This window comes from Pipistrellus kuhlii, unplaced genomic scaffold, assembly GCF_014108245.1.
Source record: "Pipistrellus kuhlii isolate mPipKuh1 unplaced genomic scaffold, mPipKuh1.p scaffold_m20_p_6, whole genome shotgun sequence".
In the NCBI taxonomy this organism is placed as follows: Eukaryota; Metazoa; Chordata; class Mammalia; order Chiroptera; family Vespertilionidae; genus Pipistrellus; species Pipistrellus kuhlii.
Genome location: NW_023425562.1, coordinates 63,349,896 through 63,421,984, shown reverse-complemented (window position 1 = coordinate 63,421,984; position 72,089 = coordinate 63,349,896). Strand labels below are relative to the sequence as shown.

The 72,089-nt window shown below is 36.7% G+C and overlaps 1 long non-coding RNA gene across 1 annotated transcript; it reads right to left on the bottom strand.

The window, feature by feature from the left end:
- Window positions 1-37,530: 37,530 nt before the first annotated feature.
- Window positions 37,531-52,845, bottom strand: LOC118708325. Its single transcript, XR_004984535.2, has 3 exons — window positions 52,729-52,845; window positions 44,444-44,568; window positions 37,531-37,632 (listed from the first exon to the last, which is right to left on the bottom strand). It is a non-coding gene; the product is annotated as an uncharacterized LOC118708325 (long non-coding RNA).
- Between the last annotated feature and the right edge of the window lie 19,244 nt (window positions 52,846-72,089).

The window sequence follows — 72,089 nt, the reverse complement described above, 5'->3', positions numbered from 1 at the left end:
ATGTGCCCACAACCAAGGTACATGCCCTTGAACGGAATCAAACCTGGGACCCTTCAGTCTGCAGGCTGATGCTCTATCCACTGAGCCAAACCAGTTTCTGCTCAAATTTATGTCTTAAGCCAATACTTTTGGACCCCACAAGTTGATTATTATACCTTTATTTGTTTGTCCTTCAAACACCTTCAGTATCCAAGATGAAAGTTGTGGTTCTCCTCTCCCATTGCTCTTTTTGCTGGGTTTCCCCATCTAGGAAAAATACTGTCACATCTTTAACATATTTGCAACAGATAGAAGATTGCTAACAATTCTGAGCACCCTTTATTTATACTCCACAGCCAAACCAGCACTAAATTCTATTCATTATGTTTCCAAAACACACCACAAATCTGCTTAATTCTCTCCATTTGGTCCAAACTATTCTCATCTATTACCGTATTTTTCGGACCATAAGACGCACTTTTTTCCCCCCAGAAGTGGGGGGAAAAAGTCCCTGCGTCTTATGGTCCAAATATAGCCTACACATATACTTTTAAAAAAAAGTTTTTTTTACTTGCCCGACTCTGTGTGGTCTCTGTGTGCTTGCCCGGCTCTAAAATGGTTCTAAATGCTGCTGTTTACTTTACAGGGTTGATTACATGTGTTTATGACTGTGATGTTGGGTTTTAATGCACATAAAATATTTTAGGACACTATTTGTTTCAGAATCTTTTTTTCTTCATTTCCCTTCTCTAAAAACTGGTGCGTCTTATGGTCCGAAAAATACGGTAATTGGATTCCTGTAATAACCTTCCTAATTAAAATCTCCCCTTTAATGTCTTTTCTATGAGATAAGTCTTTGCAAATGAGTTATTGACATTGCTTCTGAGGTATATGGAAACTGTGTGACCACATTGAAAATTTGAATAGGTAAAATATTAGTTTCCACTCGTATCTACTCTTAGTGCATTTTACCTACTGCATCTAAAGTGAACTTGCTAAAGCATTGGTCATAAAATCATGCTGATGGCATTCCTTTGCTCTAAAAAACAATCCAAGTTCATAATTTAATTATTCAAGGTTCTATCCAAGATAGACTACTTTTACCTTTATCTCTTCACGACCTCTGTCTATCCTCATCCTTGTTCCTTACACCTCAGGCCAACTGGCCTTTATGTTCCTGCTGCATATGTCACCTTTTCCTGGCTCTGTGGCTTTTCCTCTCTCTTCTGATTGTCGTGGTCTCTTTTTTGCATGGCTGACTCATTTTCATCCTTTAAACTTCAACTTAATTATTACTTTACCAACTGACCACTTTATCCAAAGTAGGCATCTATCTTCTTTGCCTTGATGGTTTCCTTTGTAGGCTGTATTCAATATTGAATAGATTTGATTATCCTTTTTTAAGCAGTTAATTATCTGTATTCCATATATAATGCAAGCAATATGAGGGTAGATACTTGTCTATTGAATTCACTATATCCAAAGTCACAGACTAGCACGCAGCACCTACATATGAATTGAATAAATGAGCAAATGAATGAGTCTATCAATTAAAAAATTTAAACCAAGCCATTATGCTCAACTAATATTTGACAAAGGAGGCAAAAGCATACAATGGAGTCAAGACAGACTCTTCAATAAATGATGTTGGAAAAACTGGACAGATACATGCAAAAAAGTAAAATGAAACTAGATCACCAACTTACATCATTCACAAAAATAAACTCAAAATGGATAAAAAACTTAAACATAAGATGGAAACCATAAAAATCTTAAAACAAGCCATAGGCAGCAAAATAGCAGACATTTGTCGTAGCAATACATTACCGATACAGCTCCTAGGGCAATGGAAACTAAGGAGAAAATAAGCAAATGGACTACATCAAAATAAAAAGCTTCTGACAGAAAAAGAGACCATCAATAAAACAATAAGAAAGCCCACTGCATGAGACAACATATTTGACAATGTTATCTCCAATTAGGGTTAATTTCCAACATTTATAGGGAACTCATACAACTTAATAAAAGGAAGATAAACAATCCAATCAAAAAATGAGCAAATGACCTAAATAGATACCTTTCAAAAGAGGACATACAAAGGTCAAGAGACATAAAAACATGCTCAAGGTTACTAATCATCTGAGAAAAACAACAAGGTACCATCTCATACCTGTCAGAATGGCTATCATCAAGAAATTAACAAACTACAAGTGCTGGCAAGGATATGGAGAAAAAGGCACCTTCTTGTACTGTTGGTGAAAATGCAGACTGGTGCAGCTACTGTGGGAAACAATATGACATTTCCTCAAAAAATTAAAAGTGGAACTTCCATTTAACTCAATAATCGCACTTCTAGGAATATATCTCAAGAAAACAGAAGCACCAATCAGAAAGAATATATGTACCTCTATGTTCATAGCAGCACAGTTTACAATAACTAAGATTTGGAAACAGCCTAAGTACCCGTATTTTCCGGCGTATAAGACGACTTTTGAAATGAAAAAAAAATCAACCAAAAATCGGGGGCAAAAGACCAAAATTGCACAAAAATTACATGCAGATCTTGATGGCAAAGTAAGTCTTTAGTTTGAAGTGAGGGGTAGTCTAATACAGCCAATATAGGCCTAAACCTATGTTTTAACTGTAAAATTAGGGGGTAGTCTTATACGCCAGAAAATACAGTACCCATCAGCAGATGAGTGGAATAGAAAACTGTGGTAGATCTATACAATGGAATACTATGCTGCTATAAAAAAGAAGAAATTCTTACCATTTGCAACAGCATGGATAGAACTGGAGAGCATCATGCTAAGCAAAATAAGCCAGTCAGAGAAAGATAAATATCACATTATTACACTCATTTGTGAAATATAAAGAACACCATAAACTGATGAACAAAAATAGATACAGAGACAAGGATGTATCAAACAGATTGTCAAACTTCAGTAGGAAGGCAGGGAAGGGTTGGGGGTGTGGTAAGAAATCAGCCAAAGGACTTGTATGCATGCATTTAAGCATAACCAATGGACATGGATACTAGAGGGAGTAGGGGCATGTTCTGGGGGTGGGAGAGGCCAGGAGAAAATCAACAGGGGGAAAAGGAGACTTGTGTACTACTATTTGTAATACTTTAAACAACAACAAAAATATTTAGACCAACTTTGTGGTGTGATTTTTAAGTGCATGCAAATTTTTAATAGAAATATGACTTACATTCAGAGAAATGCATCATTCCATAACTTTCGTTATAATTTCAAAGCTTTTGTACATTTTAATTTATTTACAAAAATTATTATGAGTCACTTTTACTATTAAAAATAGAAATGCTAATGTTAGTATAAAGAAATTCCATGCTGTTAACATTTTTTTTCTTTTTTCTTTCTTTTTTTTTACTTAGCCCCAATGCTATTAACATTTCGATCTTAGCTGTCTAAATCATGTCCTTGGAATCTGCAGTTACATTGGAACATGATAATGTTGCATTGTCCAAGATGAATGGCACAAAGGTAATATACCACAGAGATGCTGTCATTGAGAAAATCTGTTCAAGATCAATTTATCCCTGAAGTGGAGCTCTGAGAAAGAAATATGTGGGCTTTGGTAGAATAACTACATCTCTGTTGAATCACACTTGTGTTTATCCTATTTTGTCTGTTTTTTCAAAATCAGAATTTCATATGAAGGATGACTAAGCAACAGAGGTGATTAAAAACAACAGTGCATGGTTGGAGACTGTGGCCTGAGTTGAAATCCTAACTGTGTAATAATGTTAACCTCTGAGCCTCAATTTCCTTCTCTGTAGCATAAAGCTCCGAAGTAGTTTTTGATTAAACAATTATTTTGAAGAGTTGGAAAATATTTATAAGGACCTGGCATACTATCAATATATGACACAAACTAGTTATGTATAAAATATTAGTTTATGTGCAATAAATATATTTGAAGGAATAAGTTCCACTAAGTGGAAATTCCTTGTATGTTTGTAGTAAAAAGGAGAAGAAATCTGGCTTACAAAAGATATTATAAATTGGTGGGATAATTATTTTCTCACTGTTCAGAAGCCTTGTTAAAGTTGTGAGCCAGTATTTACTACATTATGCAATGATCAATAGCTTCTGAAACCCAGCAACATTATAAAGGTTTACAAAGATTTAGGTTTCATTTGCCTTATATTTGGGCTGTGGAGCAGCTGCATATTTCATGACTCTGCTCCACTTACATCCTTCATCCCAGAATCCAAGGAAAAGCAATAGCCTTTCTCATAGCAGAAAAAAAATATGGAAATGGTTGCATCAAATACACCTCATAAACTTCAGACATGAAATGTGTTATTTTGTTCATATTCCATTGGTAAAAGCAAGTCACGCAGGTAGAATGGTGTCATTGAGCTAAGGAAGTTACTCCATGGAAAATCTCTGCAATGCACATGGCAACAAGTAGAGATTTACAATTTTCTTACAAGAGGCGGCTGAATAATCGGGCACAATGAAACAATAGACTGCATTAACCTGATTTATTTCTAAAATTAAAAGGAAAAAATAATAAGAATGTCATCTAGAGTTATGTAAACAAAGTTCTTGCACATGAAATAAACCAATGTTTAAAAACAAAACATTGTTTTGGAGAACCAATAGAAAAGACTGATTTCTTAAGTAGCAAATTAGGTAACAGAGTCTTGGAATATGATTTCCAGTAGTAGGGCTGCTTATATAGGTGGATTTAGTGTTAGATGGATAGATCTGGGAATAGCTGATGATCATTCTTCTAAGATAACAGGCCAGCTCTCAGAACTGTGCTTAGCATGAATATATTGAGCCATAGGCTAAAGGACTTATAGTCTCCTTTAATTAGACCACAATATATTGATGAAATATTCACTCACTTTTTATTAGATTTGGGCTACACAAAATTATTTCTATTAATAGTCATCAGATTAAATATATGTTTTATGCACTCAGTTATCAGTAAAGCATGAAAAATTCCCTTTCCCCTCATATTACTTTTGTTTTGCCACAGTAAAATCAAATAAAATATTTCAGCATTCCAAATAGTACTTGTATAGTTGATCAATATTTGAGACCAACACTGTCTCATTTAGAAAGAAATAAAAGAGGCATTCTTATTTTTATTTTTAAATTGAGAAACTGACACTCAGGATAGTGAATCTTGACCTCTGACCCTGAGCTGGAAAGGGGGAAGACCAGAAAGGTGCCTGGATTTTGAAGATCAGTGCACTGGCATGGCATGGTGTTGGTATTTCTGCTTCCCCATAATTCCAAAGGGGTGGAAATCTAAATACCTTTACTTTTAAAAATTAACATATTTTTGCATAGAGAAGAATTAATCAAAAGAGTTTTTTTTTTTCCCTCTTGAGAGTTAATCTAAACAAACTCTTTTGTTATTGTTATCCTAGTGTTTAGTGTTTATAGAAAAGTACCTCTAGTTCTGTAGACAATGCAGTTAAATTGGGCCAAGCTGGTTTCAACATGTAGTTAAATATTTCAATTTTTAAAATAAATGGTTGAAAAAAAAGTTATTTCTTAATCAAATTTAAAAGTAGTTTACTGGCCAAATTAATGATTCACTTCAATAAAAAACATTTAAGACAGTTGTGCATGTGAATACAATGATAAAAAAGAGTTTACACAGAAGCATGTCTTTTCAGGCTTGAACAACTAGGAAAGCATGGAAATACATGTGGGACATTTGTCTTTTTTATGTGGACAGAAAAAAAAACACAGAAAAGACACCAAATATTCTAGCTGAAAACTAATGACCTCTCTTTCCTATTTCTAGCTACCCAGTTGTCTTCCCTTGTCACAAATTTCTCATGTAAACATCCAGAAATTTATACATTTCTTCAAGTTACTGTTTTATATCAGCTAAAGCATATTAAACAAAGTTAGGAATTAGGTAACACATTTTGGTACTTTTCAATTTTTCTAAATATTGCCATCAGGATCTTGGAAAAGGAGGGTCAGATACAAGAGGAAAAAACCTTAAGAGATAGAGCAGTGATCCCCAGCATTTCTGTCATTTGGATCTCTTGGCACATTAGTTGGTGTTTTGATTTTTAAAGTATTTCCCCATAATATTACAGAGCTGGTATTATAAAAAGGGAGCTTGATAGTCTTCATGGAGAGAACAAGAAACATAAGAATATCTTTCAGTTGAGAATCCAGAATAAGATTATTTTTCTTAAATACAAAACATATAAACTTTCAATCTCAGAGGTTTGTCTCTGAGATGGGTATGGATGAATTTAAACTTATCCATTTATTCATAGGAGTAGTTATTAGGCACCTAATATGTGTCAGTTGCTGAGGATATGAAAGTAAACAATATAAATATGACCCATATGGTCTTAGATATTCCCAAAATTTAGTCAACAGCCCATTTTCTGAAGGCCTATCAAAAAATTATCTTGCAGAATGACAATTAGTTCAAATTATAAATTCATCAAAAATTACTTTTCATTATAATTGCTGTGTAGATTGATTATGAAAATGACAGAAAAAATAACAATGAGATACCCCTACACACTTATTTTAATGGGTAAAAACAACAACCTGATGATAGCAATAACTTGTAAGATTGTGGAGCAACAGGAGCTCTCACTCATTGGTGATGCAAATGCAAAGTGGTATAACTATTTTAGAAGACAGTTTGACTTTTCACAAAGCTAAATATACTTTCCTGCCCCGTTGTTGTTGGACCAAGTCATGTGACTTGCTCTATTCAATGGAATGTAAACTGTCATGATACCTAAATAGGATCATTGGGAAGGCTGCATGGTTGGTTTATATTTTCTTTCCTCTTCCATGCGAATGGCATAGCCCCAAGAGGGTTTCCCTTTCAGGCATAGCCCCAGACTGTGAAGACACAGGGAGCAACACCAAATCAGTTAAAATGAAATGAAGCAAGGTATAAATGGTTGTGGCTGTGAGCCACTGACATACCGGGATCATTTGTTACCAAAACAATGCTAATTAATACAACTTCCCATTTACATATAAAATGGTGAATTATTGAGAAGGGTTCATGAATCCAGAATATAAAATACTAAATAAATTTGCACTAAACTAAACTATACTTTTATCTATAAAATATATGTAGAAAGTCAGGGAATTTTATTTAAGATGGTGTGTGTGTGTGTGTGTGTGTGTGTGGGTGTGTGTGATCTTATTGATTCTTTACTTTGGAATGCTGGCTCGTCCTTACCACGGCTTGGAAGAACTTGTTTATTTACTTACTTGTTTATTAATTTACTTATTATTCAAATTAAAAAAGACAGTGACGGGTTTATTTGTCTTTGTAAAAAAAAATAAAGTACAATGAAATTGCTTTGATTTCGTGGTGATTTACAGATGATAACAGATAAAACAGAAATTGTTTTCTCCTGTTGAGATTCCTGGATATCTTTTGAATGATCAATGTTAATATGCAATTGCCTTTCAGAAAATTGTTTTTTTGGTCAGTGGATTTTTTTCAGTAAATTGCTATTCATCCCTATCTTACATTCTAGGTTCAGGAAAGACTGAGCTTAGTCAAAATATTTTAGGCAGCAAGGAATTATTTGATGTGCCCAATGGCATATTTTTATTGATATAATCTTTAGCTCTATCTTCAAAAGAAGCTAACGTGCATCCCCAAAGAGAGTGACTATAAGTAATGGAAATATGAGTTAAATGTGGGTGTCTATACTAAAAGGTTTATTACAAACTAAGTCATCAAGACTTCTGAGTCAGGGACTTGACTGATACGATAACACTGTCATGCCAGAGTGAGGAGGAGTCTGCCTTCCACTACCCCGAACTTAGTAATGTGACAACGAAGTGGAAGAAGTCCAGGACCTCAGTGGGAAATAGATGGAAGTGAGCCTGGACTATCCATGTGAACCCCATAATCTCATCAATGCAGGAAATGCTGTCATCGAGACTGAGGTGCTTTGGATTATATTGCTGGGGATCCAGACCAGCCTCTAATGTTTCCATCAAGGATATTGCCTGATGATGCTCTGCCTTCACTCTGAACTCCAGAGGAGAAGAACCTTAAGATGTGATTTAAGTTATTGTAAACCGTATGTCTTTCATAGGTCAGTATGACTTCTATATAACTATCTGATTACGTGCACTTCCCAAAATCCAGTCAGGCTAATGGTTCATAATGAGGCCACAATGAATCTCTGAGAGAAATATGGGATTTTCTTTTATTTTTAAGGGCCAAATATCTCCTGTTGTGGGGATAGACTCAGAGATATGTTATGTAAGTAGAGGTCTTTGAAAGGTAAGACCTAACCGGAAAGTTTGAAATCTTACACAGGCAAGGTGATCTGACATTTTCCCAAGAAGTCTGAAGAGCTATTAGATGGACCACTTCATAACCCCCACTGGCCAATCATCACCTTGACAACATTATAAATGTGGCACCCTTGAAAATCTCTGTGGGTATGTAGTACATTTCTCCTAATATCTAGGTCCTCTAGCTGCTCAATTCAAACTCTCAAAATGATTTGAGATTTGAGCATTAACTTGGACAAACCCTGGGTGACTAGTGAGAATAAATTTTCCCCCAAGATATCTGAGCAGTTCACATTGCTTTTCTGATTCAATTACTTATGGGTTTATGGTCAGTGTCTAAGCAACATATGCAGACAGAAAAGGTTTAGGTTAAGAATTTTCAGAAGCCAGGTTCCAATCATATTTTGGTGTATCCCTACCTCTCTTAATATATGTTGAAATAAAGACAAATAAATGTAAGGACATATACCAGGTATGAGTGTTCTCAAAGTTTTAAGAATAATGTCTTCAATACAGTTCTAGGAAATTGCAAATATTAAATTCTTCCAAAAAGACCATTTTGGGGTTATCTCTGTTTAGCTGGTGCAATAAGCCTGGCATTAGTCCATCCACATGATCATCTACCAGTGAAACTGCCTCATTAATCTTGGCAACTTGTAACATTTGCTGTGAAATTTGTTTCTATAAACCATTGAGCTTATGTTCCCTAACTTATAGAATGAGACTAAATCTTCACAATAATTTCAGAAGTTTTGAGAGAGACTGAAAAGAGAAACCCATAATACATAAAGATTGTCAAGTCTGTTTCTGTGACATCCTGCATAAAGTTCTAAACCAGAGAGGAACAGCAAGGTTATAAACTACCTGAGAGAAAGAGCCAGTCAAGACTGAATCACAATGACTTAGAGATGGGAATGAGCTCAGGCCCATTACATAATACTCACTATTGTGCTCTGGCTTAGTCAGAGCCAAATTCAGGAAGCACATTCCATTAGACTAAATAAAGCTTCGATCATGTGTAAACTTTCCAGCTTGAATAGGCAGCCATTCTATCACTCATTGGGCTAGATGCATTTAATGGGTGTAATTTCTTCCTCATTTTTCTATGTGTTTATTGTTTCATTTTTATTATAGGAATTTGGGCACCTTATAAAGCTTATTATTTTCTGTTAAGCTTGGGCTTAAGTAAATAGTGTTCTACAGGGTGTACATGAAAATATGTTTCCTTTAGATTGTCAGAAGAATGGGGCAATCTGATTCAACTTAACTATGAGATTAGAAGAAAGGAAAAGTGAAAAAAAATGTGTCCAGCACAGGCCAATGTTGAAAGTGTATAGAAATTATTTGTGGGGAGATTGTTTAATGATATACATTATAAAGTATATTGTAAAGTATAAATCCTCAAATTCTAGAAGTTCTAATTCTGTAGACTCAAGATGGAATTTAGAAAAATTATTTCAAGAACACTTCACAAGTGATTTTGATATAGGTGAACATTGCCTTGGGCCCCTGTAAATTACATTAAATTTGTTCTTAATCACTTAAAAGGAAAGGAAAGAATATATATAGAAGGTGAATGTTATTTTTGTTCTTTTCAGGCCAATTATATGAAAAGATGAATGTCAGAAACATTTTAATTTCAAAATTAAACTTCATTTATGGGAGCTGCTGAGACACACAGTTTTTGAGGGTTGTCTGATCCAGGTCTCACTCAGCAGGCTGCTGACAGATCTTCAGTTGGAAGCAAGTGCTCATTAAGCATGATGCAAGCGAGCAAAGTGCAATATATATATATATTTTCCAAGGTAATAGTATGCTCCAAACAAAAATACATGGAAAAAAGTGGATAATTAGCCTCTGAATATTTGGTGGTGGTAAGAGATGGCTTAGTTAGTTATTCTTGTGGGGGGAAATAGGCTAAAGGTTTTCCTATTGTTTTTAAAAAATTTCCCAAATGTAGACCCAGAAATAAAGATTCAAAAGTAAATTGTTTGGCCTGGCCAGTATGGCTCAGTTGGTTGAGTGTCAGTCTGTACATAGAAGAGTTGCCCCTTCAATTCCAGTTCAGGCCACATAACTGGAATTGCAGATTTGACCTTCAGTTGGAGAGCATATGGAAGGCAATTTGTAGATATTTATCTCTCACATCTGTGTGTGTGTGTGTGTGTGTGTGTGTGTGTGTGTGTGTTTCTCTCTCTCCTCTCTAATCATCTTCTCAAATGAGGATTAAAAATAAGTAAACAAACAAACAAACAAATAAATAAAAGTAAATTGTTTGAGAGGTGATTTTAGGAAACACTGGTAGAGGAGTGTTGGGGCAGTAAGACTGGCATTGGAAGGCATCCAATAAGGATGCTTGATCAAGCAAGTTACCACTGTGAACAACTGGGACTCAGTCCTCATGGGAGACCTCAGGGAAACAGTGTAGAACATATTCATCAGGGTTAGCCTGTGCTTCTGCTCACCTGCCTGCTTGATCACCCCTAACCACTTTGCCTCACTGCCTGATCACCCCTAACTACCTCTGCCTTGGCTCCCACCGCTGCAGCTTCTTCTGTAAGGTAATCTGGAAGGATATCAGTCCGGAATGACATCCCAAAGGTCATTCAGCTGTCCAGTCTAATTAACATATTATGTTTTTATTATTATAGATATGCTTAGTATATTTTCCCAAAATGTTGAAGAGTGTCCAACAGCTGCACAGACTACCACTTTACAAAGAATTAAAACTATTTCTTGTTCATGTAGGGCAAAAGGTTACAGTGCTTGTGGATACAATGCCCTAAAGCTATATGAATGGACTCATAGGGATTTTGTCCACTGGAGATTTGCAAACTCATCACATGCAGACATTGTAGCAAGGTAGCATGCCAGATTTAAATTTCATTCTGCCTTAGGTCAGTTCTGAAATTCAGAAGACTTCCTCTTGTGCACTCTGCTGATCCAAGCATGCTACATTTGAGTTTGATACACACAGACAAACCCCCAAGGTATAATTGTTTGTGTCTTTAAATTCAGTTTATCCCAACTTCCACTTTTTGCCCTCTAGCAATATTTACACATTCTAAAAGGATTTCCTGGCTACAATCATGCCTGGGAATGCTTTCCATGGTATTTTAGTTTAAAGCTACCTGCATGGCACTGGGACAATTAATATCAAAAGATATCCTAAATTGAGTGTCAATTTTTCAGTTTTTCTTTATTGTGATCTCTATCATACTTAGGAAACTTTTGGTTTCTATTACAAACTACTGTCAAAACATTTTTTTCCAAAAAGATAAATAATCCAACTATCAATATTATAATTAGGATGCAAGTATAAATTTGCAAGTTGGATTTATTCTGCTGATTTGGGTACTTTCAGTACTGTTTTATTGTTGAGACAGAAAAGTCAAAAATTTCAGCTGTGAAATCCCCTAAAGCACCACTGGCAATTGAAATTTTTGTGTTTCTTAAATGATAAAGCCTTGTTAAAAGTGTCGAAATTAGCAGAATGAGTTGGTAAGATAAATAAGGATAGAATGAGTTATAAGAGATGCTGATTAAAAGATGATAGAAGAAAATTAAATATACACCCTCCACATTTGTGTTATATTCTTTCAAATGTGTGCCCCTTTGACTACCAATTTGGAGAACAATTTGGAGAATGCAGAGAAAAATACAGAAGGAAGCAAGGAAAGGAAAGAAGGATAGAAGATTAAAAAAAAAAAAAAAAAAAAGATGGGCACCACTTGAGGTTATAGTGATTGAGTGAGTGAAAGAACCAGCAACCATCTTGGTGTTAGTTTACTCATCTATGAAATGCTCATATAGTTAAGGATGGTCTCTGATGATTCAATTAAGTATAGGTGGTTTAGCTCAGCAGTTGAATACTGTCACTGGAACCAAAAGGCCATGGGTTCGATTCTCGATCAGGGCACATACCTGGGTTGCGGGCTCAAACACCTGTGGGGAGCATGCAGGAGGCAGCAGATCTATATCTATCTATCCCTCTCCCGTTCTCATTTTCTAAAAGATCAATAAAAAGAATAAAACAGACATACACACACACACACACACACACACACACAAATAAGTATAAAGTTCTTCAGTTCTTTGCATTTACAGTGATTACCTGATTTTAGCCACTAGCCAGAGAAAGAATTCAGAACAACTGTCCGCCATATCCTTGGATAAAAATAATTCTTTGTAAAAAGAGTCTGTGAGAACAAATTGACTTCCAGATTATTTTGTATTTTTGTATACAGAATTTCAAATCATCAGACTATTCCAGCTTCAGAAAGGACTTGCACATAAAGTGACAGAAACAGACTCCAGGGTAACCTGGTTACTTGAGAGATCTTTATACAAGGAGCTGCATGAGCCATGCTGCCAGCTGGCCCTGTCACTGAGCTCAGAAATGGAGACATTAACTGCACATAGGCAGTCAATTTTCAGGTTGAGTTTACTGGAACACTGCCCAAAGTTTACGGGATGAGTGTTGCCTTCTGGGGCAGATGTTTCCCCAAGGAAATAACAAACACTAGCAACCAGGCAGGTATTTTAGTTCCAGAATTGATGTCAGTAGAAATGTGGAGTCATATCTGCCTCTGGCTTTCCATCTCTGAGTCAGAGTGAGACACTGGTGCATCTCACTCTGGTTTGGACCAGGAGTCAGCATGATGCTTCTAGCTGTTTTTACTCTGGAGATGGCAGAATCCATTTAGGAGTAACAAGGAGTTCTATCATGTTCATTCCTGGAAGTATTGGCCCAGAGGCTGACTTCATCACAGCTCCTTGTTCCACAGAAGTTCCGCATTATTACCTGAGCAATACTGTCCATTCTAGCTTCTTTTCCCAGAGCACTTGCCTGTCATTGGAACATGGGCCGTCCTGCATGGCCACAGAGATGGTCTTTAATCAGCTCACCGAGTTATGTCAGATAATTGGCCTAAGGAAGGTCATACATGGTTCTTCCTCTGAAGTTCAAATGAATAATCACCACTTGTATAGGGGCTTATAAATCCACTTGGTCCTAGATACAAAAATACTAAAACTATAGAGTAGTCCCTTTGACAGTAAGTCACTTAAACATCAATCTGAAGTTGAAAACAAAGAAAATAAATTTTTCTTTATGTCCAAAACATTTAACCAAACTTAGTAGGGAGGCCAAGGCTCCAGGCAAGTCATGTTTCATAAGTGTACAGCTTGGCAAACTCACACACTGAGTTCACCCTCACTACTGGCACCCAATCCAGACACGGAGCACTGCCAGGCCTTGAAAACTGTGCTTGTGATGGTTCCTAGTCATTATCACAGCTCATGCCCCCTAGAGTAATCATTGTCCTGACTTCTGAGACTACCTCTCTCCCCCACCTGGCTTTTGAACTTTATGAAAATGCTATCATATTTTATATATTCTTCTGTTTGGGTATTTCTGCTCCTCATAATGTTCATATAATTCAATGATGCTATTGTGTATAGTTGGTAGTTCATTAAGTATCATCACTACTTAGTGTTCCATTGTGTGAAAACAGCCCAATTGATTTACCCATGAAACTATTGAAAGCCATCTCAGGTTTTAAGCTATTGTGTATACAGCTTCTATGAACATTCTTGTAGGGTGTGCATATATATATATATATATATATATATATATATATGCATTTCTGAGGGAATATTTATTCCTAGTGGTTGAATTACTAGTTCTTAGGGAACTTAATTGTTTACCTGTAGCAGGTATTCCACAATTTCCAAAGTATTTATATTGATTTGCATACCACCAGCAAGTGGCCTATAAGTGTTTTGGTAGCTCAACATCCTCATTAATACTTGATACTGTTTGTCTTTTCAACTTTATCTATTGGGTATGTCAATAAGGTACATGTTTTATATAGGTAAAATATATACAAGTTCCACAAACATAGGCAAAATATTTATCAAAATAACAAAGTAAAGCCGAAACCGGTTTGGCTCAGCTGTAGAGCGTCGGTCTGCGGATTGAAAGGTCCCGGGTTCGATTCCGGTCAAGGGCATGTACATTGGTTGCGGGCACATCCCCGGTGGGGGGGGTGCAAGAGGCAGCTGGTCAATGTTTCTTTCTCATCGACATTTCTAACTCTCTATTTCTCTCCCTTCCTCTCTGTAAAAAATTAATAAAGTATATTAAAAAAAATAAATAAAAACACATAGGTAGCATGTAGAATTCATTCATTCATTTATTCATTCATTCATTCATTCATTCATTCAGTAAGTAAGTACAGACATTCAAAGGAGGTTTTACAACAAATGAACAACTAGGAAATGGAAATTTCAATGAAAAGATTAAAGAGAGATGTTTTTATGCAGGTGTAATTATGTTTTTTCTGAAAACTCTGTTTCCATGTGTTCCTCATATGGATGTTAAGTGTCTCTTACACCTCCAGGCCCAGAGTGATTTTACTATTTTATTTCTTAGCAATAATAATAACAGCAACAACCACAGCAATAGTAGTTTAAGAAATTGAGCTCATTGACTTTCACAACATGCTTTCATTCATGCTATTATATTTTATCTGATTCTCATAATTGTGAGATAAAAGTGGGTTTGTCTCTTCAGTGCACAATCAAGGGGAAGAAAGGACTGAGATAAAAAAAGGATTTGGGCAAGGGGTCAGAACCAGTAAAAAGAGATGCAATAAATGTGGGATTTGAAGAAAGGGCTTTAGTCTTCTTAGCCTCATAATTCCCTCTTTTGCCCTCAACAGAGCTCTGCCAATAAAGACATTTGTACAATAACCTGTTTAGTTTTTATTTTGTTTAATCATTGATTTAGAGATCAGATCAAGTTATGCTATTCTCATTTCACAGATGAAGAAAGACAAGCTCTGGGGGAATTTTAGAATTTTCAATTTTTTTAATGACCAATTAGCCAATTTGGAAACTCATAGGGAAACACTAACATATTAATTTCTTCAATTATGTCTATCAAAATAAAAATGTTTGGGAAAAGGGGAGCAGATACAACCATATGTATCAGGAAGCTTCTGATGGAATAATAAGCATTGCTGTAATCTTAGTTCACATTTCTCTGCCTTTGTTTGGACTCACAATTTCTTCAATCTAGCCAAAGAAAAAGAAGCTCCTATAAGGTGAATGTTCTAAAATTTAGATGCTCAGATTTAGAGCAATTCCATACTCAAAATTCTAGCAATTTACCTAATTTAAATTAAGTGAATATATCTTTTTTGTTGCCCCAGGTCCTTCTTTGGTCCACACTCCATAGTAGATAAAAACATAACTGTACAACATTCATTGATGGCCACTGGATGAGCCCAGGCTTCCAGAATACAGGCAAAAAAAAAAAAAAAAAAAAAAAAAAAAAAAAAAAAAAAAAAAAAAAAAAAAAAAAAAAAACCCACCAATTTTGATGTAGCACTAGGTGATTACAAAACATGTCTACACTAGATGATTTAAAATGAGATTTAAGCCTTTCTTGTTCCCTTTGGATTTTGTTGTTTGGGGATAGGGTGGGTAACAGGAAAGGAGTTTATGGAATATATCCCATGGGTATTTCTGTAAAAAAGAAAAAGGAGGAAAAAATCTCCCAGTGTTTTCTAATTTCAAGGCCAAATAACAACAAAAAAGCTTTATTGTTTCTTTTGTTAATTCTCCCAACTGTGCTGGAAATCCCAAGCGGTGAGTCAGCCCAAGTAAATTAAGCTGGTGTATCCAATATTTCACAGAGTCCAAGTTGGAGTAGCATCCTGCAAAGGGGATATGTTTAGTTAGAGGTGTTTGTGTTAATGTACATTCTCCATGTGGTTTGGGTCACTCCAGTGGCTAAATTCCACTCCTTTGCATTGATAAGGTACCAATGCCCACAAAACCAGATCATAATATCCACTGGAACAAGTAACTAATTTTTAAAAAATACCAAGAAAATATGTTAGAGCTATACATTTTGGATAATTAATCATATAAAGTAGATGTATTGCTCATAAATATGTCCAGAATGGGGAAAAAAAAGCTTATTGGTAGTCTTCATCTCAGTCTTAGGCTACCTGATTGGAAATTGAATTTAAAAAATGAAAAAAATTAAAACTTTCTCAAATAAAACTTGAATATTAATTTTTAAAATAATTATTTGTACACAGAATAAATTCCCTATATGTTGAACCATTCTTGTACATTTCTTATTGGAATTGATTTGTCCAGATCTGGTTTATATGTATTCTTTACAAAAAATATCTATAACACAAATATATTTTGGGTCTTAGGACAACTAAATTACCTTATATTTAACTTAAATCATACAAATAAAGCTCCAATGAATTGCAGATGCAGTAAAACTTGTTCCTGTTCCAAAATATGTCTGGGAAACCAGAGGTTACAGTGGATTTCAACTTAGTATGTTGTCAAAAGCAAAATAGCTCGATATGGATTGAAAAAAATGTTCTTAGTTTTTGATTGTTGAACAATGAATTCCTCATTATCTACAAATGTTCAGTATATCTTTCAAAGGCAGAGTAGGATAGATACAACAAGACTGAAAAAAAGCAATATCCCGGGCAGAGATCCTACACGAAGAAACCCAATGTCTGCAGCACCTCATCACATGCGGAAAGAGCATAATTAGTTGGAAAAAGGCATTCCATTTTGGATATTCTAGAAAACTGCAATCTTTGCATTGCCTGCACTCATTAGATACTACAAAAAAAGCATGAGAACAAGCTGTGGTCATATTTTAGAAATGTTCCCTGGAGGAGAAGTAATATATATATATAAACTTGAAATGCTTTAAACTTTGTCTTTAGCACCGTGGGTGTTTTCCTTTTTTTGTAAGAAGGAGATAGTGGAGAATAGAAAATGAGTGAGGAGAAATTCTCCTAAAAGAGACAGTCAAGCAATGCAAAGTAAAGAAAACAATATCCAAAGCAATACATTAAGCATGTCAACAGTGGTAACAAGACTGGCCGTGGACATTGAGGAAATATAGAGTGTTAGGGCTTGGCTTTGCTTCTGTGGCAGGCAAAGTGATGTTCGTGTTAGAAGAAGCCAGGAGAAAGTCATGAGAGTCAGAATTATTTCATGTGAAAGGAAATTGGTAACAATTAGAGTACTTAGAAAAGGGAAGTTTGGTGACTAATTTCAGAAACTAGGAGTCTTATAATAGAAAAAGAATAGGCCCAGTCGGAATGGCTCAGGGGCTGAACACTGACCTATGAACCAGGAGGCCATGGATTAATTCCTGTTCAGGGCTCAATCCCCAGTGTGGGGCATGAAGAAGGCAGCTGATTCTCTGTCATCATTGATCTCTCTGAAATTAATACAAATATATTTAAAAATTAATGGGATATTGTGTGGAAAAAATGTACTACAGCATCCAACTGATGGGGGGAGGGGGGAGAGGAATGGACATATATTCCTTTCCTTCACTTCTTTATTAAGATATTATCCTCTCAAAGTTGTCTAAAATGACCATTCTATTGAAAATTAATTCCAGCCTCTTTTCCCCTATATTCCTTACCTCTGCTGTCTTGCCATATTTTTTAAAATGTAGCATAACACCTTCTAAATGTATATTAGTTTTGCTTTCTTTTCTTGATTGAATGACAGCATTTCCCTAACTGGAATGGAAGCCCACTGAGGGCAGAGAATTGCTTATTCAGTGATGTGCCTCAAGCATCTAGAACTGCCTGGCATAAAGCAAGCACTTGAAAAACATTTGGTGAATGCATTAATGAATTGGGAACATAATATCCAATGAGGCAAGGTCACTTGCTAAACTTTAAATGTGAGATGTCTCATTATAAAATAAGTCACTTCAAGCCCACATTACACTGTCTGTTGGAGCTAACATACTTTACAAGAGGGTAGCAAACATTAGAGAGAGAATAGAAATTTCTATTAAATGTCATTGAAGAAGAGTACGAGAGCTATGATTGTATGACATGAGGTTGAATTTAGAAATTTGTGATAGATATTCTAAACTGAATAGAATTCTAATATCTCTCTCTCCAAAAACAAAACAAAACCATGTGTTTGTGCACCTAATCCACAACAGAGACACATCAAATTCATGAAACTTCTTAATAGCATCTGGAATCCCAACAACTTTTATCAATTGGTGTAACCCAAATATGATGGCATTTAATCTTGGTAAAGTGCAGTTTTAGGAAGGCCTGCTGAATATTGCCTTAGGTACCTCAAATTTTTAAAGATCTGTTATGTAAATATATGCTTAACAACCTCATTTAAACAATTTCTTAGTGTACAGCCAGCAAGAGATCAGTGAAAGCTTTAAAATATTTCTGCATATTCCCTATAAGCTGGAATGAAGAATTCAAATGCAAATATGATCCCTGTCTTACCCTTATCTCCTTAGCACTCACAGTTCCCATATGATAACTTTTTGGCTTGAGATCATTCTTTGGTAGAAGGAACATGCATGGTCTATACATAGCAGAAGTGCCAGAGAGTTAGCTGTCCTACAGGAGGCCCCCACAAATGAACAAGGATTGGAGGACAAATGTGCATATCCTCACCCATTGGGCAGAAAAATTCTGACATGTCCTCAGTGGAATTCTGCTACAGTTGCTGGCAGTAGTAATCTCAGAAATGCATCTTAAATTTTCTGTCTTCCAATCCCTGGCTCACTTCCCCATTCCTCTACCAGTGCTCCCTGGAATCACATTCTTACACTCAAATTCTCATCTCCGGTACTGCTTCTGAGGAATCCCAACCCTCTACAAATGCATAATATATTTATGAAGATAAGGCAATATTTCTAGAAAGCAAACAATGCCAGTACTTCAATGCCAGAATATGTGACAGGAGCTAACCACCATAAAAGGAGAAGGTTTGAATTTTGATGAAGATGACAGATAGACTTTGTACTTTGGAAAGAAAAAATGGGATATTTTGCCTGAATATGAGAGATACAGTGGCTTTTCGGCTGAATATAAGAGGGGAGAGATGCTGTGTATCAGGAAAAGAGCATAGAAACTTGTGGAATTTCAAAAGGGCATCAGGTGGTTTCAGGAATAAGTCTGATAAAAATTGACCAACTACCAAATGGCAAACAGAAGAGGCTGTCTTTGTTATTCTCCATATGGCCAACTCAAGTCTTAAAGTTTATAAATAAATATATTTCTGCTTCCATCCTCTATAATAAATCCCTAAGAATTACAACTTGGGTGTAGTGGATGCTATTGGAGTCCTTACTTGGATCACTGGCAGTGTATACATTTCCCAGAGTCTATTGGCTATGAATGGCTTTCACCTGCCCAACAACACTTGGCTGAATAGGAGCCTCATTGCCTGGGAGATTGCTCACTGGCCCTCCCAAAAGGCAGCCTGCAACAAATGACTGACTGACTGACATGAATAACGAGGGGTACAAAATTCTGGGCCCCCAAACCTCTCGGTGGTGGGACTCATATCCAGAGCTTCCATAGGATCAGGCAAGATGATATACTTAGCATCTTCCACTCTCTTACCCTTCCTCATGAAATCAAACCCTCAATAAATCACATGTACCCAAATTACAGTCTTAAGTTCTGCTTCCAGAGAATCTGACCCCAGATCCTACATGTGTGACAGGAGTGAGCCTTCTTCATAAGCCCACAGGGACCTCTACCTCAGACCTCTACTGACCCTGCAGAAGATTACTAAGGAATTTCCACCTTCCTGAAGCCACCCACTTGTCACCGGCAGTCTTTCTCATAATCTGCTATTAATCTAAGCAGAATACACTGTCTAAAGTGGCCCCGTCCATTTAAGAACCAGCAAGCCACTAACTGATAAGGTGGACGTGACTTTAAGCAGAAACAAATCTTTAATTATAGTAGCACAAAGACATTGGGCCAAAGTGCCCCACCCACACACAGTGGAAATAATGAGCAGGTGACTTTCTGAGAGGCTTAAAAATGGACCCTGCACGAAGGCTGAGAAAGAAAAAAACCATATAACTTTTTATGTACCAAATCTCAGGATCAATTTCAGGAATTGCTGTGTGGGAGGCCCTTGTTTCAGCTCCTGAGTGCACTGCCTAACCTTTAGTTAAACTAAAAACAAAGCAAAACAAAGCACAGTCCCACCATGCCTAATACTCCCCAGATGACTTTAAATGAATACACAGAGACTATTAGCAGAACATGACGTTTTTCTTTCTTTCCTGTTTTTATTATTTTTAAAGGGACATTCTTCAGTCTTACTTGACATTGCAGTGCCTGCTGATATGACGAGGTATAATGGGGTCTCTCTCCCTCTGCTATTGTTACAGAACAAGAAGAGTTCATCTACCCAGAGCTAGCAGAACCAAACACTAGACACTGAGAACTGCAGTGGAGAAATATTGACTATTTTATTATGAATGGCACCATCCAGGAGTACAGTAAGTTAATGCTCAAAAGCCCAAATTCCCCTATAAGATGTAAGTTAGAGATTATATAGGGCAAAATCACAAGACACTGTGCTGCTGGGAGCTGATTTGTTGGGAGGTGAGATGAGGGTGATGAATCATTTCTTCTCTGAGGTTTATTCAAGTGCCCCTCTGGTTTCATGGAAATGTAGCCAGAAGGAGTTCTACCTTAGGGCTCAGGAGCTGAAATATAACTTAGGTCAAGATGTTCTCTTCAGCATGCCAGAGGTCCGCACCATGTGACCATTAGTCAGGTCTGGGCTACTGACTTCTGCTGTTTTGGGGGTTGCTGATTATCTAGGGAAAAGGATAGGTCTCTGAGGTTGGCAGGGGGAGCAAGAGAGAAAGAGAGACTATTCCTAGAACTCAGATTTAAACTAAATTTAACCATGTCATAACAACCCTTGGTTTCACTTGTATGTGGTTTTTGCTCAATGAACAAAAATGTGCTTGAACATTTTGAGCCCAAGTAGGTAGGCATTAAGCAAGAAGTTTATCTGTAGCTCAGATATGCATGTATGGTCTGTTAATGCACTTCTAACCCAAGAAGTAGTGGTTTGGCCCCTTGGAGACTGCAATGTATTTGGGATCCCAGCACCAATTCATAGACCTGCACTCCAAGAGTAGTGTGCTCTACAATGTAACCCAACAGTTCTGCTCTTAGGAGTACAGCAGACAGAAATGTGAATATATATGATCAACAGATATAGGTCAGAGCCTTCATTTGTAAAAGATCCAAAACTGGAAACTATCCAAATGCTAATTAATATAAAATTGTGATGTTTGTATATAATAGATTACTATAGATAGAGCCAGGAATGAATAATCTCCACATATAAATTACCATATAATATTTTTTAAGTTTATCTTTATTGTTAAAAGTATTACAGATGTCCCCCTTTTTTCCCTATTGACCCCTTCTAGCCCACACTTGGGCCCCACCAGAGGCCTTCACCACACTATTGTTTGTGGGTTATGCATTTTTGCATATAAATTCTTTGGTTAATCTCTTTCCACCTACCCACTCATCCTCCCTGCATTCCCTCTGAAATATATTTAACTGTTAAATATTTCAGTGTCTCCAATGGAATATTATGCTGCCATAAAAAAGAATGAATTCTTACTATTTGCAGCAACCTGGATGGAACTGGAGAGCATTGTGCTTAGTGAAATAAGCCAGTCAATGACAGAAAAATACCACATGATCTCACTCATTTGTGGATAATAAAGAACATTATAAATTGATGAACAAAAAGGTAGATACAGAAGCAGTAAAGCATCAAACAGATTGTCAAATTACAGTGGGAAGGTTAGGGAGAGGTGAGGGAGATAAGAGATCAACCGAAGGACTTCCATGCATCCATATAAGCATAACCAGTGGACACAAAACATTGTGGGGTGAGGGCATGTATGGGAGTGGGGTAGGGGGGGTGGACAATGGGAAGATATGTACACATGTAATACCTTAATAAAAAAGTTAAAAAATATTTGTGTCTCTGGATCTTTTTTGTTGATTAGATTCCACATGATAGTGAGATCATGTGATACTTGTCTTTCTCTGACTGGCTTATTTGGCTTAGCATAATACTCGGGCATCTCCTAGGGCAAAGGAAACAAAGGGGAAAATAAACAAATGAGACTATATCAAAATAAAAAGCATGTTGTCCCTCCATGCTGTCTCCTTTTTTTACTTCTATAAATTATTCCATGGTGCAAATGTACCACAGTTTTTTTATCCACTCATCTATTGATGAGCATGTGGGCTGTTTCTAGATTTTAGCCATTGTAAATTGTGCTGCTATGAACATAGGGGTTCATATATTCTTTCTGATTGGTTTTTGGTTTCTTAGGATATATTCTGAGACGTGGAATCACTGGGTCATGTGGAAGTTCCATATTTAATTTTTTTAGGAAACTCCATACTATTTTCCTTAGTGACTACACCAGTCTGCATTCCCACCAGCAATGCACTGGGGTCCCCTTTTCTTCAGATCTTCCCAGCACTTGTCATTTGTTGACTTGTTGATGGTAACCATTCTGACAGGTGTGAGGTGATAGCTCATTGTGATCAAATGGCTTTGATCATTTTTTTCCATGTCTTTTGGCCATCTGCATGTCCCCTTTGGAGAAGTGTCTGTTTAGGTACTTTGCCCATTTTTTATTTTGATTATTTTTATTTTGTTAAGTCGTATGAGTTCCTTACGTATTTTGGATATTTTACTCCTTATTAGATGTATCATTGGAAAATATGTTCTCCCATACATTGAGCTCCCTTTTAATTTTGTTGATGGTTTCTTTTGCTGTGCAGAAGCTTTTTATTTTGATATTGTCCCATTTGTTTATTTTCCCCTTTGTTTCCTTTGCCCTAGGAGATGACAGTTGAGAAAAGGGAGAAGATGTATGTCTGAAGCCCAGTGAGAGGCTCCAAGGGGCACAGAGAGCAAGTCAGATATATCAAACCAGGGAAAATCAAGAAACAACATAGTCCACCAAGTTGGACAACCTGGATGAAATGGAAATTTTTTTAAAAAAAAAAATACAGTCTTCTAAAACTGAGTCAGGAAACCTGAACAAGTCAATAACAACTGATTAATTTGAAGCAATAAAAATAAATAAATAAATAAATAAATAAATAAATAAATAAATAAATAAAATAAAACTCCCAGCAAACAAAAGCTCTGGTTCAGACAGCTTCACAGGAGAGTATTACCAAATGTTTGAAAAACTGACACCTATCCTCTTCAAACTATTCAAAAAAATCCCAGAGGAAGGAATACTCTTTTTATGAGGTCAGCATTACCCTAATTCCAAAGCTAGATAATGACACTCAAAGAAAGAGAATCACAGGCTAATATCGCTGATGAACGGAGGTGTTAAAATCCTCAACAAAATATTACTAAATCAGATCCATCAATATATCAAAAAGATCATATACCATGACCAAGTGTGATTTATTTCACAGATGCAAAGCCAGGACAATATTTGCAAATCAATGTGATACATCAGATAAACAAAATAAAAGGCAAAAATCATCTGATCATATCAATCAGTACAGAAAACACATTTGACAAAATTCAACACCCATTTTTGATAAAAACTCTTAGCAAACTGGGAATAGAGGGATCATACATCAACATAAAAAGGCCATATATAACAAACCTACAGCCAACATCATACTCAATGAACAAACACTAAAACAATTACCCCTAAGAACAGGAACAAGACAGGGATGTCTGCTTTCACCTCTCTTATTCAACATAGTACTAGAAATCTTAACCATAGTGATCAGACAAGAAGAAAAATATAAAAGGCATCCAAATTGGAAAGGAGGAAGTAAAGCTGTCATGTTTCACAGATGGCATGATACTGTACATCGAAAACCCTAATGACTTCACACACAAAAAACTACTAGATTTAACAAAGGAATTTAGCAGTGTAGCAGGATACAAAATTAATACCCAGAAATTGATTGCATTTTTATACACCAATTATGAATTCTCAGAAAAAGAAACTAAAAAACAATCCCATTTACCATTGCAACAAAAAAATTAACATATGTAGAAATAGACCTATACTAGGAAAACTACAGGACATTGAAAAAAGAGATAGAAGATAATATAAACAAGTAGAAAGATATACCATGTTCATGGATTGGTAGAATTACCATCATTAAAATGTCCACATTATCCAAAATAATCTATAGATCCATGCAATCCCTATTAAAATACCAATGGCATATTTCACAGATCCAGAATAAATACTCCAAAAATTTATATGGAAGCAAAATAGCTGCGGCAATCTTGAAAAAGAAGAACAAAGTTGGAGGGATCACAATACTAGATATCAAGTTATACTACAAAGCAACTGTAATCAAAACAGCCTAGTACTGGCACAAGAACAGGCATACAGATCAATGAAACAGAACAGAGACCACATAAATCAACCCAAAACATCATGCTCAATTAATATTGCCAAACAAGGTGAGAGCATATAATGGAGTAAAGTCTCTTCAATAAATGGTGTTGGGAAAATTGGACAGTTACATGAAAAAAAAAAAAAAAGAGAAAAAAAAAAAAAGAATGAAACTAGACCACGAACTTGCACCATGCACAAGAATAAACTCAAAATGGATAAAACTTTTAAATGTAAGTCGTAAAACCATTTGAATGAATTTCAAATTACAATCTTCACGAAAAACACAGACACAAATAAGCATAAAACTAGGCAAAAACAAATCTGTAATGTTACAAGTCAGAACAGTGGTAAACTTTTTATTAATAGTGATTGAAAGGGATTATAATGGGGTGACACCAGTGCACCAGTAATGTTCTATTTATTAATTTGGGATATGTCACCTTGGAAAAAAAAAACCTATCAAACTGTATAGATACAATTTTTGGACCTCTCTAAATATTAATCTTCAAAAAAATTTCAAAAGAATAAGTTTGCTCAACTAAGCTGAATGCGCCATTATTTGAGGTCATTTGGACTTAGCTTTTTCCCATAAATGTCAATAACAAAATGCCAAGTGATTAACAAAGATTTCTGTTTTAGTCTACATTTGGAACCACTAGTGAACCAACACAAACTACCTTGATTCCCAAGATTCAGAGAGAAACATAACCAGCAAAGTATACTTCTTTTTTATTTTTTGATAGGGAAAATATTATCTTGTTAGGTATTTAAAAGTATAAGGAAATTCTAAAAATTACATTAACTTATAGAATTTTAAGTTGGGAGGGGACTTAGAAAATAACTAATATAGCCCACACATTTTACAAATAACAAAACTGACCTCAAGAGGTTAAATCATAACCCAAGGTCATATGTGTGGTCAGAAGCAGCCCTGGGAGTAGGTCCAAGGTCCAAGGTCCTTTTTCTTTAGACCACACAGAATCCTTGTTTTTCAGACCTTCAGAGAAAGTCCATGAATACATTTAAAATTACATTAAATGCATTAAAATTCTGTTTCAGAATTAAAAGATCTACTCATTTATTTACCCACTATTACTATAACAAATAGGATGTAACTGGTTCATCTCCCCCTACTCCAGTATGTTAATTGTCAGCAAATCAGTAAACTGCTAGCATTTCTGCTTCAACTTAATGGTTGATTTTAATTAACTCATAGTTTCTGTGCTCAGTAAATCTCTTTTTTTAACTCTTACAAAAAAGGCTTAAAATAAAGAGATATTCTCATCAACTAAGACAATTGAGGCCCTCAGGGCCACTTTTTCTTAAAGTAATAACAGTTGCACATCTCTTGAGGGAACCAAAAAGTCCTTGGGGCAAATATCTCCTAACTCTCTGAAGTTCACAATAGAGATTTTTCAACCCTGACTTCTTTCCAGTGCAGTCTGCACAGGATTTTAAGCACATGGTGGTGTGGTTCTGCCTCAGACCTCCCAAGATAGATTCTCTAGGGACAGGGTCTGGGCATCCAGATGCTTTAAAAGCCCACAGGTGATTCTGGCACAGTTGTGGTTGGAAAAGAACAACACATTGCTCCTCTGTGTCATAATTCTCACCACCCTTCTGTGATCATTCAGATTGGTGAATATTTAACTAATAAAGATATATCTGGTGAATGTTAAACTACATCCAACTTGAGTGTTCACTCCTTCCCAAAGGCTCATTGATTGCATATCACATGTTGGTATATTGCCCACCTGATTGGCTACATCCAGCTGATAGACCAGTTAGTACTTAATGGCTGGGTGCTATAAATTTCTTAAAGATCCATTAAACTATACTTTTGTATGGGGCAGTCACAATAGCATTGGTAAAGATCATACACAAATTAAAAAGATAGAAAATCAAAGCAGGATATGAGAGGGTCAAATAAGAGTAAAAGATTCAACCAGGGCTCTAAGTCCAAAGTCAGACCAGCTTTCAGACGGGCAAGGAAGGCTGAATGAATGAAATAAAAATGGATTGTCAAACTGAAACTCATCATATTTGAGCCTTTGTTATAAAGAATAGACACATCTGCTGTAGCATTCTACCTTATATAATTAAATGAGTGTTACTAACCACCTTGCTATAAAACAGGGGTGGGAAACCACCACCCCGCAGGCCATATAAGGCCCTCAAAATCATTTGGTCTGGCCCTATCAAAGCATTAGGGGTGAGTTAATTAAATGTTTGACCAAACATAGCAAGCTAATTTTTAAGTTAATAATTTTGCATGGCCCATGAATGATCTTATGAATATCCAAATGGCCCTGGCAGAAAAAAAAGATTTAGAATAATTTGAACTCTATTAAATTATGATATAAAGTACTAACATTATCAAGCATCAATATTTAATTAGTTATTGGCCCTTATTAATTAGTTCACTAACTAATTCATAGTTATTTTGTTCACTATGTAGTAGTTTTAAGTATAACTGAGATTTAGAAATAACTGTTTCAACAGTTTATATCTAGTGGGATGGCAGATGCATAAACAGATACTGTAATATGGAGCTAAGATAAAATTCGAGGACACAGGCTATGGTACTTGAGGAAGAGTTCCTACCCCAGAGAGATCTGGTCATGTAAAGTAATTCCTTAGGTAAGTCTCAAATAATAAGCAGGGAAAGGTAAAACAAGAAGAGTCACGTTTATGCATAGACAGAGACCCTAAAGCATAAGATAAGACAGATATTGCTGATTTTGTATAATGTCAAACAGTTAAATATGATATGAACAGAGAGCTCATGAATCTAGGAAACTTCCATCTCCTTAGCTCCCAAGTTAGCATCTTATCCCACTTCTCACCTAATTGGGACACATATATATCTTAAGAGTTCCTTGAGGATGGGGGACATGTCTACCTGGTTTGCAAATATATCGCATGGTCTACCATGTGGTAGGTTCTCAATACATACTTCTGAATGAATACTTTTTTTTTTTAGCTTTGTCCTACTGTAACTGAGGAAACCAAGGTTCATGGAGCTACAGTGGTCAGTGTAAAATTACATACTATATAGTGGCTGAACCAGATATTAAAATAAGATATTGGGATCCATGCTATGTCTAACTCATGTTAATCCTGAATTGTGGGACTCTTCCCAGCTTTCTTTGGATGTATGTACTCAAAGAGAATGGAAAACTTACTTGAATCTCTTTAACTAGGTGTTGCCAGCTGGCATTATGAATGCACCATAGAGAATGAGTTTGAACCAATAATTCTGTGATTCAGGAAAAATATAGTAACTAAACTCATTTTAAAAGTTGGCCACTGATACATAAAATAAGTGATGTTTTAAAAAAAAATTTACAATTTTATGAACATAAATAAATATATAAGCAATTTAATTAGATTATAATGGAGGAAAATGATTCATTTTCCTAAAGTGGTGAATCATTGCACATAGAGTTCTAAGACTATATCAAAGACAAAAAATAAAAAAATAAAAAAGAGAGAGAGAGAGAGAGAGAGAGAGAGAGAGAGAGAGAGAGACAGAGAGAAAAAAAGAGAAAAAAAGAATCAGATAGCCATGAAGATAGAATCAGTAAGATCTTATCAACCCTCTACCACCAACACCTAGATATTAATGGTAAATTTCCGTCGGATCCAGGGTATCACAGAAACAATACTATTTTGAAGCAGTAGCTATCTACACAAGAGGAAAGCCAATAGTAACCTTCAATAGGAGTTTAGAATTCTGCATTGAGGCTTAGTTCCCTTATCCTCTGTTATGAATCTGGTATGCATAGCTCTATTATATATCAGTCCCACCACCCCCAATTTAAAAAATGATTTACAATAAAACCATCCATCACAGTCACGCTGCTGGCTCTATTGTGGGCACACCCTTATTACTCAGAATCTAACACAATTCACATGACCAGACATTTAGTGAATGCTGGCCATATCTTGGCTCTGTGCTTAGACTGGGACTACAAAGGTAATCCCTCAAAGAGTTCTTCAGAGCAGAGGGAAGAACAAACTCCTACAATCCATGAATGAATAGGGATGGAAGGGCTTATCAGAGGTGCAAACTAGGACACCTGTGTGCAAGAGGATGAGTAAGGTCAACCAGGAGAGGAGGAAATTTGGAGAGGGGGAGTTATTATTTAGCTGGTCTTTGAATATTGGGATTTCAAGTAGGTTTCTTGAATGTTCCACAAACATGTTTGTATTTTTCTATAAGCCATGGGGAGAAATAAACAGGTGTGTTTAAGCAGGACTGGCCACTGATATTAGTAGGGAGCGTTCAGCCCACGGGCTTTATAAGGCCCACAAAATCATTTGGTTTGGTCCTGCCAAGGCATTAGACATTAGGCGTGGGATAATTAAATGTTTGACCAAATACAGCAGGCTAATTTTTAAATTGACAATTTTGTATAGCCTGCAAACAATGTTATGAATATACAAATGACTGTTGGCAGAAAAAAAGGGTCACCACCCCTGGTTTAAAGGAACAGCTCTGGCAGTAGGACAATTGGAGAAGCCAGGATGAAAGGCAGAGGGAAGAGTTAAGAGGTTCTTAAGGAAGTCTCCTCAAAGCAGGCTCAGTATTGCCAGGGAGTCTTTTAGAAATACAGAATTTCAGGCTCCATCCCAGATCCATTAACTTGGAATCTCTACTATAGTGAGATTCCCCAATATGAAAAGCACTTGTCTATTGAAAATGTTGTGTATCCCCAATGTGGCAAACCTATAACTCTTAAAGACTCGAGACTGGCTCAAGGCTGTGAGTGAGGAGCAAAGGAAATCTGAAGTTAATATATTGGTCAGGGATAAATGCTGGAAGTGGTGGATCATTTAAAGAATTTCTCAGAAAAGAAAAGGACACAGGAGTGAGCAGGGAAAACCAGGTCATGGCTGGTGTCAGGGTATCTGGAGCGATACCAAAGTGCACTGATGGGGAAAAGGAACCTTTATGGAACAGCTGCCAGAGAGGTTGTGAGTGGGGGTTGGGTCCACGTGGGAGTGGGAGGTGCCACATACTGCTAATTGGGGAATAGAAAGCAAGTAACTTCAGAGACATAAGGGAAGATCACACTTATGATTCCAACCTGCTGGATTGCAGAAGGTGATATCAACCTCAGGTGAAGTTCAATGAGTGGAATTTACACAACGGTATACCATCTATGAACAAACTTTGTTTAAAAAGTACACTAACTTAGTATGGGATTAAGAATGGTTAAAAATATCTAATGTTTATTGTGCACTTTCATTTTGAGACACATAATGATCTATGAAGTGGGCTCTATTATTATTTCATTTTACAGACAAAGAAACTGAGGCATCTAAAGGTTACTTAACTTGCTCAAGGCAAAAATCAGTGTCATGATGGTAGTGATATTACAGCTTATAGTCATCATCACTATGCTGGGCTACACTCCCTCCCTCCTCACACATCTTTATCTTGTAGTCTAACCTGCAGGGCATTTCAAACAGGAGTACCCAATTTATACTCACTGTACCCACACACACCAAAAAAAAAAAAAAAAAAAAAAAAAGGTGTTAGACAAGATTTGTCAATTCCTTGAAACACAGTATATCTCTAAAGTCCAGAAATCATTTCAATGAATTAAAAAGAAACATTTCTGAGAAATAACAAAATAGCTGTACAAATAGGGGTGGAGTCAATTCCTATTATCTGTTAATTAGTGATAGTGTTAGCAGGAGCCGTTGACACCCTCCAGTATCCCACAAACTTTATTATGATCAGCCAGCTCCATAATTTACCTCTTAAGACTCTCTAACTTAGATGCCCACTTTCCATGAGCAAATCTTACTATCTGTGCATCCATTGCCCCATCTGGAAACTGAGGTTAGTGATGATACTTACTTCAAAGTATTGTTGGGAGGAACAGAATGACAGTTTACGAGGAGCACATGGTAAACAGGGAATGGTCCAACAATCATCATATCAGCAATGAAACCAACACATAAAAATTTAATTGGAAATGGTGACTCTTCTTCTATGAACAGTCCGCCAAACTATAGCATATCTGTCTCTGTCTCCAAGTTGCTCAGTTGTGGGTTGAAAAATGAAGCCCAGGTTGGCAGGAAAAATCTTCTTGTAGTTTTCTTTAAATGAGATCCAGAGAGTTCCTCCCTGCACACCCCCTACTGTTATTTACTCTGGCATTCAAAGTTAGCAGCAAGAATTATTAGCAAAAAAACCCAAATCACATGGATATCAATAGAATCAAAACCTTCCAAGATTTCATATCCTGCTTATGCCTCAAATCCAGAAACATCCACTGACCTCCTTTTAGCCCTGACTGATGACAATGCAGATATTTCAGGCTGAAACTCCCAGTTCATTGCAGTCTGTCTGAGGTTGCTTTCCCCCGAACTATTTTTGCTCACATGGTTGCGCTCAGCCGCAGACATTCTAATAGAAACCAGAAAGATCCAAATACTTGGGAGGAACCTATAAACAAATGTAGGAAGAAGCATCCAGTCTTACCCTGGCACCCACAAAGTTTTCTGTAGACAGAATATAAGGGCTGAATCCCCAACACCTACTACTTGAGGACTTGACTAAATCTTTCTTAGAAATACTCAGCTACTTCACAGGAATGGAAGGACAAACACTTAGAGGAGCAAGTTGGAGAGAGCCTATTTAGTGTGTGCTTATAGAGAACATACAAATTGGGCCATATTGATTTATTTTTTAAATAAAAATTAAACAAAAACAAGTCCCTAGGAGCCCTGGCCAGGTGGTTCAGTTGGTTAGAGTGTTCTCCGAATATGCCAAGATTTTGGGTCCTATCACTGTTCAGGTCACAATACAAGAATCAACCAATAATGTATAAAAAACAAAAACAAAAATTTCACTCTCTCTCTCTTTATCTCTTTCATCAATAAATCAAAATTAAAATGAAAAAAACAAAATAGATCCCTGGGTTTAGAAATCTACCGAAAACATTAAGCCATTGAGGTATCATTTAGGTAAGAAAAGAATGATTACAATAGATCCTAAACATTGTATAAGAAGTATTCACTTGGAGATCAATAATAACCCTAAACCCATGTTGTAAATATCAAACACCATTCACCATTAGAGAACTGTCTAATTCTATAGAACTCATGAATGCAGCCCTACACTTGGCACAAGGCCTTCCAAATTTTTATCCTCCCCCCCCCACCAAAGTATCAGGTTCTTTCTCCTCTCCTCCCTAAACCATAATAATTGGACCCCATCAGCCAAGAAATTGAGGCAGAATAAAGAAAGGATGGAGCTCACACCACAAGGCTACCCTGGCAAAGTCTTCTAATTGGAACATAAACTGAATTTACCAGAGGCTTCATTCATCATAGACCTGGGTCATATTGTGCTGTCATCTTTGAAGGATTTTTACCCACAAACCCCCAATGCTTGCATTCTAGAAAAAATCAAATATTATATGGGACCTTACTGTCCTGACTTTGTGAGAATATTGGGCCATTGGTTCTAAACCCATAAAAGCAAAAACAAACAAACAAAAAAAACAATCCCACCCAAAAGCAGCAATAAAACTGGAAGGAATCGTTGCTTTCATGAGTGGCCAAATCTTTAAATATGTGTCTTGTGTGTGTGTGTGTGTGTGTGTGTGTGTGTGTGTGTGTGTGTGTTTAAGAATCATTTATTGATTTTTCAGAGAGGAATAGATAGAGAAGGAAAGAGAAACATGAATTTGAGAGTACAACACTGGGGATTGAGCTCTTGATTGGGAATAGAACAGGCATCCTTCGGTTCATAGGATGATGCCCAACCAACTGAGCCACACTAGTCAGAGTTATTAAATGCATCTTTTAAGACTACATGGAAAATGATTTGTAGCCCTAGCTGGTTTTGCGCAATGCATAGAACGTAGACCTGCAGACTGAAGGGTCCCAGGCTCAATTCCCGTCAAGGACATGTAACTCGGTTGCAGGCTCTTAGCTCTGGTCAGGGCATGCAGGAGGCAACCATCAATGTGTCTTTTTCACTTTGATGTGTTTTTTGTTTTTTTTTCTCCCTCCCTCTTTTCCACTCTCTCTAAAAATCTATGGAAAAAAATATCCTCTGGTGAGGAAAAAAAAAAAAAGATGTGTGGCCAAACAAAACAAAATAAGCTTATAGAATATTTTTACCTTTCCCCCTTCCAACAAATTGGCTGTTTTTCCATTCAAACAATAGCCTTATTGTTTGTCCTGAAGTACAGTATATGACTAGTCATACTTTAGGAAGTGAATGAATTGTTGTGTTGTCAACAAGATCTTTTTTCACAACATACCTATTATTTCTAGGAATTTTTTCCAGAGTTAGAAACTTTGAAGAAAATGCACTCCTTTCATCTACTTTCATTATTCTGAGTTCTCCTGGTGTTTAGACTAGGGTTGCTTAGCAATGTGAAATTAGTAGTAGTAGTATTTTTACTAGTTTCTGAGTACATACTGTTCTACCCTTGTCCAAGTCTAATTAGAAAGTTGGGCCATGATACTTTCTGTGTTTTATTTAAGCCCAGCTTAAACACAAGTTACCCTTTGGAAGGGCTCAGTTTACCTGCTCTACAGGAGTATATGGAGACCTGGTAAAGGTTTAGTCCTGAAATGAGACTTCTTAAATCCTTACTTTTCTTCCTTCTCTCACAGCCAACAAGAAGAGCTATCAGCCCTAAGCTTTGTCTGACCTGGATGATTCCCTCTTTATAAATAACAAAAACAGGTCTTTCAGTTATAAGTCAGAAAAAAAGTTCAGTGCACAAATATGTGGAGCTGAGACAACTATTCAATATTTTGCCAAGACAGTTCCAAACAGAAAGGCACTCATATGTTCCTGTTCTGTTCTTCAATGTCCATAAAGAAAAAGTCAGACAGAGATAATCATGCATGAAATAAGCTCCATGCAGTGTTCATTTCCATTCTCAGCCAAAGTCATGGCCATATAACAAAATATCTTCACATGTCCCATGGAATAATTACCACATGGGCCAGCACTCACCCTTTATTTTTATTTGCTTTTTATCCTATAGTTCCCCATTTCTTTATTTTCTTTAAATTTGGAAGGGATGATGCAGTATGAAAAATAAAGTGTATCCCCAACTCCTTGGTATGTGCAGATTTCTAGGGCCAGATCAGATGTAGGTTAAGACTCCAATATGCATGTGTGAATATGTTTACTTGAAACCTTGCCGGTATCTACATACAAATGATGAGTAATGATTGTCAGAGAAAAATAAAATCCTTGAATCTATTTATTCCCTCTTCTGGGTGACAAACAGATATGCACGAGGCTAACTGCTCTTCTCCACCTCACTCTCCCATCCCTTCTCAGGCTAGCCCGGGCATATTCTCATGGCGAAGGCAGACATGCACCTGTGGAAGGAGAAACATTCAAGTGCAGTTGGTTTTTAAGACTCTGTGTGTATGTCCTACCTGCTAACATATCAGTGGCAAAAATTGGTCCCATGGCCACATGAGGAATCAATAGGGACAGAAATAGACTACATACTTTGTATATCGCAAGGTGTGTATACACGAAGGAGAAAATAATTTGGATCACTAATGCAGTGAATTTGTGACAGTCTATATATTATCATTTGTGTGATATGAGTATATCTAGACTCATATCACACAAATGATAATATATAGATTCAGAGATTGATTCAGAGTTGAAACTAGAATTCCAAACTTATGGTTTGCTCCTCTTTTTTATGATACTTACTATCTTTATTTTCCTATAGAGCAATCATATGACTGAAAAGGTACACTTTAATCAGTTTCCATGTTATCAAACACAATCCATATTCTCTAAAATAGTGCCTAAGAATATATGTCTATAAAATATATGTGAACAGCTTTGACCCTGGCCAAGTGGCTTGGTTGGAGTGTTGCCCCACACACTGAAAGGTCACAGGTTTGATTCACAGTCAGGGTCTGTAAGAGAGGCAACCAATAAATGTTTCTCCTCTCTCTCTCTCTCTCTCTCTCTCTCTCTCTCTCTCTCTCTCTCTCTCTCCCCCATCTCCCTTCTTCTCTCTAAAATCAATGAACATGTCCTTGGGTCGGGATGAAAATAAAATAAAATAAAATAAAATAAAATAAAATAAAGGTTTACAACTTTGAACCAAACATGAAAAACATTATTGTCCATTTAGGAGCTAAGATGTCATACTATTGGCAGAGTACAATGCAGGTCAGTCAACTATCAGAAAAAGAGAAGCGTGAACTATGAAGGCTGGAGATACAATGTGCTTAGAGTTGCCAGATTTATCAAATAAAAATACAATATGCAGATGAAATCAGAATTTAGTAAATTATTGTTTGATATATCTTGCACATTTTGGGGGGATATACTTATGCAATTATCTGAAATTCAAATTTAACTGAGCATACTCTATTTTACCTGACCATCAAAATCTAGAAGCCGTACCCAATTTGGCTCAATAGATAGAGCGTTAGCCTGCAGACTGAAGCATCTCTGGTTTGATTCCAGTCAAGGGCACATGTCTGGGTTGTGGGCTCTATCCCCAGTAGGATATTCTCTGTCATCATTGATGTTTCTATCTCTCTCTCCCTCTCCCTCTCTGAAATAAGATTAAATTTTTTTTTCTAATCGACTAGGAGCTTTAAGAAACATACAAATCATAACCAACAATACATGATATACTTACATATAATTTAATATTATTAATAATAATTATCCCTATTTTTTCCAGAGGAGTGCTTGTAAATATTCAGAGTAAATACACTAATATTATTATAAAAATTATTGTCATATTTGGCATGTTTATTATTATCTTCCAATGCAAACTTGCTCACAAAGTTACATACATTAGAAAGCATAATAAGATTTCATATGCATATACGGTAATTAATTCCATGGGGAATTATGATAGAGTTTAAGTGCATTGGAATTGAGCCTCATAAATGCACAATAAATTTGTTAAGATTTCTAACCCTTTGATGGGTTAGAAAATTAAAAACACAGAATAGAAACTTTCTATGTTTCTCAAGCCACTGTGGAAGAGGCTGGCCCACAGAGTGGTTGTGATAAAAGGATATGGGTTCAGTGGTCTAAATAATTTCTTTTCAGTGCATTTCCTTGTTCTACCAGCAAAGAAACAATGCCCAATGGATTCGATTCTGTGATCCCTCTCTCTACAAATTTCAGCCACAATATTTGTGGCTCCCATGTTAAAGCACAATGTTTGAAGGGAATAAATAATTGGGCATTTGAGAGAATCCAAAATTTTTAAATAAAATATTTAAATTAAAAAATAAAATAAATACAAGAGATTAGTGTCTATACTAGTGGCCTGAAACATGAAATTCATGTATGTGCTTTGAGGGGGTGGGTGTCCCTCAGCCTGGCCTGCACCCTCTACAAGCTGGGACCCCCGGGGGACATCCCTCTTGCAATCTGGGACCACTGGCTCCTAATCATTCACCTGTCTGCCTGCCTGATCGCTACTAACCACTCTGCCTGCCAGCTTGCTTGCCCCCAATTTCCTTCCCCCAGTCTTCTCGCCCTCAACTGCCCTCCCTGGATGGCCTCAGGGCCCCCAACTGCCCTCGCCTGATAGCCCCATGACCCCCAACTGCCCTTCCCGGCCAGTCTCCCAGAGGTCTCCTGGTCTAATTAGCATATTACCCCTTTATTAGTATTGATGATTTGGTAGATGAGATGAATAGTTAATAACTGTCTGGTTCTATCAACAGTTATCAGTTGGAAAATTAAAAACAATCAACAACAAAAAATTTCCTGTATTTGATCAAGTTCTCTGTTGAAGCTGGTTTCCATGAAATGTTTGTTAATTTTATTTATAAAAGCTGAAGCCCAGCTCAGCTGGAGTGGCTCAGTGGTTGAGCATCAATCTACCTACGAACCAGGAGGTCACAGTTCAATTTTTGGTCAGGACACATACACAGGTTGTAAGCACAATCCACGGTACAGGAGGCAGCCAATCAATGATTCTCTCTCATCATTGATGTCTCTGTCTCCCTTTCCCTCTCTTTTCCTCTCTGAAGTTAATAAAAATTAATTAATTAATTAATTAATTAATTAATTAATTTTTGAAAAGCCAAAGCTCAAGACTGCTGTGTGGGGCCCACAACAGGATCTGTGTGTGTACAGGTGGGCTCTCTGACAGTAGAGTGTCATATGAACTGGAATCTTGTATGTAAACATTGTTTAAATTTCTAATGATCCAAAATAAAAAAATGAAAAAATATATACATATGGTTTCAATATCCTTATTACAAAACAAATGCCAAACTTCCTGTGTTTAGTTCATATATTCAGACCATGGGTCTTCTTATTGGCCAGTGGACATGAGCAGGGGTTTGTTTCACCATTTTCATTATCAAAGTTTTCACATTCACTAAGGAGAGAGGAGAGGAGGTTGACATTGAAAACAAATTGGCTCTGCTATACACTTTATTGTCACTGGACTGGGGCATTATATTAAATTTTTTATGTTACAGAAGGTTTATTTCTAAGTTAAATATTAAATATCTATCTATCTATTTACCTAGATAGATAGATGTCTTATGGACACATAAGTATCTTATGAATATGTTGGATAGAATGTGTGCTATAATTACATACAGAATAAATACAAAATAGTGGTAAATTAAAACAGTGGTATAAAAGACAGTATATTCCAATGCAAATATTCATTATAATAATTAATAATACAGGTTTTCCCCCATCTGAAAATGGTATTCCTGTGAAAAATTTTGAAAGTCAAAATGTCAAAAAGAAGTAATTACCATTAATTTATATAGAAAAATGTTCACCCATTCCCAGACCCCAAAAGTAACCTAGCAAATTATACAAAAACAAACAAACACATAAAACTGAAAATAACACTAACATATAGAAAAGCTGGAATATGAAAAGAACACAGGTTGTAAAGAGTGGAAATAATGTATGTACAGTGCAGTTTCACTTACCAGAATCCGGAAGACAGTGAGCACACTGGTAGGATGAGAAGTGGTGATGATGGTGTGTCAAGCTGAGTTGTCTGAGGTTGCCATGATGGGAGTTACAGGAGACTGGGGTATAAGAGAGAGGGAGAGATGATCTATTAATACCTTACCATCATCTGAATCCATCAAGGCAAGCAGGTCATTAACATCTACACCTTCTTTAATGTCTGTTTGCCTCAATATGGAAGGTCAAGGTTCTTTGCTGTGATTGGTTGGAAGGCCAATCTTAGCCTCATGCATTTTTCTATCATACAGTCTTTGTAGGCACTCAAAACTTCCTGCAAACCTGCCCTCCACCTACATGCCCTTTAAGATTAAAGTCATATATTTCTGATACTTTAGAACACATCTTGCTAGCACGTGCACAAAACAAATTGAGATAAATCACAGATACTCACAGACACAGTTCAAAGCCATGGGGGCTTGATGCTCAGATGTTGCATGTGGTGCCCGGGGAAGGGGCCTCCTGGTGCCACTCTCACTGCATGGGGTGAACCTGCCTACAATGCCTGCTGCAAGACAAATGCTGAAGGTTATTTTCAGTTTTCACCTTTTTCCCCCAAAAGTGAAAATCCTCTTTGGATTTCTTTTCTTTTTTTCTTTTTTTTTTTAATGTATTTTATTGATTTTGACAGAGAGGAAGGGAGAAATATAGAGAGCTAGAAACATTGATGAGAAAGAGTCATCGATCAGCTGCCTCTTGCACACCCCCCACTGGGGATATGCCCGCAACCAAGGTACATGCTCTTGACCAGAATCAAACCCGGGTCCCTTCAGTCCCCAAGCCGACGCTCTATCCATTGAGCCAAACTGGTTTCAGCTGGATTTCTTTCAATTAACAAAAGTAGATACTAATATAGGTCTTTTGTAAAAATGAAGCGATGAAACAAGCTTTTGAAGAGCAGGGGCCACCTGTATATGCTAAATGAGGAAGAAAAAAAAAGAAGAAGAAAAAAAAAAAGATGGAAGGGAATGGTAAGAGAGAATATTTCTTTTCTTTTCCTGGCTTCTATTCAGTTCCCAGGCAATAAGAGAAGTAGACTTTTTTTTTTTTCCACTCCACCAATAAGGAAGTCTCTTGGGGGCATCTTCTAGGTGCTCTCCACTGTGCTACAGAAAGTGAAGGATAAAGAGCAAGTGTGAGATATGTTGCTGGTCTCCAGCAGTTTGTGGTCTATCATGACATCCCCACAGTGGCTCTGCCCTGAGCTTTTGTCGTTTGTATAAAAACCTATTCCTCCTATTCACATAGTGGCCAATGGTCAATGTGGATACCATTTGGGTAGCTAAGGTGAGAACCACTGAGATAAAGGGCAGTCTCATCCATCTTGTATCATAAAAATTATCTATCAAGTACTCACCACATCCCATTACAAACATGAATATTTGTTTGATACTGCATGTGGGTGTATGTGTGTACATGTACATGTAACAAAGAGCGAGGAAGAAATTTAACTTCAATAGTTTCACATGAGTTTTAATAACAGTAACCTGAAAAGGTCAATGTAGTACCACCTGATCCCCAGTTGGGTGTCTAATCATCAAAGGAAGGAACAATTAAGGAATTAAAGAACAGGGTGTATGTTTGATAAAATATGGAATACACAATAGTTTAATTGACTGCTTGCTATTGTTATTTATTTGTTCAGTTTGGTTTTCCAGTGTTAACTGGTGGTGAATGTCATTTAATTCCCAGCTCAGAACATCACTCATGACTGGGAAGAATGTAGCTTTTTTATGAAAACTTACCTGTGTGTAATATTCATGTGGACTTTATTCCTATTAAAATAAGATGCTTTCTTTAGCCAATGAGTTGGAATTTTAAGAAAATTCCTTTATGTTAAAGTCATCCCTATTTCTCATTTCAAAACCAACCCAAATATATTTAGGACCAAAGAGAGCATCAATCAGCACTTTGTCAAACCCTAGATTGTTGTTAAAACTAACATTTTTTTTCTTTGTTTTCTTACACATACCTTTTACTTAATTATTATCTAGCAAGTATTTTCCATTTAAACAAATGGCAGAGCCAAGAGGCTGTGACAAATGAGGCTATTTGCACCTACTACATGGCATCAAGTGAGGAAATGTTGTCAGCAAGGTCAGTGAGGCACAATTGTGGATTTCGTATCTTACGACCAAGTTTCAATGCCAGTTTTGCTTCTTGCTTGATTGACATTAGATGGGTTCTCCGATACTTTCTAGGTCCAATCCTCAGTCTTAAAGATGACATGAGGCATGTAGTATTAGGGGGAAGGTTGTATGAGAGAAGATACATAAAAATGCTTTACTAGACAGCAACTAAATGATGTTAGAGGAATGCTGTAGTATGGCTCTGCAATTTCATAAAAAGGGCAAAACTACCCCCAGAAGTCTCCTGAAGATATTGATCAAACAGCATAATCTTTGTTCTCTCTTAACTTCCAGGACTCTGTCAATCACATTGCTGTGCAGTCACCCTGATGACAGCCATTCTGAGTTTTTATTGCTCAATCCTTAACAACTTCCTGAATCAACCACAATAAAATGAGGAATATTTTTTATTTAAAAAAACAGTAACAAAAAGATATGGATGATTGGGAGAACTTAAGTCAATAATAGTAGAAATGCATTAATTTATTTCCTATCAGTTTAAAACATATTAAGTGATTTAGTTTTAAAACCACATCTGTAATAAGAGAATTTACATGAAAGTTGAAGTTAAATGTATATAGAAACATTGGAAGTTTTAAGAAAGTATACTGAACAATTAGATTAATAAAAATCACTGTAATTAAGCATTTAATTCCTCACTGAACTTCTTATCAACTAAGTTGAAATAAAAAAATAAATTATATAATTCTTATCATAAGACATCTCAATATAAATTATTAATGTAAGACACCCTTATTTCTGGGAATAACCATAAAAGGGATTTACCTATTTTTATTGGTATATAATTGACATATAACACTGTATTTTATGTTATATAATTAATATGTTTCAGGTGCACAACATAATGACTTAATATTTGTATATGTTATAAAATGATCAGCACAGTAAGTTTAGTTAACATCTATCACTACACAGTTACAATTTTTTTTTTCTTGTGGTAAGAACTTTTAAGATCCACTCTCTTAGAAAATTTCCAATATGCAGTATAGTATTATTAACTACTAGAGACCTAGTGCACAGATTCATACACTGGTTGTGTCCCTCGGCCTGGCCTGCAGGGATCAATGAACCTCTGTTCCGTAGTCTGGCCTTTCCTGCCAGCTTGTCAAGGATGAGAGGCACGCAGGGGGAGTATCTAGGGGAGAGGCTCACTCAGCTGCAGTTGCATTCACCAGCTGTGAGCCTGGGGTTGAACAGCATCCCACTGTGGGAGTGCACTGACCAGCAGAGGGCAGCTCCTGCATTGAGTGTCTGCCCCCTGGAGGTCAGTGTGCATCATAGCTACCAGCCAGTTGTCATGTCATCTTGCTGCTTAGGGTTTTATATATAGAGACTAGTGGCCCAGTGCTCAAAATCATGCACATCGGTGAGAGGGGTTCCCTCAGCCCAGCCTGCACCATCTCCAATCGGGGAACCCTTGGGGATGTCCGACTGCTGGTTTAGGACATCCCTCTTGCAATCTGTGACTGCTGGCTCCTAAACATTCGTCTGCTTGCCTGCTTGATAGTCTCTTAACTGCCTCTGCCTGCCTGCCTGATCCTCCCTAACTACCCTCCCCTGCCGGCCTAATCTCACCCCCAACTGTCTCTGCCTGCCTGATCACCCCTAACTGTCCTCTCCTGCTGGCCTGATCTCACCCAGTCTCTGTCTCTCTTTGTTTTTCTCAGTTCTCCAGGCCTTCCTGCCTTCCTGTGTCCCTCTTACTCTTCCCTGTCTGGGAGGGGTCAAGGCCAGTGGGGGCCACTCTATTCTCTGCCCTCCCAGCCTTCCATCCAGGCCTCTTCAGGCCCAGTCTGTTTTGTTTCCTCATTCTGAGAGATGTTCTGATAGCAAGCTAGGAGGGAGGGAAAGAAAGGGAGAAAATGCTGTGAGCTGGTGGGAGCTGTGTGTGTCTGTGCGTGTGTACAGTTGTGGATGAGTGTGAGTGCCGGCCATGTCTCCCCCATCCCAGTCTGCGCAACCACAAGTCCCCACCCACCCACCAGAGCCTGCTGCACGTGCAGTCTGGGTTGAGAACCACTAGCAGGGTCACCTAAGACCATCAGAAAACAGAGATATTTACATTATGATTCATAACAGTAGCAAAATTACAGTTATGAAGTAGCAACAAAAATAATTGTATGGTTGGGGTCACCACAACATGAGGAACTGTATTAAAGGGTCACGGCATTAGAAAAGTTGAGAGCCACTGCCCTAGAGTATACCAAAAGGCAGAAAGACCTTAGAGCATTAGCTTAACTTTGGGTAAAAGTCACACGTTTACACATTTATATTAATGCTAACACATGTTTTATGAAATATAAGCAAATTTTTAATTTATTTTATAATAAAACATATCAAGAAATATTTTGGTCTACTGAACCTATACCCCAAACTGCAGAAGCAAGGTTGTACCCTTCTGCTGAGACTTTTCTGCCAGTCTAACATGATGACAATATCTTCAATAACAATTTTAGAGAAAATGCTAATGTTTTCCCATGCAGTTATATATATCCTCCATAAAAATCCAGGGCAGAACTTGACTTACAAAGTTAAATATTCAGAGAGCCAAAACAAGGAAGCTTGTTTTGGACCAGGTTGCTTGTGCTTAAACTCTAAGGAAACAGAACTTCATCTCAAACTGTGGTCCTCAGAGTATCTGCATAAGAAAACCCTGGAAATGCTTATTAATATGAAGATATTTAAAATACACCCATTACTCAAAGGGTGATTGTTTTTATAAATACTTGTTGTTGAGAGTATTACAGATGTCCCTTTTCCCTCCATTGCCCCCCTCCACCCAGTTTCACCCCTGCCCCAGGCCTTCACCACCCTATTGTCTGTGTCCTTAGGTAATGCATATATGCATATAAGATCTTTGGTTGATCTTTCGCAACCCTTTCCCTCTGAGATTCATCATTCTATTCCATGTTTCCATGCCTCTGGTTCTATTTTATTCATCAGTTTATTTTATTCATTAGACTTTTGACTTTTAGATTTAATTGTGGATAGATATGCATTTATTGCCATTGTATTGTTTATATTTTTATCTCCTCCTCTTTCTCTTCCTCCTCCTCCTCCTCCACTTCCTCTTCCTTCTTTTTCTCTTAAAGAATACCCTTCAACATTTCATGGAATACTGGTTTGGTGGTGATGAACTAAAGAATTGTTTCTGGAACAGAAACTCAAAAACCTCCATGGGAACTTAGCACATGTGTCAAACACAAGGCCCGCGGGCCAAATCCGTCCCGCCAGGCCTTGCAATGTGGCCCGCACCACGCTGTCATCACTGCACTCCGCTGCGTTTCCATCACAATGACAGTTTATGACTGTTCAGTAAACCATTCGGCCCGCGATTTAGGCTGGATTTTAGATTTTGGCCCCTTCTCTGATTGAGTTCGACACCCCTATTAGAGGATTGATACATAGGTACACTGAAGTTTGCAAATATTTTCAGATAGTTGGAGGGTTTGAAATTCCCCTACCTAACTTTCCTATATATCACTTTTCTCAGCTGGCCTTTTCATAAAGCATGGTAGCACCTAAACTCCTAACCATTTTTAGAACTGATTGAAAGGAGCACTATGCATCTTGAATACCAAAACTCTAGGAGGAAAGTTGATTGTTCTACTGGGGATATTGAGAGCCTGAGTTAAGCCTCACTCATTTGGAGAATCAGTAACACCTGAGAAGGGTTACAGGGTCATCTCAAAGAGAGCCAAACATTTCTAAATGTCTCCCTCAATCCATTTAAAGGCCTGGACAAATATTTGAAGCAACACCATACTTCTGGCCATCTTTTCTTTTCACAAAAATCAAATCCCCTAGGCTGTTAAGAGATAACATACTAAAATAAGTTCCTATTGTCTATCTGTTTTGTATCTGACTTCCTCAGAGTAGATCTTCTCAGATTCTTTAATTTACTGATGTGTAGAGTTTTGAACAGGAAGATAAAAATGAAAGGTTTTAAACATTTCTCTTGAACTTATTGGACCAGAGAATCTTCTTAAAAGATCGACCACTGTATAGCCCTGCTACTCAAAGTAGGATTCATAAATCAATGGGGATCTTTGTAAGCTTCCCCCAGGAGCTTGTCAGAAATGCAGTATCTCTAGCCCTCACCCCAGAACTACTAAAACACAGTCTGAAGTTTTACAAAATCCTCAAGAGATATGTATGCACATTAAAGTCTGAGAAACAAGGCTAGAGAACACATTTTGAGGACCAAGGCCAAGGACAATGACAGAGATGGTTGTAACCTGGAAAGTTTCAAGAATCAGTCTTACAGTTCATTCACCTTGGCTCCTGAGAGCCTTTGGTATTGTTTCCAAGGAACAGCTGCTCAATGCAGGGAGTTTTCACTGGGAAAATTACGTCTGAAGCATGCATGCAAAGCAATGCTTTCTGCAATGGAGAAAAGCGCAAATTGGGGCTATGGTTTGTAGCTTTTTCAGTATATGGACAGTTTGATTTGCACCAAATACGTCCCACGGAGACAGAGATACTGAATAAATTATAATTTTGCCTGCCATTTGAATCTGCAGAGAAATAGCCCATTTCCCAACTGCAGCTGAGAACTCATCATCTCATCTTAGTTAACAAATAATCAGAGATTTTTTAAATTGCTATTCCCAAGCCACTCTAAGTCCCAAACACAGATTCTGAGTCAGGTGCGTCTGAAATACAAACAGGGCTGGAATTGGTGAGGAAAGATGAAGCTTGAACCTTAACAAGCAAAATGTACATGTTAATAAAAGCCATGCTCAGCCTCAAGTCCATGTAAGGTATGAATCAACCAGCAAGAGCAAGGTTCCCATCGGAATCTTCCCAGCCTTACAGCCATGACTCATGCCCAGAGCCATCTTGTCCCTGCAAGAGAAGCATAAATCATCATCCATTCTTGAAAATGATGCCAAAAGTGCATTTTATTCAAATGCATTCCTTAAAATAATTGCTGAGAAAATAATACAAGAGTATTCAACTGACAACTGACTCTTTAGTGTTCACATCTGGAGGGGAAAATGTGTCATGGAGTGGTTAAGTGGATTCTAGAGATGCTGGGAATTCCTAAACATGCAAAAGTCCAGCAACAGAGCTTGTTTTATTATTTTAAGGAGGGAACTTTTGTGTCTTTATCACACTTACAAACTCCTAAGTTTTATAATGCCAGCCTGATTGTGTTTTTCTTTGTTTCCTTCTTTTCCTTTCATATTTTAACCAACAACAGCAGGAAAAAAAATATTTGTCATAGATTTCTATAAGCTCTCTCTCCTCTCTCCTATACCATTCCCACCAGCATTCAAGCAAGCTCCAGACTCTTTCATGGCTACAATAAACCATCTTTGACTTTGATTTTCCTCCTTAAGCTATTCTCATTAAGAATTATAGTAATTTAGCAACTATGTATTAAGCTGTATAGTGGATACTATTGGTGTTCCAGTCAATACCCTTTACCAGATTGGTATACCTACTCCCAAGAAACCAGTGTTGGTATGCCTACCCCCATGTGTTGGCTGCTAATAGTTCATAATTGCCCCCTTTTCAGAGAATTCCCATTGGCAAAAATGGCAGTCCAGGAAGTCACATTCCACTCCCACCCCAGAAACAGACCCCTGCCAATGACTGGCTGACATGAAGAAAACAAAAGGCCAGCCAGTCACATCTAATTTGGAATAACTCCATGGTGTAATTAACACTCCAGAGCCTGAAATGAATCAAGCTAAAACCACAGTACAGTAGGAACCATATCTTGGCTTAGCTCCTTCTCCTACTTCATTAGCTTCCTTTCACCCCTCACCCCCTCTCTCCCGAGAACCCTTCTCTAATAAATCACTTCCAGCTGAACCCCTTTCACAGGCTCTGCATCTGAGATGCAGACCAGATCAAGCCATAGTTTATATGTATTACCTATAAACTGTTTTCATATATTTGTTTCATTTAACACTCAGGAATACCTTATTTGGGAAGGCTACATAACTGAAATGACTAAGAGACCAGGGTTTACAGATATTTTTCTGGTTCCTAAACATGATCTATATGCATTATGCTAAAATGCTGCCTTAGACATTTATAGTATCAAGTTAATCACATATCACCAATAAAATGAATAATTACAAAGTTCATAATTTGAATGAATGTCTCCTCATCATGTCAACATGTCCAATACCAAATAGAGACACACAGTGTTTCCTTGACACAAAGTTATATTTTTCCATTAGGAAAAAAGAGAAGAAAGAAGAAAAGGAAATTAAAGTAAAATAAAGTAAGAAAATAAGGAAAGGAAATTAAAAAAAAGAAAAAGAAAAAAAGGAGGGTGGAAAGGAAGAGAGAAGAGAGGGAGGGAGAGGGGGAAGGAGGGAAAGACAGACAGACATACAAAGAGATAAAATCACAATAGATATTGTTTTAATAGGTTTTTAGCCTCTTAGGTGACCCTGGTCTTGCTTCTTGGCTGGAAATGCACTGCTCATCATTTCTCCTTCCCACTTATTTTCAATGTGGAACACTTGGGAGTGTTTTCATCATGGGCTGAGCTTCAGTGCAGAGCTTGGCTGAGGATCACTTTTTTTTTTGTTAAGAATGGTGAGGAGTTTCCAGGGAGGGCTTGTAAACTAGTTATCTCTGCTGATGACCACATCTGTGGTACAGAAACATTCCATGTAATAAAGTGTATCTTGTGTCCTGTGACTTTCTGCCATGTGGGCTTGTCTTTCCCACCCCATTCAAGACGCCCTTTTCTTATTAAAAAGAATCAGAATGTAGCGAGTGATACTCCGCCCATAGGGTGAGGAGGCCTTTCTGTTTTTCATTTTGTGTCCAAGCAAGGCAAATATCATAAAATTCATTGTGTGATTTCTTAAGACTTCTAAAATGACCTCACTCTAAAGGCACTGAGGATACAGAATGCCTACTATGTGACAGATATATATAGCAAAACCACTGAATATTTTATATCAGCTCAATAGACTTTCACAGCAACCACTGAACTAGGCATTCTGGTCCCCGTTTTCCAGAAGGGAAAACTGAGAGCCAAAAGGGTAAAGTCCAAGGTCAGGCATGGCATCTAAGAAATAAAGAAACTCAGCTACAGAATCAAATCTGAAGGATTCCCAAAGTGTACTTTAACAGGAGCACAGAGAGTGACTTCTCAGGTGTCCTATATCCATCTGGATAAGAACACTTTCCATCCTGAAGAAATGAGGTTGTAATGGTTATTTGCTTTTAAAATATTTGCTCTGCCCAACTCTCAGAATTCTATAGAGACCTACCAGCCTCCCAAAGAATATGAAAAGAATCATCATGTAATATAGTGTATTCCCAAACCACAAGACGAGGTAAGCAAGGCTGGAAGAAAGAGAAGCATGGAAAATGGCCTGCTATATAACAAGGATTACTCAAGATGACTACAAGCAAAAAAAAAAAAAATTTTTAATTTTAAAATGCCTTTGGAAGAAGATTTTGTTTGAGTTCCTGAGACTGAAGGATCTGAAAATGAATATGTTCGCTCCCAAGGAATTCAGGCCCCAATGCTGTATCTTGATCTTCCTAGGAATCTGATATCCACGGGCATCTGCCCAGAACAGTGACCTTTGACTTCATTACTGCTTTTAGTAAATATGGGAAGAACGTGATTTAAAGGAGCTTGGAAAAAAAAGGTTTATTTTTAAAGAAGAGCAGAAAGTATGTCAATCAACTAAAAGTATCAGGTTTGAAATTTAATCATCAAATGGGAGTACGACTAAATAATGTCTAATTTTACTCAATGATATTTTAGGATTTTAGGACATATTAGCTAGAAAATGCACCTCATAGATGGCAATAGATTTTATGAGGTTACACACATTTGCAAAGAGGCTCAATGGCTTTCTAAACCTAGAGTATTGGCAAATGCTATTTATGCTATTTTTAATAGAAGTTATTTTACATTATTTGTCATAAATTATACTGTAGATAACATAACTTTCTCTCTTCTAGTTCCAAAAGTAAACACTATAATTCTTGGGTTAAAGTGCCCTAATTAATAAGTTAATGGAAATAAAGAGTAGTGAATATATTTTTTAAAGACTTGTAGAGTTAGCAAAGACATTGTGGTATACATGATAGATGGTCATTTTGGCAAGATGTCTGCTCAAAGCTTCCACTGTTTATAGTTACTGGTACGGGTAGACTCCGTTTAGAAGATATGCCCCTGGTATATTATAGAAACAGACAAATGCTTTGATATTAGGATATCTATATTCCATGATTTTTTAAATGAAATAATTATATACAATTGTAGCATCTGTTGCTTCTTTGTTTCATCATTCTGTGTCTCACTTCTGTTCATCAATAAGGACAATATTAATGAGAACAATGGAAATTTTACCAGCTATTTGTGGGCTTTTTAGGTCAACTGGCTGACCTTTACCCATGAAGAGTCAGCAGAGCCTCCTTGGCTTTATCTGGGAGGCCAATGAACTTGCTTTAATAGGAACAGTCAAAGACAGGCTTTGGGGAAGGGGCTAAGGGGTATTTCCCTGACTTTGTTCTAGGAATATCTTAGACTTGCCCCATGCATACCCTTGGGCTTCCACATATTCCAAAGGAGTTCATAGAGTTAATGAGCCTGCCCCTTTAAGCCTCACAGCAATTTTGCCAGGAATATAGTGATATTTCCTTTATTTTACAAACAGAAAATTAAGGCATAGAAAGATCAAAGAACATATCTGTAGTGGCATAGCAGAAAAGAGGCAGAACCAGGATTTGAACTAGCCAATATAACTTCATGGGCCATACTCTTTAACACTCCCCACCACTGCTTAGAATCTACAGGCCTGCATGTTTCCAAGCACACAACTTAAATGTTAGGCCAAAGGGATGGACTATCTCCTCACTGAATCACAGCATTTTCCAACTGGAAGAGATGGATGCACCATCACCTATAGCAAGAGGGTTCCTTTGGGATTACAAGAAAACACCCAGGTCAAACTGAATCAGAGAATAAAATCAGTATGCATAAGTAAATATGAGTTATGTTCCTTCCCAGAAAATTTAGGCATTAGTGAGAATCACTTTTCATAAAGAAGATAAGTGCTTTGTATCTCTTTAAAACTATGTGTTTGGAAGCACCTTGGTATCCTCCAACAATTCAAACATGTTAATAATTCATATTAAGGATGTGTCTCCCTGTACCTTGGGACTAAATCATAATTACCAAAATGTCCTCAGAATGTTTTTCTATCCCCCAGTTCAGATCTCACTGGCGTCAGCTAAGGAGAGAGGGAGAATGTAGGAAAATGTCCTACCCTCGGCCCTCACTGGCACTGCAACCAACTGGGCAAGGACTGCTACACAACCCCAGTGTGGGTTTCATGGCAATGGAAGCACAAAGATAAGGTTGCCAGCTCTAGGCTGACACACTGAATATAAGGGAAGAAACTTAACTGACGATACGAGATCCGGAGCCCAGATGTAGGGTTTCTATAATGAGAGTTTCTATTTTTCCTCTGGGAAAATTGAGCATTGTCAGAAAATACTGGAATGAATGCAGTGTATTTTTCCCTAGGAAATGTTGCATTTGTTCATTCACTCACTCATTTAATTATTTACAGAAATAAAGTGGCTTGCTTTTCAGAAAAGCCTATAGGGATATGTTTCTAATACACATGCTTCCCATACCTGTTACTGTATATGGATTCGTAGTCTTGAATGAAAAGGAGCAAATCAAAATAAAAGTGAAGGAGGTGAAAGTATAAACAGTAAAAGATAAAATAATAGTAACCATTTCCTTTTGTTTCTTTCTCTCTTTCTTTCTTCCTCCCTCTCTCCCTCCTCCCACCCCTTTTTCTTTTGAATCACATGCTTTTTGATACACAAAAGAATGTCTGCCTTCATTTCCTCCCAGGTCCAACTGGCTTATACATAGATAAAAAGAATATTTTTTTCAGCTTTATTGAGGTACATTGACAAATTTGTAAGGTATTTAAAGTGTACAAATTGATGAGCTGATATATGAATACATTTTAAAGGATTCCCCCATGTATTTATATAATTAACCCACCTCCACCTCACATGTTTACCATTTACGTATTTAATTATTTAGGGAGAACATTTAAGTTGTTCTCTTTTAGCAAATTTTAATTATATAGTGTCATCAACTATATAGATGCCATGTTCTAGATTAGCACCTCATATCTTAATTCATCTTATAGCTGAAAATTTGAACCCTTTTACCAGCCTCTCTCTTTCTTTTGTGCACCCCAGATCCTGGTAACCACCACTCTACTTTCTGTTTCTCACATTATATTTTCTTAGATTCCACATATAAGTGATATCACACAATATTTTCCTTTCTGTGTCTGACTTACTTCACTTAGCATAATGCTCCTCAAGTTAATTGATGTTGTACCAGATAACAGGATTTTCTTCTTTTATAAGCCTGAATAATATTCCATATACATATTGTGTGTGTGTGTGTGTGTGTGTGTGTGTGTGTGTGTGTGTATTACATCTTCTTCTTTATTCTAGAACTTAATTTTTTTTTTAACCAAATACTTTGACTATTGTGAATACAGAAATATATGGGAATATAGAGTTTTGTTCTAGGAAAGGATTTCATTTTATTTGGCAATACATTCACAAATAGGATTGCTGTAAGGACAATGTTATTTAGGGAACTCCAGATAATCCTCAATAAACTCAAGTCATTCTTGGCATTGTCCGCTCCTGCACAAGGTTTAATGGATGTCTCTGTTTCTATAATATTGGCCTCCCAAAAGTTAACTCATTCTCCAACTGTGAATTAATGCACTTTTTTTTTGCTTTGTTTTGTAAATACTTGATCATAAACAACATAGAACCACATAGCTATATGCTCATCACACACACACAAAGTGTTATGTTATTCCTTATCCTTTTTTTCCAGACAGCAAGTTTTAAATGAGTTAAGCCATGAAGTTGCTACTGTATATTTCATTAGAAATAATCTCATCTTAAAAAAAATAGAATTGCCGAAACTGGTTTGGCTCAATGAATAGAGCGTCGGCTTGGGGACTGAAAGGTCCCGGGTTCGATTCCGTTCAAGGGCATGTACCTTGGTTGCTGGCATATCCCAAGTAGGGGGTGTGCAAGAGGCAGCTGATTGATGACTCTCTCTCATCAATGTATCTAACTCTCTATCTCTCTTCCTTCCTCTCTGTACAAAATCAATAAAATATATTTTAAAAAATAGAATTATTTTACCGCTTGAAATTTACTTATATTTTCATCTGCTTCATTTCATACATAACTCTTCAATTTTGTTTAGCAACAGTACAATCAAAGAATAGTTTATAATTACTTCACTCTGAGGTACAGGCACCCTTATTTTATAGCCAATCTAACCACATTACATAATTTGTCTCTGCCTCTCAAACACATTTACTTCCAGGTCTCCTCAAATCATCACGTTGATTTTCTAATAGTTGTCTCGGTTTTCACTTTTGGCAAAGCACTGAATAAATTGTGAAATATCACAAGCAAATGGTTTAAGTATTTCAGTTCTGGCGGGACTGCCCATGAATTCCATGCAGATATGTAAACATTGCCTGGAGCATGAGATTCCTTTTCAGGTGTTTACCTGCTGAACCAAGCCCTCTACCTTATTTGATAATCATTTGTTTGTCTCCAAGTATTGGCAAACCATGAAACTCCATTTATCTTCAAATTTGGAAAACTAGAAAGCTTTGTACCTGGGGGAAAACACAGTAAACTTTGCAAAGTTTCAGTGATTTTCCCCCAGCTTTTGAATTTTGAATAACAGGTAAAATGTTTCCTATACATGGCATGGCTCACATTTCTCCAGTAACTCTAGATACAGCAAGTAGGGAGGTAAATCAAATGATATGTTGACTTAGAGTCAAGCATAAATTACTTGTACACTGCATAAGAAAAGAAAAGAAATTTCTAATTTAGAGTTTTAAAAGTACGACAGTGTTACTGAATACAATTTCCTGCCATGAGGACAAATATAGAATAAAAATAGAAATAAATTTCTTAGTTGGCAGTCCCTGAATCGAATGACAAAATGAACAAACACTGAAAGACAGTGCTGGTGCCCAAATAGAAAGCATATTTGTAAGCAATTTTAGCTATTCACTGGCTCAATCAGGAATAGGTTTGTGCACTGAAAATAAATGAGGACAAGTAGATGTTTGGCAGGTGGATGAAAGGATCTTAAGTAAAGCCAGGAGCCACTGAACACAACATGGAGGGTGCAGTAAGGGAGTTCTGTTCTGGCTACCATATGAGAGTTGTTATTTATATTCAGAATCCAGGTAGAACAATACAGAATATGGACTAGCAGACAAAGAATCTGGGGACTCAAACTATGGGGCATGTTTAAAAGACAAAATTAACAAACTTTATAGATTCCAATTCAAGCAAAGTCACTAACTTTTTTAGTTAAAGAAATGATCATTTTATTGGTAATTCTCTCCTGCTTATTGCTAATAATCAGAAGTGTTTGTTTTATGTGGGAAGACCATTTACTAGCTGTGTGTCTTTGACAAGACATACCTTTTTTGAATGTTTCCCTGTCTATAAAATGAAAATAATCACTTGAAAGTAAAAAAGATAAGAACATAAAAATTAATTGGAAACTGCTATATGAATTTTATTGCTACATGTATGGTTATTACTTATTAGGTACAGAATGCAAAATTCTGTTATTCGTTTAAAGGGGAATATCTGGCCCAAGGGCAGTATAAGGCCTAAGAAATCATTTGGTCTGGATCTGCCAAGGCAATAGGGGTGAGTTAATTAAATATCTGACCAATATAGCAGGCTCATTAAGTTGATAATTTTGGATGGCCCGCAAATTATATTATAAATATCCAAATGGCCCTTGGCAGATAAAAAGGTTCCCCATCCCTGGTTTTAAAAGAAATACCTTACTTTAAAAAAAGAGTAAATTAGTGTGAAGTTAAGTGTCTCTAAAGCTTAAGAAGAAGTAATCATTTTCCCCTAATCTGAAGCTTGCTCTGAGCCTCCATTATCCTCCAAACTCCTTACCTTAGTGGCGACATGGAGTTGAATGTCTTCAAAGATAAATTATTGAAGAGTGGTCAGCAAAGGAGCCAGTTGGATTGGCAGACTGCAGAGAAAGCCTGAGGGAAGATGACAGAGAAGACATGGAAAAAGGAAGCTGTTAGGAATAGGCCTGGGCCCAGCCAAAGGAAGCAGCAGAGGAAAGGGCAAGGCTTGATGGTGGAGGTACAGTGGTTCCTCATTCTACCTGAGGACCAGTAAGTGAAGGAACATCCTCATCTTTGTACAGCCTCTGAGGTCAAGTGCTGCCTATGTGCAGGGTCCCTGCTTATAGGGAAAAGTTTCCATAATGACAGAATCCATTTCAACACATGTGGCTTCATGCTTTCCTTAGGTCCACTACAGCCTTAAGAGCATTGGGGTATCCTTCTTCTATTACAAACAAATTTACTTATATTCAGAGCAGCTACCATTCAAGAAAAGAAACCTCTTCCAGCTACCTGGGAGAATGTTTGCTCTTGAGTGCAAAGATGGAAAAAAAAAAAAAATGTTCCAAGCTCCAGAAGCAAGGAGTCTGGACGAGAACAAAAAAGCAGAGAAAAGGCTGCATTTCCAACTGTGGCTAAAATGCCCAAGACACGTAGTTCATCACTGGAGCAGAGTTGAGTACCCATTATAGACCTAACCAGCATGACCTCCAAACACATTCTCCGCATTCAGGCTGAATAGTAGTCTCCTGAGGCCCCTCACTGTTTTACTCTCAATCCATTTTATCCATTTTTACCACTTGCACAAAGACTAGAGAGTGTAGAAGAGAGGAAATACACTCTTTCCTCCAAAGTATCACACTGCTAGACCTTGCCCCTCCCCCCACCTTTTCTTCCCTGTCAAGGGGAAAGAGGATGCAATTTCCGGATGTCCTAGGCAAAGGCAGGCAGAGTCTCAGGAAACACATTAATAGTCATTTGGCTCTCACCATATCCCCTTGGAAATCCCCAGGTGTACCATTTGTACAACTAAAAATAGAGGAAATAAAGGTGGTTTTCTTTAGAAATAAACAGGTCATTATTCTGCTTTGCTCTCATACGTGATACCAGAGAGAGAGAGAGAGAGAGAGAGAGAGAGAGAGAGAGAGAGAGAGCGTGTTAGAGGCCCATGCCCAACATTCATGGACTGGGGTAAGGGGTAAGAGGTCCCTTAGCCCGGCCTGCACCCTATCAGTCTGGGACCCCAGAGGGAAGTCCATCTGCCACGGAAGCAGCAGAGGCTCCCGCCACTGCTGCTGCACTCACCAGCCATGAGCACTGCTTCTGGCTGAGCAGTGCTCCCTCTGTGGGAGCACACTGACCACCTGGGGACAGCTTCAGCATTGAGCAACTGCCCCCTGGTGGTCAGTGAACATCATAGCAACCGGTTGTTCCACTGTTTGGTCTATTTGTATATTAGCTTTTTATTTATAGGATATGCCCACTGACATGACTACACTCCCCAAAAGTCTACCTGTGAGCACAGTAATCCTATTTCTCAGCAATGACTACCTTCTGGAAAATAGAGCCTACCAGGGGTTTCTGGGTCTGCTATGGTATTTGGCTATCAGGTTTGTCTTCAGCTTTGACAGCTGTATAAAAGGACATAAAGTCTTCCTCTTGGGATATTTTTATACTTATTTTCTTTCCTAGAATTTTTGTTCTCAATAGAGCCAGTTATGAGAACTTAGTGGGGATAAGTTATCTTACTCTTCCAAGTATATTTCTTCTTCTTATGATAACAAGTTCTGATAATCCTGTGTGAAACCATCTCAATCTTATTCACATTCCATGTTATTCAAAGGCATATAACCTAGGCCTTGCCAATCAGCATCTTCTATACATAGTCACTATTATTGGTTCAGGAAAAGCATGTAACTACAGTCAGTGCAGTCAGAGTTAACCTCGCCACTTTAGCTTGAAAACTCTTTAAGAAGCACTCCCTTTTCTACTGAAGTTATTAGAGGGATAAAATGTACAGTGAACATACTGAAGGCCATTTTCCCACCCACTATGGAGAAACAGTCTGCTTAAAAATGGAGGAAACAGAGGGACAATGGAAGACAACCACTGACGACAACATTGTGTCAGTCCTTAGAGCCAGCAGTGCCTGAAGCAAAACTACTCATCTTTTCAATTCTACAGTGCATCTTCTCTTCTGCTTCCTTCTCAGTTAGGTTTTCAGCCAATCTATGTTAGATTTTCTGTCACTTGCCACTAAATGTGTTTTGTTTTAAATCTTCCCTTTTGTGCTAATGCTTCATCTCTATCTAAAATTGTATCAGCAATGTTCTCACTTTGCCACTCAGAGCTATGCCTGGAAATCAGGTGACAGTGATGAAAATCATCCACCATCTATGACATTCATTACTAGCTGAACTTCAGCTTCCAATAGAGGAAATTGGATCATAATGAAAGCACACAAAGTCATTTCCAATATGAATAATCTTTGGACAACTTCATTCCTCTTTACTCCAGAGACAAACAAGAGTCTCTTCTCATTTGCCCAGACTGGTTAGCCAAAATCACAATAGAATGAAACCATGAAGCTGAGATTACTATAGAAAATACCACCAATAAATTAGAGCAAAAAGATAAAATGAATATGCTATTAGTTGGATCTTTGTAAATCACCACTTGAGTGTTTATTAAGTGTTGGAGTTAAGTTTGATTACATTGGGTGAAGAATTTCCATGTGGTAAAAGTGAGACCAGTGTAGCCAAGAAGCAGTTGGAAGCCACACAGATCTGTTCTTGGCTTTCCAATGGGTGTGGAAAGAGTAGACAGAACTAAAAACACAACTGGAACTCTGGCTTAGTTCCTAAATATTAGCATAGAGGGGTGTGCTCTCCAAGCAGAAGGTGTCATCAAGTAACCGAAGAAAGGAATACTTGGGGAAAGAAAGAGGGTGGGGGAGGAGTCCCTTTCACTCTAGTTCTCCAATGTCAAGGAGACTGGCTGGGGATCAACAAAGGTCCTCTAAGAATGCTTCTATTTCTTGGTTTTTGGCTAGTTACCCAGAGCAGATGTGAAATGTTTGCTACGATTAGGAAATATTTTGCATGTGAGAATGTGAATGCTATAATCTTCAACTCAGCCAAGAAAACTTAATAAATGGTGAAATTTTACATCTTTAGGGAGGAGCCACAAAATTTTTTTTAAAGTGTTGGTTAAAATAAACACCAAATTCCCAAGGAGAGACTCCCAACTCTGATGATGTGTAGCACTGATCATTTTATTACTGTGGAAAAATTTACTCAAGACAGTGAAGCCCACCTCATGCTTTTATTAATGTTCTCAAATATCTCATTATCAATGGCATATGCATACTCATCTCTTACTATCCTACTTTTCTTTTGTTATTGGAGGAACCAGAAATTGATGACACCATGTGTCTTTTGTTAGCAAATAGTAAAATGAAAAGGTGATTTGATGCCATTAAAAATGGCAAGCCTTTAACAAATGAAACCAAGTTATCAATGACTAAAAAATTATGGAAATTAGAAAATACTCTTGCATTCTGGTTCACCATTAAAGCCACCTGTCTGACCTTCATTAAGCCATTTTGTTTCTCTAATTTTTAAAGTTGTCTTATTGTGTCAAGAAGAGAACTGGGTGACAGCATTTCAGAGTGTGTATTATAGAAACTAGTTCTATGGGATGTTTATGCATTGTCAAAATAAAGGTAGGAATTCACTGATCAAACAAGACAAAGGAAGACATTGAAGACAGAAGAAATCACGTGTGTAAAAGTACACAGATATGAAAAAATTTTCACTCATCTGTTCAACAAGAATTTATTGAAAGCAATAGCTATTAGGTACCAGATGTTCAGTGTACTAGATGTTGAGGTTTCAATGGTAAGGATGACAAGAAACCTTCCTTCAAAGAGTTTATATTCTAGTGGGGTTTGAGGTTAAACAAACAATTAAAATGAAATAAATCATTCTTATGATGCTAGAAAAAGAACAGAAGTTCCTATAGAATATGCAGATAAGGGAGGTAAGGGAGAGCTTTCGGGATAAGTTATGTTTGAACACAGAAGTAAAGGAGATATAGGAGTGATGCAGGCAAAGATTATAGAAGATGAGCATTCCAAGCAAAAGGAATATTATGTGTAAAGAGCATGTGGCTAAAAAACCAGAATGGATTGTTTGAAGAATTTGAAATGGATAGTTTGAAGAAATCCAGTGTGACTGAATTTGGTGTGAGAGGGGGGAAAGTAGAAGGAAATGAGCTTTAAAGGTAAATGAGAGAAGGTAATGTATCTTAGAAACAATGCACAGTGGTTTGAATTTCATCATGCAGAAAATAAGGAACAGTAAAAATTTTAAGTTAAGAATGGTGGCAGTAACAGAAGTGAGAAGATTTAGTGAAGAGGAGCAAGATTAGAACAAACTATACTAATTTGGAGACTCGCCTTTGGAAGCTGTGGCAGTGAAGATGGAGAAAAAAAAGAAAAACACGAAAGCTATTTAAGAGGTAGAGTTGGAAGGTTTGTGTCTGATAAAATGAACAAGATAGAAGAATCTTGGCTGACACTTTTGTATTCAATTTGAGTCAAAAGGTGGATGACAGTATCATAATCTCTAGAATAGAGATTATAGGATGAAAAAAAAAGAAGAAAGAAGGAATTGAGAAATAAAGTTGAGTTCTGTTTTGGGTGTGTTCATATTTTTATCCCCTTGGACATTTAAAATATAAGTATTTGGGTATACTAGTCTAGAACACAAGGGAGTAGATTGAAGTCTCAAGATAAATTTGAATGTGTTTAGTTCATGGAGTGGCCACAATCACTCAAAGACTATGTGAGGAGTAAAATGAGAAGAAAAATAAGGCTAAAACCAACATAGAGGGAGAAAGTATGTGAAACTGTATCTGAAAAGAGGGCAGAGAAGGAAAGGCAAAGAGAGAATTTATTTTAAATTATACCATCTCCCAGCCTCCCTCCCACTTGACTATTATAAATATCAACATGGCTGAACAACTAAGTAAAGAAACCATAGTTAATACAAAGCACAAATCAATGCACGCAGAAATAAAAACCAAATACATAAAATAAAATTATTTTTAAAAAAGAAAAAATATTAAGATTTCCTCCCAAATGTTGAACATACTCAGTTCACTTGGGTCGTAACCATAAGTTTCCAAATTTTGGAATCTATTGGGCCCTCTGATTTTCTGACTAAGCTATACTCTTCTGGAGTTGATTTCATCAGTGGCTAGTGAAGCATGACTTCATTTTTATGTTGCTTTTTTTTTCAATAAGCTTTTCTTCTTAAAATATTTTGATGAGCTAAGCATAAATTAATCAGAAACATATGGATTAAATTGACTCCAAAATACATATGGGTTTAAAAAAAGAAGAAAAATACTTAGGGCAAAAACACATTTAGGGTTTTATAAGCCCAATATGTTAGGACACCATAGCAAGACAATTCTAAAATATGACCTCCCCTTATCTCTGTCATGGTCAACAAAGTCCTTGCTATCTCTTTAAAGAAAAAGGAAGTCAAGAAGCAGATGATCACGCTGAGATTACTCGGTTTTACAACTCACTTTCTAAGACGAGGCATTGCAATTTCAGCCTGTCTGTCTGCTCCTTTTTCAGGGAAAGCAGGCACTCCAAGAGCTTTTTCTTTAGCCTCTGAGACATCAGCGTCTATGACCACACCTCCAGGTTATCCTCTTCTTTGAAAATAAACATCCTCATTTTCCACTTCTTCTGAGTGGAAAAATTATGCAAAATTTTTCTCTTGCATAATCTGTTGTTACCTCCAAATTGATATATTAATACAATGCATTTATTATCTCTTCCTCTTACTTCCTTACTTCCCAGTCTTCTGAGCACAAAATTTGGGGGGGGGGGCAACATTGACTGTGTCCCCTTAATTTTTTACATCCCATCAGTCTTCAAGGCCTGCCAAATTGTCCTTTGAAATCCATACCCTCTCCATCCTCACTGCTAACACCTTCATCCATCCACTCATCACCTCACACCTGGATTACAAAGAGCAGCCTCCAAACTGACCTTACTGATTCCTTCTAAACACCCGCATACTATTGACAGCTTAATCTTCTTTAACCTATGCTTTCATCATATCACCCTTCCTCTTCTCGTCTTTTGCTTTTATTAAATGTCAAATTTAAATTCTTCTGCCGACCTCCCAAGTTTCTTTATAATATATACATATTCTACTTCTCCAAGTGTGTTTTTCCATTATTATTCAACATTGCCTGGCTCCCAAAGCTTTGCATCAGTCCTATACTTATGTTCAATTTATGTTCCAATTTATGTCCTCCTAAATAATTTCCTTATTACTCATTTCCTCACTTGTATTTACCTTTCTTCTATTTTTTTATGGTAGGATGTCTATATCACATAATGTAGAAACTTTATTAATGTGATAGTTAATTGACAACCTGAAGGATCAAAAAGACATAGTTCACAAAGAGTGTCAGGAAAATAGCTCATGCAAGACTCTGTGATGGCATTGAGGGGGGCAAGGAGATAGAGGTAAAAACAACTTCATGTATTTAAGATATTGTAAAGGCAAAAATTATGTGTGAAGAAATTGTGCTTTAGAAAATGTAAAAGGCAGTTGTGGCTAACATAGTTTAAAAGGAGGAAATGGTTGTGAGATGAGGTTGGACAATAGTCATAGGCCAAATCATAGAAGGCCTTGCCAGCCCTGCTAAGAAGTGGATTTTATTTCAAATTCAAGTCATTGTAAGGTCATGACACTAAAGAGATCATTTACTAAAAGATAACTCTTGTTTCTTAATGAAGTATGAATAGTAGTAAGACAGGAATGACAGTAAGAATACCAGTATAAAAGTTATTTTAATGAAATATAAAAAGGGGGCCAAAACCGGTTTGGCTCAGTGGATAGAGCGTTGGCTTGGGGACTGAAGGGTCCCGGGTTTGATTCCGGTCAAGGGCATGTACCTTGGTTGCGGGCACATCCCCAATGGGGGTGTCCAAGAGAACGCTGATCGATGACTCTCATCAATGTTTCTGACTATCTCTCTCCCTTCTTCTCTGTACAAAACCAATAAAACATATTAAAAAAAAAGAAATATAAAAAGCAGGCTTACATTTGGTGATAGTAGTCAGGAGTTAAAAAATATTCTGGAAAAGAATTGACAGCACATAGTTGTGGAAATGACAAATCAAGGATGATTACTATAGTTCAGGCGGGAAGCATTGAGTATATTTCTTAAAATAGAGACAACTATAAGTAAAAGAAAATAGTACATTTCATCAATTTTTAGTTTTGGGTTTTGTCCCAGGTAACAGTAGTTTAAATAGTTTTCACCCATCTCCAATTCCTTGAAAATGACAAGGACTGAATACATTAGTTTTAAACCTATTTAGAGGCAATGGAGAGCTATTGAGGCAGTGATGATCCAAAGAGTACATATCAAGAAGAAGGAAAAGAAAAATGAGATGGAAGAGGAAGAGAAGGAGGAAGAGGAGGAAGTCTGGAGACATGATCCAGGTATTTAGTTTCTACTTTTCCCCTCAAGGTTTTTGTCCATTTTAAAAGTGAAAGAAAAGTTGCTGAAAAGCTGGTCAACAATTTTGCTAGATTTTTATTGCTAGGAGGATAAGAACTGGAGTACATTGCATGCCAGGAAAGAAGATCCTTGGTAAATGCTCTGGTGTTTTGGTAATACTTCAAAGACCACAACTGGGGTGTGGGGGGAATATAAAATTAAAAGTATTTCAAACATGCTAGAGGCTGAACTGAAATTCAAATAATCTCAGTGCCTAATTGGATTAGAGTGACATGGGACAATCAGTGATTCTAATTTAGTTGCCTAGTAGAAACAAAAAGAAATCTTTTCTGGAGAAAGTTGAAAATAAAACAGACTTGACAATACCTCTAGAAATTATGAAAGCCAATAGCTTGTATTCAACAAAAGTGAACAGATATAACAAAGATAATACAGTATGACCAAAATAAATGACAAAAAAGATATCAAGTACAGATAACAGAAATAAACCTACAGGATATCTTGAATTTAAAGATATAAGATATAAAAATAACTGTGATTAATATGTTCCATTATTTTTTAAAAAGAAAAGTTTGTAATAGAATGAAAGTTTATTTTTGAAAGAAAAAGAAAACTATGAACTGAAAAATGCAATGATAGATATTAAGAACATAATGATGTTATTAACATTATAGCAAGCTAAAAGGAAAATTAATAAAAAAGAAATGGATCAGGATTAAAAAAATACAAAGTGATAAGTACAGGAAATAATGTAAAAAATTATATGGGAGATACTGAGAGGTTCTAAAATAAAAGTATTTTAAATCCCAGAAGGAAGACAGAAAATGACAGAATAATATTTAATAGATAGTAACTAGGAATTTACCCAAGTGACAAAAGACATCAAGCCATGCTCAGCCAGGGTGGCTCAATTGAGAATCAGCCCATGAACCAGGAAGTAATATAATAGTTCAATTCCTAGTCAGGGCACATGCCTGGGTTGCAGGCTCGATCCCCAGTAGGGGGCAGGCAGGAGGCAGCGATTCAATGATTCTCTCTCATCATTGATGTTTCTATCTCTCTCCCCCTTTCTCTTTCTCTTTGAAATCAATAAAAACTTACTGAAAAAAAAGCCACAAAGCCACAAATTCAAGGGGTAAAAAAAAATACTAGCAAACAGATCCAGAGGAATTTTTAAAGAGACAATTTATCAGAACTAATAATGAAAAGTTCATTTACCATTTTAAAAAATCAGTATATATAATATACCACATTAATAGAATAAAGGAGAAAGTAATATCACATTTTAATAAATATATGGATAGCATTTAATTAAAATGACAGATTATGATAAAAATTCTGAATTAAAAGGCTGATCAAACAAACAAACAAACAAAAACTCTGGACTATAGAGCAGACTAATACAGGATTAGCCACCCTGACCTCATTCTAACAGAAAATTGTGCCCCAAAAACTATAGAAATGACAAGTTTTTTCAAATATTTTCAGAACTTTGCCAAAATTACATATAATAAGCTATATAGAAAGTCTCACCAAATTTCATAAAATTTATATAATATAGAGGATATATTCTAATTACAGTGGCATTAAGCTAAAGATCATAACAAAGGTAACTAAAAAGTCTCTATTTTTAAACTAAGAAGTATATCTTTACGTAATCCATGGTTCAAAGAAAAAAAATCACCAAAATTATAAAATATCTGTAACTAACTTATAATGAAAATACATATCAAAACTTATGGGATTGGGCTTTTTAAAAAAGTATTCCCTAATTTGCATATATTAGAAAAGAAGAATGGCTAAAATTCAATAAATGTGTCCATATCAAGAAATAAAAAAAAGCAACATGATAAATACAAAGAAAATATAAAAAAGAAAAAGGAAATTAGCATAAAAACAAAAATTTATTAAAACAAAAGACTACAAAACAAATGGTCACTTTTTAAATAGAGTAATAAAAACAACACCAACAACAAAAACCTGATAAGACTGATGGTGAGAGAGGGAGGTGAGAAACAGAGGATAAAGGGAGGGAGGGGGGAAAGGCACAGATTATTAATTTCAGTGATGAAAAACAGAACATCATTAAAGATCCATTGTAAGACATTAAAATAATAAAAGGATATAGTAAATGCCACTAAATATTTATTTGTTTGTTTATTTGTTTTAAAATATTTTTGATGATTTTTAGAGAGAGGACGTGAGAGGAAGAGAAAGAAACATTCATTCAAGAGAGGAACATCAATCAGCTGCCTCCTGCATGGCTTCTTCCTAGGAACAAGCCTAAAACTGGGGCATGTACCCTGACCAGGAATTGACCCAGCAATCTTTTGTTGCAAGGGACAACAACTAAACAACTGAGCCATACCGGCCAGGGCATGCCAATAAACTTTTAAATTGAGGTGAAGTGAATATTCAGAAGTATACAACTTAAAACCAACTTAAGAAAGAAATTGGCCTTGCTTTCTATAAAGCATGGTGCCTCTAGTCACCTGATTACCTCCAAACTGGATCCAAGAATTTTCTATGCACTGCCAACTCAGAGTAAACCCATCTAGATCTTCTCTTGTTTTCAAAAACAACCACATGACCATGTGCAAGAAAATTTGTTTTTGCTTTATTTGTGTTGTTGTTGTTGTTGTTGTTGTTTCATCAAAATTACTTCTTCATTACTCACAGGTGAAAAGACATAGAAATGATTGCACATAAGACTTACAAGAAGAATTGAATGCTGTATTCATTAGCAAATGTCAATACTGGGTTCCTAGAACATTCCAGAGGACCTCACCCAATTCTCAAAGTGTGGAATGGATCCATGTACGCCAAGAACTCAGAGTTCTCTTTCTGAATATAACAGTGAAATCATCAGAATGTCCCCCACATAGAATCTCAGAGGCTAATTATTATCTGGAAACCAACAGATGATGAGTAACACCTAAAAATCTATAATGCCTAGAGTTCTAATAAATTTAAAGCTATATTTGTATCCCCAACATCTAGCAAAGTGCCTGGTGCATAGTAGGCCTTAATAATTTCCAATTGAATGTATGTCAAATGTTAGTAAACAGGAAATGTAACCTAAGAAGTCATGAGGATAACTCATAGGGACTCAAAGCTATAAACAGAAAGTAAGTTAATGCTTCAACTTCTCATGTCATACATTGTTTACTAAGTTTTGAACAAAGTACAACTAGTCATGTTATCAGTGCCAGGATAATAAGTCTATTGCCACATAAAGAACTAACTTGTCTTCTAGTTCATGTTCTGCTAATTTATGAGGTTAGTATAGCTTCACTTAAATTGCTGAATACACCCAATGGAGTTCAGAATTCTTTCAAACCTCATTTTCCCCAGACCCCAGGATACATTTCAGGCTCAAGATTGACTCTCATCATTCCTTGCTCCATCCAGACCAATGAGCCAATCCTATCCATAGTAGCCGGGAAGGGGGGGGGGGGGGGCGAATTAAAAGAAGTAAAGTAGTCCCTAAAAGTTAGCACAATCAAATAGATATGTAAACATAAATAAAACTGCCAGGGTGAGTAGTATACATTTTAATACCATAAATATTGGAGAAATTGCACAACTTCATCATGGCCTCATTACTTGTGAATAATGCACTCATTGCTGGTCTGGGGCAATGAGTAAGCTCATAGCACCCAAACACCACGAGAGCTTCTATATTTACCATGTATCTGCCAACAATCCATGTTCTCAAATTTTCTGTGTAATAGAGCTCCATGTAGGCCAGATTTAATTTGATGCAGAAACACTGTATGTCACTTCCAATAAAAGCAAAAATGAAAGAGAGATTCACACACTAACTTCTCAAGGATGGCAGCTCATGCTGGTGTTTGGAATAGTTTGGAGATATTGTTTTGTTTACTGAGCCATCAAGTTCAAAAGAAGGTGCACAAGCCTGATCATAATGGCCTCCGCAGATCTGTTTTCCAAATAGAAAACATATGCCCCTGTGGGGTGAGCTCTTCATTCCCAGCCACAAGTGAATTTGAAAATAGCTTCACTCTGGGGGAAGGAGAATAAGATAAGTCTTTTCTTAACAGAATAATGTTCTAAGACAGGTCCAAAGCAAATTTCTGATAGTCAAGGTAAATGCATACCAAGTTTCCATAATGCAAAAGCCCAAGGGAACCTTAGACACCATTGCTATACTATTCCACCTCCCTGTAGCTTCCTCCAGGTGCCTATACTTAAGCCTAAAGGGATGACATGATTAGATCTAAAACCACACAGCAAATCCATGGCCAATTTGAAGCCCCAATGCTGGTCTCTTAATTTATAACTCAGTGTTTAATATCACATCATTTCAAACATCAAAATAAATTTTAAATGCTACTTAGAGACAAAAATAGTAAAATAAATTATCATTGTTGATATGGTGACAAGGCTAAAGTCATTTATTTAGTTCAGAGGAAATCCCAATATATGAGTCAAATTAATACTTTTTTCTGTGATTCACATAAGAGTTCAGGTACAAATAAAAATTGTCTCTTATTTTCTAGTAGAAACATCTTTTTACTCTTTTTCCATTTGAACATGTGGCAAGGATTCATATAGGTGTTAGTCAGTTTATTTCTATGTCATGTATTTTATTTTTTTATTATTGACAGTATTAGAGATTTCCCCTACTTTCCCTCTTTTAAAGAATATTCAAAATTGACTGAATTACTAGTATTTTGTTCTGGCTAAATGCAGGCATGTCATCTTATAGAAAATAAAATATTTACTTAATGATAAATGGCATGTCATGAACTCTTTTCTGTATATACTTAACTTACACACACACACAACAGTACATTTTATAAAATGTGATTTATTTTTTCATGAAAAAAATGATTTAGACTTGTTTATATGCTTCTAATCTGAAGAATATAAAAATCTTTCCATTATAGTTTTAGGAATCAGAAAAGCAAGTCCATTGTTTAGAATCCATTCTTTGTAAGGCACCTTCAAGACTTGAGGGATCTGAATCTCTTCCTATATTTATAAGTCTTTAAAGTCTGCTAATTAATATCATAAAGGTTTTTTAATTGCATCACTACAAAAAAATGAGGCAAAGTAGACATTTAAAGTAAAGCTTTGTTACTAGAAAACAGTCTCCATCCTTGTTTTGAATAATGTCTACCTGTATTTAGTTTAGTTGAAGAAGCTAATAGCCAAAAACATGCCAGATGAAAAATACCACACTTCAAAATCATACCATGTGAAGAAAACCACAAATCACTTCATCCAAAAATTGACTTCTGAAAATATGGTGGGAGATGAGATACTATTTTATTACATTTGTTTTTTATCCGTTTAAAGTTTGCATAGAAGCCACTTTATTTAATAAAAATTGCGTACTTTCATGAAAATTCAACTTGCCTGACTTTGGCTATAGAGACACTTTTGTCATTTCCTAGTTTAGATCCTTTAGAGATTAATGTTGACTCAAAAGCCAACTTTCTTGGATCCTTCTATTAGGTTGAGTCTTTGTTTTTGCCAGGACCCCCCTTGGCCCACACTGATTATATCACTCTGAGTCACTAAAAGGCCTGCACACACATGGCCCAGACACAGTAATGATGTTGCTGATGACAACACCACTCTTATTAATCTGACCACAGTGTGATATGAAGTGTTATCTGGGTCTGTACTTTAACAATTAAGTCTTGTTTGTTCTTCAGCATAGACCATCTAGGATTCGACCACACCTGCTTTTTCTTTCTTTCTTTTTTTAACATTACCTTTATCTTTGTTGTATATTCTTGGCCAGTATAGAAGGAGAAAAGATTTGAACCATCTCATAGCCTTTGATTGACCTCTTATGACTAAATGAACATGTCTAGGACATGCACAGTTTATGTTTGATATCATTTCCCCTTGAGGTATGAAGTTGTATTCAGAGGATGAAAGATAAAAACTAACCTTCTCTTAGAGTTACAATGAATTGCTTTGCAATTTATGTTTAGTTTTCCCTAATAATTATGTTGCAACAATGCCTTCCTAAGAAGATGGAAACAAGTAACTATGTTCTATTGATTTTATTCCTTTGTTATTTGTATCCCCAAATTAGGAACTTCACTGGCATTATACAAAAATCTATACAAGTAAAGACATCAAGATACAAGGATTATGACCACATATAGTGTTTGAGTAAGTTTTAATGTATGGTTATTGCATTTAATAAATCAAAATATAAGAAATTAATCTATATCAATGTTTTAACATAACATCAACTGAAAGCATAGTAGACAATCTAACATTATAGTCAACTTTATAGAAAGGCCCAACACTTCAGCCAATGATCAAATTAGGTACACAAAGAAATTAGTTTGTTGAGTGTTGGTTAGTAAATTGGGGCTAACACAGGGCAAATCCCAGCCTCAATCCTTTTGAGATTAACTGACTTTGTGTATATAAAACTTGGTCGCTTGGCCTCAGATCATGGTTTTCTGTACTGAACAGAGCCAAATATTAATCTAACAAGTATAATTGCAACTCAGTAGATGTCTACAATCCATAAACTAATATATTTCAGTAATCACATATTATTTGGGAATATATACCTAAAAAGCAAAAGAAACAGTTAAAAGAGTTGACAATGGCAAAATGACTAAGGAATGGGGAACTGGTGTTTTCCTTTAATGACCACAATGATTTTTTAATTTGTCTATATATATATTACTCTAATAAAATCAAAACTTGAAAACAATTACTTGTTATTGCTAGCTAAGAAATTAAATGGGACATTGTGAAGCATTTAATACAAACAATTCCTTTGCACAATTAAATGAGAGAGACCATTCATTCTTTCATATATTAATCAAACAATTAAGGAGCAATTACTATGGATCACACATGGGCTGGATGCTGTAAGAGTTGCAGATGCGTTTGTCACAGCCTCTCTTCTCAAAGACCTCACAATCAAGCAAGAAGAGGAAGAAATATAAAGAGCTAATTATAATATTAAAATTAATGTTTTGCAATGGAGGTTTATTAATAAGTGGAGAGTATAAAGGAAAGATCAATTGATATTCATTGACAAATTGGAAACAAACCCCACAAAGAAAATAATCACTTGAATTCAACCTTTAATAATAACATTTCCTATGTGACCCAGTGACTAAGTATTTCAGATTAGTGGAGAAGAGGGGAGACATTTCAAATTGGAAGAGAATCAAGAGGAAAAATGAGAAGGTATGTAATCTCAATATGGGAAGAAGTAAGAGAAAGGTTAAGAGGAAAATCAATGGGAGAGGATTTAAAGTGCCACATAAGGGAACATTTTTTATTCTTTTTTTTTTTAAATCTATTTTATTGAGTTTTTAAAGAGAGGAAGGGAGAGGGATAGAGAGTTAGAAACATCGATGAGAGAGAAACATCGATCAGCTGCCTCTTGCACAACCCCTATTAGGGCTGTGCCCGCAACCAAGGTACATGCCCTTGACTGGAATCTAACCTGGGACCTTTCAGTCCACAGGCCTAAGCTCTATCCACTGAGCCAAACCGGTTTCAGCCATTCTTTATTCTTAATGTGTTTTGTAAAGGGCAATGGCACTTGCAAGGTTAACTCCAATGACCTTGTGATTAGTGCCTGGAGAGAGAGAAGCTGGTAGGTTTAGTGAGGAAGCTGCTGTGGTTGTGACTGGAAGCACGAGGACATGAACCAGGGCATTGGCAGTGGGAATGGAAGGAAAGGAATACTTTAAGTGGCAGTGTGTGGCAGTGGAAAAATCAATTAAACTTAGCAACCAATTAAATGTGGGAGGTAAAAATAATAAGGGATCCAATATGGGAGGTTTGTGTTTGGACAGTTAAATTAATGGTGGTATCAGTAACTGGGACAGAAAACATAGAAAGATATGGGATCATGAAGGGACTATAATTAATTCCATTCAGGACATCTGGGCTTCAGACACTATCCAAACAAGCAATGCGAAGGCTGACATTGACAAGTGGCAAATATGCCTGCTGACATAGAACAAAAACTTGAATCACGGACAGGCATTTATGAAATTCCTGCTATATGCAAAGTATTGAGAAAGGTCCTATGGGGTGGGTAGAGCAGCTAATAGTATAGTGTCTGACCATAGAAGCTTGATAACAGAGGTTAAAAACAGATAATGTAGATCTATGAGAAAATATCTAAGAATTGTTCCAAGAAATTTTTATGGGAGAGAGAGAAAATAAATTAGCCCTTGAAAGATAGCTATAGTAAAGAAAAGGGGGAAATAAAACTTTCCAATGAAAGGCATGGAAAAGGCTGAAAAAGAAGGTTTGGTGAGACCAGGAATAGATGGGCTAAAGGAGGCGTGTGAAAAAGGACAAAGAATAAGCATAGGATGGAAAGATGGAGCTAGCTTTTGAGCATTTTTAATATTTAAAGAAGTTGCTTGAATTTGATACAACAAATGGAACTTTTGAAAGATTTTCTAACAACTGAGTAAAATGAACACAAGATTTCTGCCCTGCCCTTTTGAAAATGTTTTGCATTTCTTCTTACTTTCTCCATTCTTTAAATAAGTGTTTCATAAGTAACTATTATGTGAGAGATGCTATAAAAGGCACATAACTGGATCAGAATTGCACACCCTTTTCCTTGACATAACATTTGAATGTGGAGTCCTGGAATCAGAATATGTCTTTCCATTTAGGTTTTGTCACTTACTAGCTTTGTACAAGTCACCAATTTGTCCTGAGTGGTTTTCCCATTGTTATTTTTATTTGTTTTTGTTTTTGATGTTAGGCAGTCTTCTTATTAGTATTGTTTTTTCTGTCTTCTTTGCCTTCTCTTTTCTTTCACTTCTGCTAACATATCACAAAGTTACAATTTTTATTTCTTGCCAAAATTGGATTATATGGATAGATTCCTATACAACTTTCTTTTCTCAGTGGAAAATTTTATTTAAAGCTCTCTTAATGAACAATAAATTTATATATTTTTCTTTTTCTTAATATTGGATATACTTATTCAATAATCTATTATGCCTTTATATTTTCTTGGGTTTTTACCTTTAAGACAAAGCTGCAGTAAAGATCCTTGCCCACATATATTTATTTACTAGTGCTTCCTTATTTCCTAGTGATGGGAAAGATCTTCAGAGTTAGGAGTGCCCAGTATATGTATTTTAAGTTCATTAAGTTTTGCCAACTTGCTTTCCATAAAGCCTGCAATTCAGAGTATTATAATGGTTCCCAGAGGTTCACATACATCATAATCATGTGGAAAGTTTGTCAAAACACATATCCTGGACCTCCCCTCTAGAGATTGTTTGCATGACTACCTATATTTGGTGGTAATGTTTTTAATTGTTGGCAGTATAAGAGATATAAAGTCCTATTGTACTTTAATTTGCATCACATTGGCTACTGATCAGAGTGAGCATACTTTCAAACATTTGTGGATCACTAGAGTTCACTCTTCTGAGTATTACTTCTCATGTTCTTTGTCTGCTTTTTTTCTATTAAGTTGTTTATTTTTCCCCCCTGAAATAATTACTCACCAAGCATCCGCTGTTTCACATCTCATGAGCTCAAACATTTGGAGGAGCTTAATTGCCTTTCTCCCTTCCTACTAACCAAGAGCAGAAGGAGATGTAGATTCACACCTCCTTTCCAAGAGGAATGGGCAGGCTTCACCATGAGCTGGAAGTTCAGTACTCAGTTCACTCTTATGGCTGAGGCATCATTCTCCAGGTGTCTTGTCTTATCATCACCTCATAGGAAACAGTAAGCTAGGACCTATCTGAAGATCTTCCATCGTGGATTCAGAAGTAGGTGATAAAATAAGGTGTTTCTCTATTTATTAGATTCAGTTAAAATACTTGTGACAGAGAACGCCTGTTAAGGCCTACTGGGTGAGTCATGTCAAGAAAAATTCCTTCAGAAGAACTCACAGCTCAAGCAACTCCTACCACAGACTTATTTCTGTCATATTTTGAGAAGGGACATTTTCTTAGATGTATTTCCATTCATTACAGTATCTGAAACAATATTTTCAAGTTAGTATACATGCTCAACTAATAAAGGTATGTGGCATTATCTATCTTTATAACTTTACATAGACACATAAAGGCTAGGACTGAACCCACAACATGTCAAATCTGTGCTTTAAAATGTGGTCTACAACACTGATATTTTAGAATTGAAGTATTTCCTTCATTCCACGTTGTGCATGAAAGATGGTTAGTCAGCTCTCCAATCGGCGGGAAATTTCCCCAAGTCGTTATTTCAAAGTGAACATTCTGGGAAAAAGTCAAAGCAAGGCATCTAGAAACTGAGTTCCAAACTGAGTTCCAAACCTCTAAAGTGATTCAGATTTTGTTTTGTCTTCAGGGACATACAGAGACACAGTTGTTGTCTCAGTCAGAATCCCCACCCCCGTGTCTGACCATGTTTGAATTGTAGCTCCATATTATGACGAGGGCATAACCCAAGTTTAGAAGCTGCCAAAAGTTTGTGGCACAAATGTCTGGTCACCAAGGGCAGAAATCCCCAGCCATCTGGGGACTTGTGGTTCAATGTGATATGGACTAGCTAATACTACTCTAAAGTGAGTTTTAATTTGAATAACTTGTGGAACATTATGAGTATGCTCCTGGTATAGAAGTTGTAGTGTCCATTTTGTTTGTTTTGGTTATTATTTGTTTTATTTTTAATCTGAGAATGAACTCAAGGCCATGTAGCCCACAGTTTGCCAGGTTCAATGCTTAAAGGCAGGTTTTAGAGGATTGCAAAAATGGCCAACATATTTTGCAGTCCTCCCTTCAAGAGATGAAGCCTATTCCGCATTGAGTTGTCCTCCCTCCTTGCTTTGGATAACAGAATACAACAAAATCAACACTGTAGAAGTTCCAGACCCAAGGCAAAAGAGGCCGTGAAGCTCCTATCCTGGTGCCCTTAACACCCAGAGGCTGCCATGGGAAAAAAGCTAAGATTAGTCTGCTGGGTGATGAGATGGCTCATGAATACATATTGCTCCAGGTGATATCCAGCCAACCTCAGAAACAGTCACCTTGCTAAATATGGCAATTGACTACAGATGACTAAGTGAGACCAGGCAACTAACTGCCCAACTAGGTCCACCAAATTGCTGATCCTATAATGCTGAGCTAAGTAAATAGTTGTACCTTTAAACCATGACATTCTGGGGTTGTTTGTTACATGATAAAAGCTAACTGATACACAGGTCCTTACAAGCATACAGAAAGAGTAATAAGAATGGTGTTCCCTGTCTAAGGAACTCAATCACAGAATTTGAAAAACTCTGCTTGCCATAGGAAACACATCTGGAAGCTGCTGCCAGCCAAGAGTGTTAGCCTTCTGAACTAGCCAATTCCCTCATTCTTACAAATGAGAAAATTGGTCCAGAAACTGACTTACTCAAATTGCTATGGCTAGTTCATGCCAGAACAAAAATAGAGTCCAGGTCTTCTGATATCCTAGGCAGGACCTTTTCTTAAAAAGAGGCTTTAAACAAAGGCTGGCTTTTTCTATCTGAAATGGGCAAAACTTGAAGATAAGAAAGGGCAGCATAGAACTAAAATGGTTCAACTCCTTACAATGGAGTCTTTAAGTTATCTTTTATGGAAATTGTTCCAATGAGAAGGAATGGATCCTGTGATTTAATTTTAAGAAAAAATATTCTTAGAAATGTTTATTGAGCTTACAATTTTCTGTCCAATGAACACATCACCCTCACTCATTAATTATATTTTTGTGTGTTCTGGAAAGCAGAAAGAATAACAAAGTTCTCAGATCTTAAAATGGAGGGGAAAATGTTCCTGTTACATAATTCTTTGAGGAACTGACTTCTGTCAGCTTACGTAAGAGGAT